This window comes from Strongylocentrotus purpuratus, unplaced genomic scaffold, assembly GCF_000002235.5.
Source record: "Strongylocentrotus purpuratus isolate Spur 01 unplaced genomic scaffold, Spur_5.0 spur5_scaffold_15, whole genome shotgun sequence".
Lineage (NCBI taxonomy): Eukaryota > Metazoa > Echinodermata > Echinoidea > Camarodonta > Strongylocentrotidae > Strongylocentrotus > Strongylocentrotus purpuratus.
The window spans coordinates 3,051,422-3,112,443 of record NW_022145600.1 but is presented as its reverse complement, the minus strand read 5'-3'; the positions used below and the strand labels follow the sequence as shown (position 1 = coordinate 3,112,443).

At 36.9% G+C, this 61,022-nt stretch overlaps 1 protein-coding gene and 2 long non-coding RNA genes across 3 annotated transcripts; all 3 read left to right on the top strand.

Annotated features, from left to right (window-relative positions):
• The first annotated feature begins 18,792 nt into the window (after nucleotides 1-18,792).
• On the top strand, nucleotides 18,793-22,858 carry LOC115924264. The gene is made up of 3 exons (XR_004064245.1): nucleotides 18,793-18,914; nucleotides 20,577-20,702; nucleotides 22,761-22,858. It is a non-coding gene; the product is annotated as an uncharacterized LOC115924264 (long non-coding RNA).
• Nucleotides 22,859-35,699: 12,841 nt separating this feature from the next.
• LOC577119 lies at nucleotides 35,700-36,774 on the top strand. The gene is made up of 3 exons (XR_004064244.1): nucleotides 35,700-35,896; nucleotides 36,243-36,304; nucleotides 36,637-36,774. It is a non-coding gene; the product is annotated as an uncharacterized LOC577119 (long non-coding RNA).
• A 3,215-nt stretch (nucleotides 36,775-39,989) lies between these two features.
• On the top strand, nucleotides 39,990-53,640 carry LOC115924301 (transcription termination factor 2-like). Its single transcript, XM_030986401.1, has 4 exons — nucleotides 39,990-40,019; nucleotides 40,446-40,750; nucleotides 51,881-52,039; nucleotides 53,021-53,640. The coding sequence occupies exons 1-4, from the start codon at nucleotides 39,990-39,992 to the stop codon at nucleotides 53,088-53,090; spliced, it is 564 nt and encodes a 187-aa protein (XP_030842261.1). The 3' UTR covers nucleotides 53,091-53,640.
• Nucleotides 53,641-61,022: the final 7,382 nt, after the last annotated feature.

The window sequence follows — 61,022 nt, the reverse complement described above, 5'->3', positions numbered from 1 at the left end:
ATGCAAATTTTAAATTTCATGATCCAATCCTGTTGAAATATTACCAAAACTCTGTATTACCTGTAATCTCGAGCACCAGTCTATCATTTTATCCAAATATGCAATCAAGTTTATTAAGACAGCATTTTTTTCAAAATGTCCCTTCTCCATGGATTCATTAGATCTACACAAAATAATCTTAACCCTAATGAGACTTGGGGGGGGGGGGGGCATTATGCCCAGAATTTTAACCCTATGAATTTCCAGATTAATTTTTCATGACATTCTTCTTTCAAGTCTCCTGCACATTTTGATTCAAAATTTGTGCAATTTGGACATATAGCAGGGGTGTCAAATTACAATTATTGATCACATGTCAATCAAATGTGCATTTTCTCTATTTGCTAGTGTGTTAGCCTATGTATTAGAATCAATGATAATTTCAAAATCAGTTGATCTTTGTCATTGTTAAAGGTAATACAAAGTTTTGGTATGAGGTCATGAATTTGGTTCAAATAAACATATTGGAAGCATATGTGATCCTACAATATTCAGTGATCGTTGTCGCGGTTGAAATCGAGTCTAAAGTTATGAAGTTATAAATGATAAACTCTTTATGTTGTATAGCTCCCTCTCAAGGTCAAACTATTAATTAAGCTATAAAACAATGTTTCTTGACTAAAATCGACCGATTAGCTATTCCCGTTTGGAAACTATATCTCACAACTACACATTCTGAGATTTTCATGGTCGCAGCTACCATTATACGGCCGTAGGCGCTATTTGAAATTTACCAAAATTTACCAGGAGCGCCGGTAAATTTTAAGATTCAATTTTTCTCAAAAGCAAAAGTTTTTTGGGGGCTAAATTTTCTAGTGCTTATAATTCATCCACAGGGGCATCCAAATATATCAACATTGTAAAGAATCACTATCCACCCAATATTCAAAATTTCCCAAAACTTTGTATTACCTTTAAGAAGGTTTACACTCCTATTCCACTAAGTGAAACCTATCTTGGGTTCATCAAACAAAAGAAAACATAAATATAAAAAACAATAGAAAACATAAAATAGAAAAAAACAATTGAAAACATCAGAAAGAAAAAAAAATTGCATGCTAATTTGCATATTCATGACAAATCATGTATTTTACTTCACTTGAATTTTGAACAAACCATGTGGTTCATCTGTTGGAGTGTTAAAAATATATCAAACAATTAATTGTCCAACCATTTTACTCTGTAAATCTACAAAATATGTATGTTTTGAAAATTAATTAAAAAAGTGAAGCAAAATGTTGAAAAAATATTGTTGACATAATGTTCATAATACTTTATTTAATATGTGTACCAATTTTCATCTTCATATCGCCAACCTTAGCTGAAATCTTAGTATAAGTATAATAAGTATAATAGTTTATTGTCCTTTTCAGGAAATTAGTTTTCCACTGGTTACAGAGTATTGCGATACAGATATATAAATGAAATATTACATGACAGAGATAAACATACACATATGATAAACATACAATAGATGAGGTAATATATATGTAAGCCACGGTATATATGGTGGTTAAAGAGGTAATATCAGATTCCATTTTACAAAATATGAAGCGGGGGGGGGGGGGGGGGGGGGGGGGTCATAATGCCCCTACCCCTCGGTATTAGAAACCCTCAAAATACCTCGGCCTTACTAGGGTTCAATGAAGTGTGATAGTGTGATATCACCCAAGGATGCTTGCTTTCTTTAGAAAAATATGAGAATAAACAAATAAAACAAATAAAACATCAACAAGTAAAACATTGAAACAGAAACACAACAAATCAATTAGTAATTTATCTTTGATCATTATTAGTTTATTGCAACATAATACTGTACAAAGATTGAAGCAGAAGTACCTTATTGGTACATGTATAACATCATTATTGGATTTATAGTTTCATAATTTTGCAGGATCTCATGCAGAAGGCTCCCTCTCTAGTCTTCCTGAGAAAGTTTAAAACACGCATGCGCTGATTTGGAGATAGCCATCTTGAAGTGAGACGTGGCAGCCAAGTCATACTAGCCTCCGCACCCGTAATTGTATAAAGGAGAAAAGCCACGATCAATATTACCAGGAAATCATTGCACGGTATGAATTTCCTGTTATTATTCTAGTCCCATTCCAAAGAATTATGGAGATTTCCCACTCCATGTCTCCTCCAGGAAATAATGTACGTTTCCCCATATGTAATCACTAGGTGGCTATTCTAATTATATTATTAGTTTCACTAGCTATATACATGTAGACGATTGTATCCATTGGTTTGTATGTGTGAGTGAAGTTACCACTTTAACAAGGCTTACAGATATTGTTTTTAGGTTGGACAAATTTGAAAGAGCTAGTATTGATAGTTCATTGTTGTTATTTCAATCTCCTTAAATGTTCTGGTCCCAGCATCCTCATGCATGCATCTGCTAAGTTGATTTAGTCTCAATTCAATACAATTTGCCAACATGCATAACAGTTTCTAGCAAGAACATTGATGAAATTGCCATTCTATTCACAAGAGTTGCTTCCGAACCGCTCATACCAGTGGTAGCCACATACTGGTACATCTATCAAGCAAAATTTCTAGCCACTTCAGCCCACGAGCCACACAATGGCACAGCAACACTACCAGCAAGCACAAGCAATGAATCCTCCTTATCAAGATGCAGGCGAGAGTGTATATTAACCCTCCTCTATCTCATAATAATAATAATTAAATAGTAATAATAAAATATGAGATTTGTTAGGCGCCAATTCCACTTGAGGTCAAATACTCAAGGTGCACCTGTGAAACAAACAAAAAGGTTGAAACAATGTAAGTTGTGGTTTGAAATAGCTAGTGCTAATAATTCACTGTTGATATTTCAATCTCCATAAATATAGTCCCATTTCATTCAATTTGCTGATGTGTGTAACCTTCTCTAGCAAGAACATTGATGTTGTTTCCCTACTTTTCACTGCAGTTCCCTTTGCTGCTCATACTAGTGGTAGCCACATACTGGTAGTTGATGGCTTACCACAGACATCTTTCTGGCCTCAGCAGCCATTTCAGCCCATGAGCCACACAATGACACTGCAAAACTCCCAGCAAGCAACATATTTTCCTTATGTAGGTGAGTGTGTACATCAACTCTCCTCAATCTCATGATAATAATATTAATAAAATATGAGATTTGTCAGGCGCCGATTCCACTTGAGATCAAATGTTTATGGTGCACCTGTGAAACGAACAAAAAGGTTAAACAAAATTTAAGTTGTGGTTTGAAATAGCTAGTGCTAATAATTCACTGTTGATATTTCAATCTCCATAAATATCATTCAATTTGCCGACATGCATAACAGTTTCTAGCAAGAACACTTATGTTATTTCCATTCTCGTCACAGCAGTTGCCTCTGGTGTAGATGGTAGCTTACAACAGATACCTATCTGGCAATATTTCCCGCCACCTCGTCCCATGAGCCACACAATGGCACCGCAACGCTACCCGCAAGCACAATCAATGGATCTTCCTTATCAAAATACAATGGAGTGTGCACATTAACCCTCCTCAATTTCATAATAATAATAATGAACTAACATTTGAGATTTGTTGTCGCTGATTCCACTTGAAATCAAATGCTCAAGGCATATACTTGTGAAACAAACCCCCCCCCCCCAAAAAAAAGAGATCACTTAAAAGCATCTACCTTTTAAATAAAGCAACAGAAGTAAGATAGAACATACACAAATGACAGTATAGTATTAATGACTGCTTTGAGAGAAATAGTTGTTTTTATACGCTCAAGCAGAGCTGCCAACCATTCCGTTTTTGCCGGAATTACTCCGTTTTTTCCACCAAATTACGATACTACGTTTTTCTTCATAAAATACGTTTTTTAATAATTTTTTTTTTTTTTTTTTTTAAATTTATTTATTTATTTATTTATTTATTTATTTATTTTTTTTTTTATTTTTTTATTTTTATTTTTTTAACGTACCACACGTCAAACAACTGCCCTTAAATGGTGATTTGATCACTTATTTTAAAACATACTTGAAGAGAAAAATATTCTCAAAAGAAAATAAATGCCGATAATACCTACAAAAAAAAATTACCTGCTTGTATGGAAAAAACAGCATGATGAATGAACATTTCTGCATTGGAAGTGTGTCGCGCGTGGTTGTAAGGTTCTTTTTATGAATTCCTTTTTTTGGCTTGAAATTCCTTTTTTTTGCCATCATGATTCCTTTTTTTGATCGCACAAGGTTGGCAGCTCTGCTCAAGGGAAGGTTACAATTGTGTTATTGCCCGAGGCGTGCCGAGGGCAATAGCCCAATTGTAACCTTCCCGAGAGCGTATAAAAACAACTATTTCTCGAATATTAAAGCAGTCATTAATACTTTTATATGCCGAAAAAAGTCAACTTATGACACCACCTTGGCCTTTCTCTAGTTTATCTGCACGGTTGTTTTTTATGAGTGTATTTTGAGAGTATAGACTTGATCTAGATCTAGATTCTAGTCTAAGCAAGATATTTTTACAATTTTGGGGGTGGGTCGGCCCTGTGGGGAATATGGAGAAAAACCTGCGCTTTCATGTGACACCTCACTTATTGAGTATCACCTTCAGGATCACAACAGATAAAGGTTTGAATCTCGAATTGAAAAAAAAACTTGACTCTTTTTGCATGGTCGCGCAATGCATGTAGACTGCATAGAGACTGCATTGCGTGCAATCTCTATGGGAAGAATTTTAGCACACAACATCGGGTGCGCGATCAGACACCCTAGACTAATAGATCTATTTTCGTCTACGTCTATGCTAGTACTCGTCAAAAGCATTTTCAGCAACTAAACGAACATGTTTATGGATAATTTCACGTACCCTTTTTGTTGTTCTTGCTGTCAGCGAGTCTTGCATTTGATAAGTTGAAATCTTGGGAGAGTTTCTTCAGCCATTTTTGTCTTGTTCGGAATTGTCTTGTCTTGCATGAAAATACCGGCCAATTCTTCGCACACGTACGGTATCCTCGATCGCTCAAACCATTTTTTAACATGTATACCTATGGGTGTTTCTTCAAGACTGAACTATTTTCCCGGTAACCATGGTAACTGGGATTTTAGAACTATTTTTAAGAACTATTACATGGGTTTGGAATTTTACCTGGAATTTTACCGGGAATTTTACAGGAATAGTTAAAGTTTATGAATGCAATTTCAACCAATCAGATGGCTGGATTTCTTAAGTGAGGTATATTATACGATTTATTATATGCCAAATGAAACAGATACATTTTAATATTATTGTATCCCCGGCAGTATATGCCTGTGGGGTACTTTGGATTCAGCAGCGTTACGCCGTTGCGTCATATTCTTGTGTGCGCTCTAACTGCCACATTCCTTGACAGATTTCTTTCAAATTTTGTATGGAGGTGTATCATGGTATAATCTCAACACCTATAACTTTTGGTGATGCTGCCCCCAGTGTTCCGCCTTCTATAGGGTCAAAAATTCATATTTTGGTGGGTGTCTAGTGTGTGCTCTGCAGGTCATATTTCACGACGGTTTTCTTTTAAATTTTGTATAGAGAATAGGAAAATGTATTTTGGTACAATCTACACTTTTGGGGGATGCTGCCCTCATTGTTCCATCTTTTATATGGTCAAAGGTCATATGTCTTTAATGCCTCTAACTGCCACATTTCTTGACGGATTTCTTTCAAATGTTGTATGGAGGTGTGTCTTAGTACAATCTACACATCTTAAGTGTTTGGTGATGCTGCCACCTGTGTTCCGTCTGCTATAGGGTCTGTCGTATCTTATATGTCCATAAATACGAAGGTAATACAGCTAGAAGTCTAGGCCATTATGCTCGTTTCTAAGCTTACTTTATTCTGCCGGAGAGGGCAGTATTTCACTGTTTCGTACAGACAAGTTTCTGATGGATATACATAGCAAATATCACATTACTACCGGGTCAAAGGTCATATTTTGGTAGCTGTCTTTTGTGCGCTCTACCTGCCACATTTCTTGACAGATTTCTTTCAAACTTTCTACAGACATGCATTATACTCTAATCTACACACATATTGTTTTGGTGATGCTGCTCCTAGTCTTAACAATAGTCTGAGACACTAGTGGCGATCTCTACGTCATCCTTTTGTTTCAGGGAGGGGAGAGGGGATCTTTGCCCCTCCCTTGAACATAAGGATGACACAAAATCGCTGCCACTGCCTAGGGATACATTCGCATTGCACAGCAATACAGATTACGATATTTCTAGTTTGTAAACACTTCAACTACCAGTAACCTACTATATAGAACCTTATGAGGTAGTCCCACTGCAGCATTAATGTCCTTTGGCAAGACATTGATCTACATTTGCCACTCTCCACCCAGGTGTTAAATGGGTACCCGGTAGGATGCGAAAGCTAATGTGGTTAGATTAGCAAGTGTGCGCTTGTAAAAATAGACGCCTGGCTGGAATGCTCCCCAGGGAGTGGAGAATGTGCATAAGTGTGCGGGTAAGCCTGAATCCTATGACCGGGGTAATAATATATATATCTGTAAAGTGCTTTGAGAGGGCCTTCGGTCCTGAAAAGCGCTATATAAGAACTAGCTATTATTATTATTATTCCAGTGTGGACCCTGCTTGTGCAAAGGTTCTGTCTCCCTTCTTAGTATTGAGCCTAGAAAGAACAAGAAATTCCTCCTATTGATAGACATGTAGAGTTGTGCAATTCTGATGAAAAGAGCATTATCTGCATACAAAATGACTAGTCTCTCCTCCTTACTGCTAAAACATCTGTCATTGATATTAAAGTCTAGTCTGGATCACCTAGGAAAACTGAATTCTAAGTTGATAGGAATGAGAATTTACTTTACGTGGTTAGTTACTGTGACTGGGGTGATGCTGTCACTTGAAACTAAATCCTCATCATTTCTATCTTGTGCTTGTAGCTAATCCTCAGATGCAGCAGCTGAACGGTGGCCGTATGACCTTCACCAGACATGAGCTAGTGAATACTAAGATCAGAGACCTCCTCCGAGTCACTCTCATGCCTCATCAGAAGCAAGCCCTCACTTGGCTGTCATGGAGAGAGGAACAGCATCCATGTGGAGGAATCCTGGGTAAGAGACCTTGTTTTATTGTCACAACTTTTGTATTGTATACTCTTCAAACATTAAACCTCTTGCCGATTTTCTGTGACTTTCGTGACTTTTGCTCTGAATTTGATGATGTTACTTCATGAATGGTCTTATAATATATTTTAATGAACTTTGACCTTTAAAGGTATTCTGTGGAAATTTGCGGGAATTATGAATATCTCACATACGTCCTACCGGTGTAATTTAAACGTTGGCAGTGTCCTAGTATTTAAATTATGCAAGGAAACCCATTTACTTTCTAGACTGTAAAAGGTACATGAGCATTTGTCCACATCAATAACCCACTTCTTGTAATGGCCCAAATTAAGCTGATTGAATCTTTGCGCAGCACAAGTCGTTCGACCATTAGGTACAAATCAGAAAATCAGACTATTGAATTAAACGACTGTAATCCCTAAATTCGATTTGACAACTAATGGTCGTTATTTTTCACACAAAAAGACATATTCCAGCTCTTCTGTTTTGTGGAAAGTTCTAAATTAGTATTATCTTTCAAATGCCATTGAAATTTAACCTTTTCATTTTAGTGACCTGCAAATGGGACATAGTATCTTTAAATAATAGAGTCAAGATGAAGGTGTCAACCTTCCTGCCTTATGAGGCTTTAGAAGATTAAGATTCTAATCTCAATTTTAACAGAAATATTTTTAATAGAAGTAGTATTGCCAATGTGAAAAGAAATGGCAGATTGACTTAGCAATTAAAAAAAAGTTTACCTTGATGAGTTAAGGGTCTACCTTTTATGAGATAAAATCAAGAGTAGGTACTTCTGCCTAGACCATCAGATCCAATAATAAAACAAAGCAGTACATGTGTGATAACATGTCTCTATTATTTGTAGTAAAAGCCAGAGTATTGCCCTCAGAAATTGAAGCAAAAAATGCCAATAGAGTTTCCTGTGCTTGATATTCCTAAATGTTAAATATTCATTGTTGTTTCTATTTTCAGCTGATGAGGCAGGGCTTGGCAAAATCCTGACCATGATCTCGCTGGTACTCCTGAAGAAATCGGAGGCAGGTAGGTATCATTGGGAAAATCTTCTTCAAATACTTGAGTTGAGTTTATTGGTTTTCCATTTCACAATATTACACCCAATAAATAAAATATATAGAGGAAATAAATGATATACAGGAAAAAAAATAGAAAAAAAATAGTGAGAAACATTGTAAGAAACACCGTACAAACTAAATCTTAAGAGTTGGATACAAAATCAAATATTGTTTCAACTTTGACTTGAAAGAATAAAGTGATGAGCAGCTGACAATATCATTGGGAAGTAAATTCCATAGTGATGGTCCACTAAAATAAATGTTCTTTTGAAGAAAAGTTGTTTTAACAGAGGGAATATGAAACTTATTTGAACTTCTTGTTTCATAAGAATGAATTTCAGCATTTACAATGAACAATCTCATTAAAAATACATGGCAGCTGATTCTTCTTTGAAAGAAACATAAATTGAGCAAGTTACATATAATATAGAGATTTCACATTCAAAATATTCAAGCGTTGATACAAGGGTGCAGTATGTGCAAGATATGGAGAGTTTGTTATTGCACAAACAGCCTTTTTCTGTAAAACCTGCAAACGGTTTGTTAAGGTAATTAAACATCCACCCCAAGCTAAGACAGGATATGAAAAAATGTGGCAAGATTAGGGTATTGTACAAATTCATTCATATTTTTAGGGGGAGCAGTTTATTTACACTATAAATAACTCCCAGTACACTGGCAACTTTTGAAGATATGTACTGACATGACTTTTTCAAGAAAGGTACTCCTAAAAATTTAGTTGAATTAACTCTAGTGAGCAACACATTATCAAATTTTACATTCAATTCATTAAAGTCATACCTCCAACCTGTTGTCTCGCCTGCATAGCAAAAAGCGAGACATACATGTAGGCGCTGCTTTTTCGGTGACGGCGGCGGCAACGGCGTCAACATCAAAAACTTAACCTGAGGTTAAGTTGTAGAAAGTTTAGTATAATTTTGAATGTATGAGTTCTTCTTCAATGAAACTTTGATCAAAGGGTTATCAAGTATTCCCAACCATGTGAGTAGAATTTCAGGTCACAAAGTCAAGGTCAAAGGTCATTTCAGGTCAACAGACTTGGTGGTCTATGTTGTGGCATCATCGAAATCTTAACCTCAGGTTAAGTTTTTGAATTTTTTAAAATAATTTTTAAAATATAAGTTCTTATTCATGAAACTTAGACCAAAGGGTTATCTTGCTTACTTGCTTAAGTCGGGTCAACTGCCCAAGCTGTGATGGCCTTCCACACATTCCTGTCCAGCATGGCTGCTTTTACCTCTGACAGTTCAAGTCCCGTATCCTTCTTGAGTAGGTCTGTATAGGTAAGATGAGGTCTTCCAGGTTTCTTCTTCCCGTGTTTAGGTTGCCAGAGTAGAAGCTGAAATATTGGTTCATTGATGTTCCTACAGCTGTGGCCTGCAAAACGTAGTCTTCTTTCCCTGATCTTTTCTGATACTTTTGGTAGATTCCCGTACAGCTCCTTATTTGTCATATGCTGACTCCAGTGCACGTTGAATGCTTTCCAAAGCTGTCTGGTGTAGCAACCATCTAATTCTTTTGCCAACTTTGTTGTAACTGTCCATGCTTCGCAGCCGTATAGCAGCACAGATTCAACTGTAGCAACAAACAAACGTTTTTTGAACTGCCTGGGAAGAGAAGTTTTCCAGATTCTTCCAAGCTTACTACACGCTCTCCATGCTGCTGCCTTACAAGCTTTCACATCTTTTTCTGTGCTCACCATCAGTGCTCCCAGGTACTTGAAATCAGGGACATTTTCCAACTGAATTTCATCATTTGTTTTTATAGTGATGATCTCCCTGTGATTGAATGACATGAACTTGGTTTTGCCTGAATTCATCCGGAGCCCGACCTTGCCTACCGATGTCTCCACCATGCTCAGCAGTTTTTGGGCTCGCTCTAATTCCTCAGATAGCAGGGCTATGTCATCGGCAAAATCTAGGTCTGTTATGATTTCCGGACCAACTCTCCTACTTCTCCTTCTTTCCAGTTGGAATCCAAGTTCCTCTTCATGGCCGTCTATAGCTGTTCGCAAGGCATAATCGAGGACTATTACAAATAGGTAAGGTGCAAGTGTGTCACCTTGAAGCACACCAGCCATGATTTCAAAGAGGTCAGTCTCTCCATCAGGTGATATTACTTTTGCTTTGGTGTCTTCGTACATCTTGCCAATAGCAATAACCAGTTGCTCCGGTATGCCATATGCAGTAAGGATCTTCAACATCTTGCCTCTGTGGATGGTATCGAAGGCTTTTCGAAAGTCAATAATTGTGATAATAGCCGGGAGTTAATTTTCTTTTACTCCTTCTATAAGCCTACGAAGTGCCAAAATATGTCCCACTGTGGTCCTTCCAACTCTGAATCCATTTTGGTTGGTTCTCAGGTGACTATCAAGTACAGGTCTGATCCTGTTCAAAATCAATCTATTGAAAGTTTTGGCCACGATGGAGCTTAGACTGATTCCTCGATAATTTCCTCCTTGGCTCAGGTCTCCAGACTTTGGTATTGGTACGATGTTCAGTATGGACCATTGGTGAGGCTTTTCTTCATTGATCAGAGCGTTGTTGCAGAAACTCAGAATGATTTCATCAAGGTCACATCTTTTTAGAACCTCTGGTGGTATGTCATCTTCCCCAAAGCTCTTCCCTTCTACTAGTGACTTTATTGCCTTTGAATATTCTTTCAGATCAAATGGCCCTGTCTTGATGTTCAGACTCTCTAGTATAGGGTTATCAAGTATCCCCAATCATGTGAGTAGAATTTCAGGTCACTAAGTTAAGGTCAAAGGTCATTTCAGGTCAACAAACTTAGTCTATGCTGTGGCATCAACATCAAAACTTAACAAAAGGTTACGATTTTGAATTTTTATCATAATTTTGAAAGTATACATTCCTATTCAATGAAACTTGAAAATAGGGGTTATCGAGTATCATCAATCATGTGATTAGTCTTTTAGGTGACAAAGTCAAGGTCAAATGTAATTTAGAGTTTGCAAACTTAGACTTTGTTGTGGTATCAACATCAAGATTTTGAATTTTTAGCATAATTTCAAAAGCGTGTGTTCAAATTCCATGAAACTTGTACACAAGGGTTATCAAGTATCACAAATCATATGATGTAAATTCCTGGTCACAAAGTCTAGGTAGACTTGGATTATGTTTTCACAACTTAATATGAGAATAAATAAATACATATTTATTATTTTTTCATATTCCATTAAAGTTATCAATCTTGGTACAAATTATAGTAAATAATTGTTCTGATGATTCTTAGCCAATCTTTTTTTCAAAATGCTGATTATATTAAGAGGTTTTCATTTTTTTTTTTTTTGGGGGGGGGGGGGGGGGGTGGTGGGGGGGGGGGCCTGCTAGTGGGCCACCCTGCCTATAAATAATGTTCCAACCTCAATTTGTCATCATATCGAATTGTGTAATGCAGGCGAGACCGCCAAGAGCATTTCCCTTGTTTCATATTAACAACAAGTTTATTAGCAGTGAACCATTTGCAAACTTTACTCAGTTCTTGGTTTAAAACCTCATTTACATATTTCACAATTTATCCCTGATAATAATATATTGGTGTCATCAGCAAATAAAACAAAATTAAGCTGGTCTGACACAAAGTGTAGATCATTTATAAACAACAAAAACAATAAAGGACCAAGAACACTGCCTTGGGGTACTCCTGTTGAAAGGATCTGTGATTGAGAACAAACATTTAATTTAACAGACTGTTTCCTATTCAAAAGGTAATTTTTGAACCATTTGAGAGGAGTTCCCCGTATGCCATAAAATGATAGCTTTTGTAACAAAATAGAATGGTTAATACAGTCGAACGCTTTAGATATATCAAGGAATATACCAACTGGAATTAGCTTATTTTCCAATGCCTGAGTTACAAGATTTAAAAATTCAATTAGAGCCATGGATGTTGAGTGTTTTTCACAAAATCCAAATTGTTTAGCATATAAATATCATTCTTATTCAAGTAGTTAATGAGACGTTTGTAGACCAATTATGTTATGCCTCCGTTACGAAGTAGCCGGAGGCATTATGTTTTCAGGTTGTCCGTCCCTCTGTACGTCCCGTGCTCGTGATTGCGTTACCTGAAGAACCGATTGATGGATTCCTGCCAAACTTTGGTCATGTATGTTACTTGCAGAGCCGATGAACTGATTAGATTTTGGGGTCTCGAGGTCAAAGGTCAAAGGTCATGCGGCTCATTATGTATGCAAAAATAGCTTGTGATCACATTATCATTAGAACAGATTGATGGATTCCTGCCAAACTTAGATCATGTATATATCTTGCAGAGCCAATGAACTGAGTAGATTCTTGGGCCATGAGATCAAAGGTCATGGGCTCATTATGTATGCAAAAATAGCTTGTGAACGCATTCTCATTAGAACTGACAGATGGATTACTATTCAACTCAGGACATATCTTGCAGTGCCAATGAACTGTGTAGATTTTAGGATCATGAGGTCAAAGATCAAAGGGTCATATATTTATATGAAAAATTGCTTGTAATCACAATATTCTGAGAACCTGTTAATGGATTACAATTGAACTTGAATTTGTAAAAATTTCTCCTGTTTTGGTTTGTAAAATTGCTCTATGATGGAGGCATCATTTTCGACTGCGTGCAGTTGAAGTTCCATCTAGTTGTCAATGCATGACAGACAGTCTCCTGAAGGACAAAATAGTGCTGAGCACCAATGATGCACAAACAAGGAAGCGGGTACTTCAAGAGGTGAAGCTGACACTCGGTGGCTGCATTGACATCTGCAAGAGCGCAGAGACATCTGAATCTCACCTCAAAGCTTTCAGTGAGACCAGTATAGCAGCAGATCAGCTGCTAATATCCACAAGATCCGGCCAAGCTTCAAGAAAGGAAAGCTAAGCGGTGGAGAATAAGAGGTCACATCAAGCACAGCACTGGCAAAGCAGGAAAATCTACATGCGAGTACTGTGGCAGGGAACATCCGAGAGACAAAATCTAGCAAAATCACTTTGCCAATGTATGCATAATAAATAAGAAAATGCACAAAGTGGATGATCAGACTGACAGTGACACGAGTACATCGACAATGTCACTATCACCATCAACACTGTGAAACCAAGGGATGAGGTGTATGCAAGGATGATCATCAATGAGATAGCATTAAATTTCCAGGTGGATAGCAGGGCTAGTGCCAACATCCTGCCACTGAGACACCTGGAAGGGGCTGACTGTGTCCATGCAATCAAACAGAAGGTGAGAGCAGAGTTGGACCACATGGTTGACCGTGAAGTGATCGCAAAGGTGACAAAACTGACAAGTTGGGTCAGCCAGCTAGTGGTGGCTGAGAAAAAGAATGGTGACCTTAGGATATGCATTGATCCACAGCCACTGAACAAAGCACTCAAACACGAGCACTACCCTCTACCTATAGTTGAGGATATCTTGCCAGATCTCAACCAAGCAAAGATCTTCAGCAAGCTTGCATATGAGTTCTGCATTCTAGCAAATGAAACTTGATGAGCCCTCAAGCCACCTGACGACATTCAACACGCCCTTAATTTGGCCGCTACCGATGGCGCCGCTTACCATTTGGTACAAGTGCCTCATCAGAAACCTTCCAGCAAAGATTGCATCAAGCACTTGAAGGACTGCCAGGGGTGATTTGCGTAGCAGACGATATCCTTGTGTATGGAAAAGGGGCAACAATGGAAGAAGCGATCATCGACCACGACTCGTGGTCTTGCAGCAGTTGTTCCAGCGATGTGTTGAACAACACATCAAGCTCAACAAGGAGAAGTCTGTGTTCAGAGCAACTGGGATTCCCTTCCTAGGACATGTCGTCACAAGTGCAGGACTACAGCCTACTCCAAAGAAGGTTGCTGATGTCCGCAAAATGCCAAATCCCTCTGATGTACAAGGCGTGCAGAGGTTAATGGGATTTGTGAACTACCTAAGCAGATTCTTGCCCAGTCTGTCTGATACGCTAGAACCCACCAGACAGCTGACACGCCCAGACATAGCATGGGAATGGTTTACAGAGCTTGCCAATGCAATGTCAAGGATCAAAAGAATGGTTTCCGAAGCACTACGCTTGGCCTACGACAACCCTAAGGAAGGTTTTTGGAGCAGCTCTTCTACAGAATGGACGCCCCATAGCGTATGCTAGCTGTAGTGTTTTCAATGGAGCATTTTCATCAATACACGTTTGGTCGATTTACTAGCGTTGTGAGCGACCACATGCCACTTGAAATGATCATAAAGAAGCCGCTAGTGAAGGCTCCGAAACGCCTTCAGGGGATGCTCCTCCGTCTTCAAAAATATAATTTTGATATCAGCTATCAGCAAGGAAAGCTCATGTATCTTGCAGATACCTTGTCGCGAGCAGTTGGTAGTGATTTGAAGAAGTCAACATGATAGCGCACTTACCGATCAAAGATGAGCGCCTCCAGCAGATTCGCAAGCAGACCGCTGCGGGTGAAGTATGTGCTACAGAAGCTCAAGAGCGTCATCGTCAGTGGATGGTCGAGTAACACTCTGCCTGAGCAGCAAAGGCAGAATCCGCAGTCAAAACAGCAAAACGTATCATCATGAAGAGTGATAAGTCGTGGTCCGATACTATACCTACATCTAACAAGCTTTGCTTTCAAGTAGGTTTATTTTTTCATTTCCTGTAATTAAATCATTTTGCATTACAATTACTAAAAACAATGTCAAAGATATTTCAATGCTCATTTCTGTTATATCATTATGTTTATTATTGTCTGTTATTATTTATATTATGTGAAAAGAAATGAAAAATAAATTCGCTCTGTATAGAGCTACTACTATATCTGCACGAAAGACCGAACTGGAATAGTGTTGGTTTGCGCTCCTGTGTCAAACTTTTCGGCGTTGATCATCTTGTCTCAGTTGTGCATGTGTTGAGCGCTTCATCTTGGTTGCCACGAAGGGCGATGTCTGAAATAATCATGTCAAGAGTCAATTTGTTCGAAATGATCGCACTGTGGAGAGCTGCATGGTTTTGACTTGTCTACTGCATGTACGGTCTCGTTGACGTGATTGCAAACCCGTGTGTGATGGGCCTCGATGATGACCATGCACGGCTACGACCTCGACCAAGGTAGCTCTGGTTATTATTTTGCGATCCTTTGATTCTTCAGACCCTTGGCATTGTCCTCGGCAGAATTTGGCCCAGTGGTTTTGCTTAACAGACTTGTTGCAAGTGGTGCCATATGCAGGACACCGATGGCTACCACAATTCTTGCATGCAGGCTTGTCGCACTTGATGGCATTGACCGACTGTGGATGCCTTTGATACACATCTCTAACTTGATGCATGTGAGATAGCAATGCCTCTGTTGCTCTTGCTATGTCAAGACACTGCTGAATGGAGAGGGTCTCATATTTTGCGAGAAATTGTTTCTTCAGTTCTGCATGATGTTTACCTGCTATGAATTGCTCAATGACATGATCTGCAGTTTCTTGCTCATCCCGAAACTGACATGTTTTTGCATGCATTCTTAGCCTGGATAGAAAGTCATCAATTCTCTCTCTCTCTTCTTGCCTATGCTTTTGTAGGTACAGGCGTGTAACTCAGGACTTCGATCTGGGTTTCGTAAATGAGCCTCAAATTATATTTCATACATTTTTCATGTCCTTTTTTACATCCGCGGTAAGGTCTCAAGAATCGTTGAATCTTAGATCCCTTGCTCACATAAACAATAAAACATGTTCCACCTGTTTGTGATCTGGTTCATTCTTCACTGAAAAGAATAGTTCACACTGCTGCTTTTTTGAACATTTTGAAGCCTTTTGCCAGGTTGGCATCGTCCTACGACATGCAGGGTGATTCAGCCATATTGTTACTAGTAATGTGTGGACTGTGCACAGGAAGAACTAAGTGTACTTTAGCAGTTGAAACGTCTCATAATTGGCGGATTTTATGAACTAACATGACAATGTATCTTACCTTCCTGCCACCATGAAATGTATCCTACTTGTTGACAGGACAACTAATGGGAAGTAGCACAATCATCTAAAGTAGAACACCGTTTATTTTGTGATGGGCATGCGTCTAGGCAGTCATGTTTCAAGTGCAATACATGCCCTCTTTAATAATAATAATAAGAGACTGACTGAGTATGATGGCAGCTGTTGCTGCTACGGTAGGGGGCTCTCCTGCGTTCACCACCTCCACTCCCATTGGTGTATCCCGATCATTATTTTATTATTTCAGTATTTCAGTATTAACAATGGCTTTCATCCTTCACTGTGGTATGGATTTACAATTAAATTGAGATTAAAATCTTGTCTAAATGACGTGATTGCTATGCTGGCCAGGGCTTTATCTTACACTGTCACCTCTTCATTCATTTGAATCGACCTTAATTGCTCTCTATTATTAAAAGTGGTTGTTCTTTGTTTGTAGTCATTGCAATGTACTTTAAAGTTGAAGTAGAGTTCTGGTCATGAGATTACAATCAAATACATGTCTCTAAGCAATTGGGACATACATTGCACACAGAAATGTGTACCGGTTTACGGAAAATCACTTACATATATTATATGGCATGAAAATTTGGTCCAAACGTTTTTGATCTGTGCGTCTCATTACATGTAAAATTGATGCCATGTGTTACAAAGTTTTAAGATAATTCATTTGATTTCTTGAAAATTAATGTTGCAATAACAAGAGTGGAAGTTTTGTATTCTCGTAAGTATTGACCTGTCATGAAATTTGCCCTATATTCTACCTGATATATAATGGGTCGATTAAATAATGGAATGACCCTACCTATAGCCCCAAATGTTTGTCTTGTTGCCTGAATGTACACATATCAGCATTCTTAAACTTACCTTGGCCCAACTCATTTCTTTCCTTATACATATAGATCAACTGGAACTGAAGAATGAAAATGAGGAAGAAGAAGAAGAGGAGGAAGATGAGGAGGAATATGATGATGAACAGGGCTATTATGAAGATGAAAGTGAGGAGGAAGATGAGGAGGAATATGATGATGAAGAGGGCTATTATGAAGATGAAAGTGAGGAGGAGGAGGAGGAGGAAGACGAGGATGATGTTTACGAGTACGGTGAGGATGATAATGACAACGATGAATGCAAATCAGAAACCCAGTGAGCTTCTTTGTTTGCTGGTTATGAGACAAACTCGAGAGCATCTTTAGTAAAAGATGCGTAGTCAACAAACAATATGCATTCTTCGATGTTTATGTTTCCTATACCCTATATTGTATTTCATTCCTGAGGTTTTTTATGCTTCCGGCTACGTCCCATTCTCGTGATCGGTTATCTCAAGATCCGATAAATGAATTCCTGCCAAACTTAAACCATGTATGCATCTGGCAGAGCCAATGAGCTGAGTAGATTTTGGGGTCAGGGGGTCAAAGGTCAAAGGTCACAGGGCTCAATATGTATGCAAAATAGCTTGTGATCACGTTATTTCAAGAACCGATGGATGGATTTCTGCCAAACTTTAGTCATGTATGTATCTTGCAGAGCCAATGATCTGATTAGAATTGGGGCCAAAGGTCAAAGGTCACAGGGCTCATTATATATGCAAAAATAGCTTGTGATCACGTTATCTCAAGAACCGATTGATGGATTTCTGCCAAACCTAGGTCATGTATGTATCTAGCAGAGCTAATGAACTGATAAGATTTTGGGGTCACGAGGTCACAGGGCTCAATATGTATGCAAAATAGCTTGTGATCACGCTATTTCAAGAACCGATGGATGATTTCTGCCAAACTTTAGTCATGTATGTATCTTGCAGAGCCAATGATCTGATTAGAATTGGGGCCAAAGGTCAAAGGTCACAGGGCTCATTATATATGCAAAAAAAACTTATGATCACATCATTATTAAAACCGATGAACAGATTACCATCAAAACATGTATTTATCTTGCAAAGCAAACGAATTGAGTAGATTGTGGGGTCATGAGGTCAAAGGTCATGGGGCTCATTATGTATGCAAAAATAACTTGTAATCACGATATTCTGCGAACCTGTAATGAATTACAATCAAACTTGAATTTGAAAAATTGCTCTATGGCGGAGGCATCATTTTCGACTGCGCGCAGTCGAACATCCATCTAGTTCTAAATTTTTGAAAAGATTGGCAAATAGGTCGATAATTTTCTATTTTTTCTTTACAGAGATTCTTATGAAGGGGTATTACTTTTGCTAACTTTAATTGATCTGGAAGTTGTCCTGAAATAAAAGACTCATTAAAAATATGACAAAGGTGTTTGGCATAAACGTGTATAGTTTTCTTAACAATCTCTGGTTCAATATCATCAGGTCCGGCACTTTTATTTGCTTTAAAACTACAAACAACCTCGACAATTTCAAATTCAACAAATGTTCGGAATTAAGAACCCCTAGGCATGGGAAATTTGTGTTTTGGAAATACGAACCGTCAGAAAAACAAACCTTTGGAAAAACAAGTGCCCCCCCCCCCCCTCCCAACACAAAGAGGGTGAGAACATTTTAAGTTGTTGTTTAAAATAGCTAGTGCTAATAATTCACTGTTGATATATCAATCTCTACCGGTAGGTGGTAGCTTACAACAGACATTGATCCGGCCACATTTCCAGCCACTACAGTCAATGAGTCTCACAATGCCACGGCATTACTACCAGCAAGCACCAGCAATGAATCCTTATCAATATGCAGGTACTGGTGAGTGTGTATATCAACCCTTCTCAATCTCATAATGATGATACTAATAAAACTCGCGAAAAGGCTGCCTTTGGCGGCCTTTCGCACGCTTTGTATGAGCGTCTTGAATAGTTGACACAATGGTGGATTGGAAATCAAAACAAAAGAAGTTAGTGAATACTATCCTAAACAGAATTATAATGATAATGATATGTGTCTTTAAAGCGCCTAACACTTACTTCATCGGAAGTCTCTAAGCCACGAGCTCTGCGTTTCAAGGAATAAATTCCTACCAGGTCCCTATTTACTTCACCTGCATGGGTGGAGTGCAGCTCAATGTGGATGAATTTCTTGCTGTAGGAATTCACGAGCGTACGATTGATTGGAAAATCAAAACAAAAGAAGTTGGTGAATACTATCCTAAACAGAATTATAATGATAATGATATGTGTTTTTATAGGGCCTAACACTTACTTCATCGGAAGTCTCTAAGCCACGAGCTCTGCGTTTCAAGGAATAAATTCCTACCAGGTCCCTATTTACTTCACCTGCATGGGTGGAGTGCAGCTCAATGTGGATGAATTTCTTGCTGGAGGAATTCACGACCTTACGATTGAAATACGAGAGTCAGAACCACCTAATGCATGTACAATAATGAACCCATTCTTATTTTTAGGTGATCTGATGCCGTCTATACTAGTAGCGCATTTACCCCCCCCCCCCCCCACCCCCCCCCCCCCCAACAGAAAGGAATAAATTATCGAGAGAAAAAATAAATAAATCGAACCGGGTTAATTCCATTGTGGTTCGTTCTATAGCGGTTAATTAGGACGAACCCCCCCCCCCTGCCAGCGGCTGACTGAGTCCTTGCGAAATCTTTCCTCAAAAACTGAACCTCCCCCCCCCCCCCCAAAAAAAAAAAAGAAGAAAAATCTACATAAAAATAGAATATATTAACGAACCAGAAAATCAAAATATCTTTGTAATTTCACTTATTTCCACAACTGGGAATTTTCACAACTGTAATTTTCACATGATCAGATCAACCAGGGAGAGTGTAAGTGACCAAATACAAGATACAGCGCAAGCAATCGCGGCTTTCTTGTTCGCTTTCCACGAAGATGAAGGCACCAGCAAACGCAACAGTACTTGTTGCTTATTTCAGCTATCCGTGAAAAAGTTGCAGAGACGAAATCTCATAGACCTACAGAAATAGTACAGAAATTTTCTCCTGCGGAACCTTCCTTTATACATGCTGAAGGTATCGCCAATTTTATTAGCCTCAATTTAAATTTGAAGAGTGTACATTCGCTGTTCAGCGCAAGTACCGATATCCGTTGCCATCGATCCTCTTTCATGAACTATTTTGAGTTTTTATTTTTCATTTCGAAATTTCAAACAACTTATTTTAAAAATCCCATCCTTTAGAACAATCTGCAGTCATAATTAAAGAATGACACGTGGCATTTTTTCAGCCGGAGGCGTGCAGCACCCTAAAAGTTTTTAGATTTCAATGGATTTCCTTACTCATATTATAATATCGATATGAGATTTGTCAGGCGCCGATTCAACTTGAAATCAAATGCTCAAGGTGCACACAAAAAGGTTGAGAAAATTTTAAGTTGTTGTTTAAAATAGCTAGTGCTAATAATTCACTGTTGATATATCAATCTCTACCGGTAGGTGGTAGCTTACAACAGACATTGATCCGGCCACATTTCCAGCCACTACAGTCAATGAGTCTCACAATGCCACGGCATTACTACCAGCAAGCACCAGCAATGAATCCTTATCAATATGCAGGTACTGGTGAGTGTGTATATCAACCCTTCTCAATCTCATAATGATGATACTAATAAAACTCGCGAAAAGGCTGCCTTTGGCGGCCTTTCGCGCGCTTCGTGTGAGCGATATAAGGTTTTGAAAGGATGTACTTGAAGAGTTTACACAATGGTGTATTGGAAAATCAAAACAAAAGAAGTTGGTGAATGCTATCCTAAACAGAATTATAATGATAATGATATGTGTCTTTATAGCGCCTAACACTTACTTCATCAGAAGTCTCTAAGCCACGAGCTCTGCGTTTCAGAGAATAAATTCCTACCAGGTCCCTATTTACTTCACCTGCATGGGTGGAGTGCAGCTCAATGTGGATGAATTTCTTGCTGTAGGAATTCACGAGCGTACGATTGATTGGAAAATCAAAACAAAAGAAGTTGGTGAATACTATCCTAAACAGAATTATAATGATAATGATATGTGTCTTTATAGGGCCTAACACTTACTTCATCGGAAGTCTCTAAGCCACGAGCTCTGCGTTTCAAGGAATAAATTCCTACCAGGTCCCTATTTACTTCACCTGCATGGGTGGAGTGCAGCTCAATGTGGATGAATTTCTTGCTGGTGGAATTCACGAGCGTACGATTGATTGAAAAATCAAAACAAAAGAAGTTGGTGAATGCTATCCTAAACAGAATTATAATGATAATGATATGTGTCTTTATAGCGCCTAACACTTACTTCATTGGAAGTCTCTAAGCCACGAGCTCTGCGTTTCAAGGAATAAATTCCTACCAGGTCCCTATTTACTTCACCTGCATGGGTGGAGAGCAGCTCAATGTGGATGAATTTCTTGCTGGAGGAATTCACGACCTTACGATTGAAATACGAGAGTCAGAACCACTACACTATGACGCTTCCAGATCGTGTGCACCTAATACATGTACAATAATAAACCCATTCTTATTTTTAGGTGATCTGATGCCGTCTATACTAGTAAAAGTAGCGCATTTACCCCCCCCCCCCCCCAAACAGAAAGGAATAAACTATCGAGAGAAAAAATAAATTAATCGAACCGGGTTAATTCCATTGTGGTTCGTTCTATAGCGGTTAATTAAGACGACCCCCCCCCCCCTCCCTGCCAGCGGCTGATGACTGAGTCCTTGCGAAATCTTTCCTCAAAAACTGGACCCCCCCCAAAAAAAAAAAAGAAGAAAAATCTACATAAAAATAGAATATATTAACGAACCGAACAGAAATGGTTTGGACATTTCTGCAAAGCTAGACAGCGACTCTAAACACGTACACATTCATCAAGTTAAAAATCGTGACATTTGGTCACTTCAGATGTAACAAAATCTTATCCTGTCCCAGAAAATCAAAATATCTTTGTAATTTCACTTATTTCCACAACTGGGAATTTTCACAACTGTAATTTTCACATGATCAGATCAACCAGGGAGAGTGTAAGTGACCAAATACAAGATACAGCGCAAGCAATCGCGGCTTTCGTGTTCGCTTTCCACGAAGATGAAGGCACCAGCAAACGCAACAGTACTTGTTGCTTATTTCAGCTATCCGTGAAAAAGTTGCAGAGACGAAATCTCATAGACCTACAGAAATAGTACAGAAATTTTCTCCTGCGGAACCTTCCTTTATACATGCTGAAGGTATCGCCAATTTTATTAGCCTCAATTTAAATTTGAAGAGTGTACATTCGCTGTTCAGCGCAAGTACCGATATCCGTTGCCATCGATCCTCTTTCATGAACTATTTTGAGTTTTTATTTTTCATTTCGAAATTTCAAACAACTTATTTTAAAAATCCCATCCTTTAGAACAATCTGCAGTCATAACGAATGACACGTGGCATTTTTTCAGCCGGAGGCGTGCAGCACCCTAAAAGTTTTTAGATTTCAATGGATTTCCTTACTCATATTATAATATCGATATGAGATTTGTCAGGCGCCGATTCAACTTGAAATCAAATGCTCAAGGTGCACACAAAAAGGTTGAGAAAATTTTAAGTTGTTGTTTAAAATAGCTAGTGCTAATAATTCACTGTTGATATATCAATCTCTACCGGTAGGTGGTAGCTTACAACAGACATTGATCCGGCCACATTTCCAGCCACTACAGTCAATGAGTCTCACAATGCCACGGCATTACTACCACCAAGCACCAGCTATGAATCCTTATCAATATGCAGGTACTGGTGAGTGTGTATATCAACCCTTCTCAATCTCAAAATGATGATACTAATAAAACTCGCGAAAAGGCCTCCTTTGGTGGCCGTTCGCGCGCTTTGTGTGAGCGATATAAGGTTTTGAAAGGATGTACTTGAAGAGTTGACACAATGGTGGATTGGAAAATCAAAACAAAAGAAGTTGGTGAATGCTATCCTAAACAGAATTATATATAATGATAATGATATGTGTCTTTATAGCGCCTAACACTTACTTCATCGGAAGTCTCTAAGCTACGAGATCTGTGTTAAAAGGAATAAATTCCTACCAGGTCCCTATTTACTTCACCTGCATGGGTGGAGTGCAGCTCAATGTGGATGAATTTCTTGCTGGTGGAATTCACGACCTTACGATTGAAATACGAGAGTCAGAATCACTACACTATGACGCTTCCAGATCGTGTGCACCTAATACATGTACAATAATAAACCCATTCTTATTTTTAGGTGATCTGATGCCGTCTTTACTAGAAAAAGTAGCGCATTTACAACCCCCCCCCCCCCCCCGACAGAAAGGAGTAAACTATCGAAGAAAAAAAAAAATCGAACGTGGTTATTTCATTGTGGTTCGTTCGATAGCGGTTTATTAGGACAAACCCCCGCTAGTGCTAGTGCTAATAATTCACTGTTGATATATCAATCTCTACCGGTAGGTGGTAGCTTACAACAGACATTGATCCGGCCACATTTCCAGCCACTACAGTCAATGAGTCTCACAATGCCACGGCATTACTACCAGCAAGCACCAGCAATGAATCCTTATCAATATGCAGGTACTGGTGAGTGTGTATATCAACCCTTTCAATCTCATAATGATGATACTAATAAAACTCACGAAAAGGCCGCCTTTGGTGGCCGTTCGCGCGCTTTGTGTGAGCGATATAAGGTTTTGAAAGGACGTACTTGAATAGTTGACACAATGGTGGATTGGAAAATCAAAACAAAGAAGTTGGTGAATGCTATCTTAAACAGAATTATAATGATAATGATATGTGTCTTTATACACTTACTTCATCGGAAGTCTCTAAGCCACGAGCTCTGCGTTTCAAGGAATAAATTCCTACCAGGTCCCTATTTACTTCACCTGCATGGGTGGAGAGCAGCTCAATGTGGATGAATTTCTTGGTGGAGGAATTCACGACCTTACGATTGAAATACGAGAGTCAGAACCACTACACTGTGACGCTTTCAGATCGTGTGCACCTAATACATGTACAATAATAAACCCATTCTTATTTTTAGGTGATCTGATGCCGTCTATACTAGTAAAAGTAGCGCATCTACCCCCCCCCCCCCCAACATAAAGGAATAAACTATCGAGAGAAAAAATAAATAAATCGAAACCGGGTTAATTCCATTGTGGTTCGTTCTATAGCGGTTAATTAGGATGACCCCCCCCCCCCCCTGCCAGCGGCTGACTGAGTCCTTGCGAAATCTTTCCTCAAAAACTGGACCCCCCCCAAAAAAAAAAGAAAAAAAAAAAGAAGAAAAATCTACATAAAAAAAGAATATATTAACGAACCTAGACAGCGACTCTAAACACGTACACATTCATCAAGTTAAAAATCGTGACATTTGGTCACTTCAGATGTAACAAAATCTTATCCTGTCCCAGAAAATCAAAATATCTTTGTAATTTCACTTATTTCCACAACTGGGAATTTTCACAACTGTAATTTTCACATGATCAGATCAACCAGGGAGAGTGTAAGTGACCAAATACAAGATACAGCGCAAGCAATCGCGGCTCTCGTGTTCGCTTTCCACGTAGATGAAGGCACCAGCAAACGCAACAGTACTTGTTGCTTATTTCAGTTATCCGTGAAAAAGTTGCAGAGACGAAATCTCATAGACCTACAGAAATAGTACAGAAATTTTCTCCTGCGGAACCTTCCTTTATACATGCTGAAGGTATCGCTAATTTTATTAGCCTCAATTTAAATTTGAAGAGTGTACATTCGCTGTTCAGCGCAAGTACCGATATCCGTTGCCATCGATCCTCTTTCATGAACTATTTTGAGTTTCTATTTTTCATTTCGAAATTTCAAACAACTTATTTTAAAAATCCCATCCTTTAGAACAATCTGCAGTCATAAAGAATGACACGTGGCTTTTTTTCAGCCAGAGGCGTGCAGCACCCTAAAAGTTTTTAGATTTCAATGGATTTCCTTACTCATATTATAATATCGATATGAGATTTGTCAGGCGCCGATTCAACTTGAAATCAAATGCTCAAGGTGCACACAAAAAGGTTGAGAAAATTTTAAGTTGTTGTTTAAAATAGCTAGTGCTAATAATTCACTGTTGATATATCAATCTCTACCGGTAGGTGGTAGCTTACAACAGACATTGATCCGACCACATTTCCAGCCACTACGGTCAATGAGTCTCACAATGCCACGGCATTACTACCAGCAAGCACCAGCTATGAATCCTTATCAATATGCAGGTACTGGTGAGTGTGTTCTCAATCTCATAATGATGATACTAATAAAACTCGCGAAAAGGCCTCCTTTGGTGGCCGTTCGCGCGCTTTGTGTGAGCGATATAAGGTTTTGAAAGGACGTACTTGAATAGTTGACACAATGGTGGATTGGAAAATCAAAACAAAAGAAGTTGGTGAATGCTATCCTAAACAGAATTATAATGATAATGACATGTCTTTATAGTGCCTAACACTTACTTCATCGGAAGTCTCTAAGCCACGAGCTCTGCGTTTCAAGGAATAAATTCCTACCAGGTCCCTATTTACTTCACCTGCATGGGTGGAGTGCAGCTCAATGTGGATGAATTTCTTGCTGTAGGAATTCACGACCGTACGATTGAAATACGAGAGTCAGAACCACTACACTATGACGCTTCCAGATCGTGTGCACCTAATACATGTACAATAATAAACCCATTCTTATTTTTAGGTGATCTGATGCCGTCTATACTAGTAAAAGTAGCGCATTTACCCCCCCCCCCCAAACAGAAAGGAATAAACTATCGAGAGAAAAAATAAATTAATCGAACCGGGTTAATTCCATTGTGGTTCGTTCTATAGCGGTTAATTAAGACGACCCCCCCCCCCCCCTCCCTGCCAGCGGCTGATGACTGAGTCCTTGCGAAATCTTTCCTCAAAAACTGGACCCCCCCCAAAAAAAAAAAAGAAGAAAAATCTACATAAAAATAGAATATATTAACGAACCGAACAGAAATGGTTTGGACATTTCTGCAAAGCTAGACAGCGACTCTAAACACGTACACATTCATCAAGTTAAAAATCGTGACATTTGGTCACTTCAGATGTAACAAAATCTTATCCTGTCCCAGAAAATCAAAATATCTTTGTAATTTCACTTATTTCCACAACTGGGAATTTTCACAACTGTAATTTTCACATGATCAGATCAACCAGGGAGAGTGTAAGTGACCAAATACAAGATACAGCGCAAGCAATCGCGGCTTTCGTGTTCGCTTTCCACGAAGATGAAGGCACCAGCAAACGCAACAGTACTTGTTGCTTATTTCAGCTATCCGTGAAAAAGTTGCAGAGACGAAATCTCATAGACCTACAGAAATAGTACAGAAATTTTCTCCTGCGGAACCTTCCTTTATACATGCTGAAGGTATCGCCAATTTTATTAGCCTCAATTTAAATTTGAAGAGTGTACATTCGCTGTTCAGCGCAAGTACCGATATCCGTTGCCATCGATCCTCTTTCATGAACTATTTTGAGTTTTTATTTTTCATTTCGAAATTTCAAACAACTTATTTTAAAAATCCCATCCTTTAGAACAATCTGCAGTCATAACGAATGACACGTGGCATTTTTTCAGCCGGAGGCGTGCAGCACCCTAAAAGTTTTTAGATTTCAATGGATTTCCTTACTCATATTATAATATCGATATGAGATTTGTCAGGCGCCGATTCAACTTGAAATCAAATGCTCAAGGTGCACACAAAAAGGTTGAGAAAATTTTAAGTTGTTGTTTAAAATAGCTAGTGCTAATAATTCACTGTTGATATATCAATCTCTACCGGTAGGTGGTAGCTTACAACAGACATTGATCCGGCCACATTTCCAGCCACTACAGTCAATGAGTCTCACAATGCCACGGCATTACTACCAGCAAGCACCAGCAATGAATCCTTATCAATATGCAGGTACTGGTGAGTGTGTTCTCAATCTCATAATGATGATACTAATAAAACTCGCGAAAAGGCCTCCTTTGGTGGCCGTTCGCGCGCTTTGTGTGAGCGATATAAGGTTTTGAAAGGATGTACTTGAAGAGTTGACACAATGGTGGATTGGAAAATCAAAACAAAAGAAGTTGGTGAATGCTATCCTAAACAGAATTATATATAATGATAATGATATGTGTCTTTATAGCGCCTAACACTTACTTCATCGGAAGTCTCTAAGCTACGAGATCTGTGTTAAAAGGAATAAATTCCTACCAGGTCCCTATTTACTTCACCTGCATGGGTGGAGTGCAGCTCAATGTGGATGAATTTCTTGCTGGTGGAATTCACGACCTTACGATTGAAATACGAGAGTCAGAATCACTACACTATGACGCTTCCAGATCGTGTGCACCTAATACATGTACAATAATAAACCCATTCTTATTTTTAGGTGATCTGATGCCGTCTATACTAGAAAAAGTAGCGCATTTACCCCCCCCCCCCCCCCCCCGACAGAAAGGAGTAAACTATCGAAGAAAAAAAAAAAATCGAACGTGGTTATTTCATTGTGGTTCGTTCGATAGCGGTTTATTAGGACAAACCCCCGCTAGTGCTAGTGCTAATAATTCACTGTTGATATATCAATCTCTACCGGTAGGTGGTAGCTTACAACAGACATTGATCCGGCCACATTTCCAGCCACTACAGTCAATGAGTCTCACAATGCCACGGCATTACTACCAGCAAGCACCAGCAATGAATCCTTATCAATATGCAGGTACTGGTGAGTGTGTATATCAACCCTTCCAATCTCATAATGATGATACTAATAAAACTCGCGAAAAGGCCGCCTTTGGTGGCCGTTCGCGCGCTTTGTGTGAGCGATATAAGGTTTTGAAAGGACGTACTTGAATAGTTGACACAATGGTGGATTGGAAAATCAAAACAAAAGAAGTTGGTGAATGCTATCTTAAACAGAATTATAATGATAATGATATGTGTCTTTATACACTTACTTCATCGGAAGTCTCTAAGCCACGAGCTCTGCGTTTCAAGGAATAAATTCCTACCAGGTCCCTATTTACTTCACCTGCATGGGTGGAGTGCAGCTCAATGTGGATGAATTTCTTGCTGGAGGAATTCACGACCGTACGATTGAAATACGATAGTCAGAACCACTACACTATGACGCTTTCAGATCGTGTGCACCTAATACATGTACAATAATAAACCCATTCTTATTTTTAGGTGATCTGATGCCGTCTATACTAGTAAAAGTAGCGCATCTACCCCCCCCCCCCCAACATAAAGGAATAAACTATCGAGAGAAAAAAAAAAAAAATCGAAACCGGGTTAATTCCATTGTGGTTCGTTCTATAGCGGTTAATTAGGACGAACCCCCCCCCCCCCCTGCCAGCGGCTGACTGAGTCCTTGCGAAATCTTTCCTCAAAAACTGGACCCCCCCAAAAAAAAAAAAAAAAAAAAGAAGAAAAATCTACATAAAAATAGAATATATTAACGAACCGAACAGAAATGGTTGGGACATTTCTGCAAAGCTAGACAGCGACTCTAAACACGTACACATTCATCAAGTTAAAAATCGTGACATTTGGTCACTGCAGATGTAACAAAATCTTATCCTGTCCCAGAAAATCAAAATATCTTTGTAATTTCACTTATTTCCACAACTGGGAATTTTCACAACTGTAATTTTCACATGATCAGATCAACCAGGGAGAGTGTAAGTGACCAAATACAAGATACAGCGCAAGCAATCGCGGCTCTCGTGTTCGCTTTCCACGTAGATGAAGGCACCAGCAAACGCAACAGTACTTGTTGCTTATTTCAGTTATCCGTGAAAAAGTTGCAGAGACGAAATCTCATAGACCTACAGAAATAGTACAGAAATTTTCTCCTGCGGAACCTTCCTTTATACATGCTGAAGGTATCGCTAATTTTATTAGCCTCAATTTAAATTTGAAGAGTGTACATTCGCTGTTTAGCGCAAGTGCCGATATCCGTTGCCATCGATCCTCTTTCATGAACTATTTTGAGTTTTTATTTTTCATTTCGAAATTTCAAACAACTTATTTTAAAAATCCCATCCTTTAGAACAATCTGCAGTCATAAAGAATGACACGTGGCTTTTTTTCAGCCAGAGGCGTGCTGCACCCTAAAAGTTTTTAGATTTCAATGGATTTCCTTACTCATATTATAATATCGATATGAGATTTGTAAGGCGCCGATTCAACTTGAAATCAAATGCTCAAGGTGCACACAAAAAGGTTGAGAAAATTTTAAGTTGTTGTTTAAAATAGCTAGTGCTAATAATTCACTGTTGATATATCAATCTCTACCGGTAGGTGGTAGCTTACAACAGACATTGATCCGACCACATTTCCAGCCACTACGGTCAATGAGTCTCACAATGCCACGGCATTACTACCAGCAAGCACCAGCAATGAATCCTTATCAATATGCAGGTACTGGTGAGTGTGTATATCAACCCTTCTCAATCTCATAATGATGATACTAATAAAACTCGCGAAAAGGCCTCCTTTGGTGGCCGTTCGTGCGCTTTGTGTGAGCGATATAAGGTTTTGAAAGGACGTACTTGAATAGTTGACACAATGGTGGATTGGAAAATCAAAACAAAAGAAGTTGGTGAATGCTATCCTAAACAGAATTATAATGATAATGACATGTCTTTATAGTGCCTAACACTTACTTCATCGGAAGTCTCTAAGCCACGAGCTCTGCGTTTCAAGGAATAAATTCCTACCAGGTCCCTATTTACTTCACCTGCATGGGTGGAGTGCAGCTCAATGTGGATGAATTTCTTGCTGTAGGAATTCACGACCGTACGATTGAAATACGATAGTCAGAACCACTACACTATGACGCTTCCAGATCGTGTGCACCTAATACATGTACAATAATAAACCCATTCTTATTTTTAGGTGATCTGATGCCGTCTATACTAGTAAAAGTAGCGCATTTACCCCCCCCCCCCATCATATTTAGTACGATAATAAGAGTGGAATATGATAATACTATATCATACCTCTAAAATACGATTTTTCAATACCCATAAAAACAACGGAATTGCATAGAAACATGTACCAGTAAACCCCTGCAACCCCAACAAAAACTTTGCTTTACAATTTTCTTTTATAATTTTAATGAAAGAGCAAACATTTTACTTGACCCGGCGTACCAGTATCACATTTTTCTGAAATTTTACTGGCCCGTAGCCAACCGGCCATTGGTAGTGTCGAGTTTTCGTGAAAATCTGATTTTTCTCTCCAAAATCTTATTTTTATTTAGGATACTCAGTTTGTTTGTTTTGTGTCAAGAGGTTGGCATCTCTGTTATTAATGTATGCATTCAAAAAATGTAACTTGAGTTTATAATTTAATTGATGAACAGAAGAAGGGTGAAGTAAATCAGGATGAAGATTGTTCCAGAAAGATGGACCAGTATACACAATTGTTTTTTGAGATAATGTAGCTTGTAAACGGGGGATGTGAAAATCATTCCTTTTCCTAGTAGGGTATGAATGAATATCCAACCTCTTTGTGAAAAGAGAAGCAATAGAATCAGGCAATTCATTTGTTGTATGTTGATACAGGCATGAAAATACCCAGATTATAGAGAATATATCTGACACATGTAAAAGGTTATTGTTGAGAAATAAGATGTTTGAATGTGACTGGAAACCAACATTTTGAATTATTGTCCGGGCTCTTTTTTGAATGACCGATAAACTATGCAGTTGAGTCTTGGAGCAGTTGCTCCAAGCTAGAATACTGTAATTTAAATATGGGAAAATTAAGGTGGAATATAGATTTAACAGAACATCAAGAGTCTGTGTTTAAGTCTGTTGATGACACCATTATTTTGTGATAAAAGTTTTCATAAATTGCTAACATGCATTTTCCAATTAAGTTTACAGTCAATAACAAGACCAAGAAATTTTGCGGGTTCAACAAATAAAATGTTTGTGTCATTAATGGAAATGTTTCCAGGTATTGATGTTATGGAGATACTAAATAGCATATAGTTTGTTTTAGTAACATTAAGAGATAACTTATTGGCATTAATCTACTCCAAAACAGACAGTAATTCATTGTTTACAATGTCAGCAATGATACTGGGATTTGGATGAGTAAAAAAAATATTGGAATCATCAGCAAAAAGTATGAATGACAAAATAGGGGAGGAAGTTTGGAAATCATTAATGTAAAATAGAAACAAGAGCGGTCCAACAAGTGATTTGTCGTAGACATGAATCATGATCATTTAGATTAACATATTGCATTCTGTCTGTGAGGTAATTCCTGAACCACTCCAAGGCCTTCCCTCTGATCCCATATAAAAGAATGTCATGGTTAACTGTGTCAAAGGCCTTGGAGAAGTCCAGGAAAATACCAGGAAAATACCAATAGTATGGGATATATTATCAATAGCACGTGCAATCTTATAATGAACATGAGCAATGCATGAGTTGTGGAGTGTTTACGTCGGAAACCATATTGCGATGATGATAAGATATTAAATTTAGATATGAATTTAAAGGTACGAATATATAAAAGCTTTTATAAGATTTTAGAAAACGACGAAAGTAAGGAAATTGGGCGAAAATTACCCAAGTCATATTTAATACCAGATTAGAATATAGGAACTACCTTTGCAATTTTCATTTTTTTGAGGTACAATACCCCTCTCTCACATGGTGCAAGCGCAAGCCTACTGTATAATACCACATGTAGTAAAGATAAATTTAAAATATGAGAAAGAGGATGGGCAATCACACTGATTACCTTTTTAAAAAGAAAATTAGTTATGCCATCAGCACGTGCACTATTTTTATTCTTAAAATTATTGACAATATTAATTATTTCAGAACAGTCTGTTGGAGTTAAAAAATAATGAACTCTGGTTGGAATTTTTGAGAAATGAATGAAAGGGTCTACCAGATGTGGGTATTTTCTCAGTTAGCTTTGTCCCTGTTTGAACAAAAAAAGAATTCAAGATTCAGCTAAATCACAAGAGTCTTGAATCTTCACACACTCATCAATTACACTCTCTATATGTATAGTATTAGTTTTACTTCTCAGGACATTATTAATAATCTTCCACATATTTTAATATAATTTTTATATAAATTTAATTGTGAAGAATAATAATTTTTTAGCATGTCTCGAAGGATGTAAGAATATTATGATATCTAATGTATTTCAATTTAGAGTTCTCAGTTTCTTTTGTTTTATACTTATAGAATAATTTTGTTGTTGTTGATGGTTTAATACACTTCAAAATAGATTTAGTGACCCAGGGCAGTCTGGGCACCTTTTTGTAATTAGAACGCAATGGAATACAGATCGGAATATACAGTTTGTATCAATCATAAACAATTTCAAGAAACCTATTATAAAAATTGTTTACATTCCGACAATTATATATTTCAGACCAATCAGTATAGAGAAAACTCTGTCAAAACCATTCGATGTTCACATGGGACAAATTACGAAAAACCCGACACCTGATTGCTGGAGCTACTCTTTGAATGAAAGCAACTGGGAAGTGGAAAGCACTATACCAGATTCAATATTAGAAGATACATTTGGAACATTTTATCAATCAATTGTGACTACTATATACATGTATCTAATATTCTTTTTGATTTGGTGATTTGGGAAAGAAAAGAACGGGATAAAATCAAATTCAAGAAATCTAAATACTGAGAATTTGAGTCACTTGATAACAAGTTGGCATTAAAGTCACCCATTATAAAGCACTTATTGTAGTCTCTGCAATTTCAAGAAATTCAATAAAATTACTTTGAGGTGGCCAGTAGATTTCACCAATAACGATATGTTTCTTACCTCTATCTCTATAAATATGCTTCCAATTGCATTGTAGGAAAGATAGTTTATTGTCAGCCTTTGAAAAATGATCAATGAACTGAGATTCTGTTAAAATAGTGTGAATGTTTGCTATCTGTCAATGACTCACATGAATTTGTGTTTCAGTTGCAACTCGGCAGTGTTTAAATTGAAATATTCAGCCGTGTCAGCTTCATGACAATCGTCATCTGTATTTGTTATGTAAGAGGAGGATGCCTGTGAATTGTCAGGTGGTAAAAATTGTTCATCATTACCAACATCAGATAATAGAGGTTCACTCATTATTAAAACATGAAGTAACAAGAATAGGAAAGAAGATCATTCAGGTGGTGTAAATACACAAAAGGCCTGGTTCATAATATGACATTTGTTGTTTAAAAGAATTAGCTTGCAATAGAATGTATTACCCAATGCACTGAAAAGGAAGTTAACTGAATCAATTTGTACATACGTATGCATTCATTGGAAATAAGATCAAGAGAAAACACAGATAATAAATAAAAACAAGAAAATTCATCATTTAGCACTTGGGATCCTTTCAGCCACCACACGTAGAAGAAATTAGAGAATTCAGGAAAAGGTAAAGAGAGAGAGAGAGAAAGAGAGAGGGGAAGAGCGAGATACCACTTTTACGGTACCGGGTTATGTTTACATGGTAATCAAAACTTAACTCTTGAAAATGTGTGCTTGAGGCCTGCTTACTTCAAAATAACAAATCAGTTTTCGATGCATTTAAGTTTAAACAGGGAAAAGATAGATGTACATGTATATCACACAGAGCTCATTCTAGAGAAGGTACAAAAATGAATAATGCCGTAACTTTTGTTCAATGCTGAGGTGTTTTACCTCAATGCTGAGGTGATTTACCTTACTCCTGCTGGTTATTCCATTTGGAGGTGTTTCTTTTCTCCTTCCATATGAGTTGAACTGAAGCTCCGACAACGATTATCTTAGCGGAGACTCCCTTTTGTTTCCGGAGATCGTAAGTGATCTTGGCAAGCATTACCCGCCTGGCTTTGAGGGCTGGGGAGTCTGTTCGCACATTGATTCTCATTGACATGGCATGATCTTAGGGGTTCCTTTGGTGCTGATCGTTTTTGAAAGCGGCGAGTAGGCAGTTAAGATCCTCCATGTAAACAAACTTTGCTATGATTGCATTTGGGGCTTGTGGGAGGGTCGATGAGGCGGTAGCGCCGCTGTTACGTCGTGGTAGTCGGTGCGCGTTTAATAGCGATTGCGATGTCTTTCATTCCGATGAAGACCTTTTAATTGCAAGACGTTGCATACTTTTTCGTTGGGGGTTTCATCAGCGCCGTAAAATAGAAGATTGGCGCGCCAATTATAGATTTCCATAATGACAATCTTCTCTTTGAGGTCGGCAATTTTTCTCTTATTTTCTTTTCAATCGCGGGGAGCTTTACATGCTGAAGATTGGCAACCAAATCAGAATTCATGCTAACAGAATCCTCGAGTTCGGTTTGCCTGCGCTTGATGGAGGCCACATCAGCTGTGAGTATAAGTCCAGTTTTGCACATACTGCAGCTGATGAGCTCGCGGTTATCAAACGCTGGATGTTGGCAAGCATCAATTCGGGTTCTGCTAGCTGGCGTAGCGGCTCACTTGGCCCTGGCTTGCTGGCACCTCTCGTAGTACTTGCACCTTGAGGGTCGGTAGATTGGGCAGGTCCGTTTGTGCTTATATACAGATGAGCGTAGAGCCCTGGAAGCCATTTCCTTCAAAATTCATGATACGTACGTTATCCTGCTTCTAATGTGGAATGAGATTCTTAGATATAAATATCCCACGTGGATCAGTAAAAGCCTTAAAGCAGAAACGCTGAAGCTCGAATAAGGGCTGTTGGGTGAATAAAAGGGCGGTGGCTGAAGAGAGCGCCATGTCCATTCTCATCGAAGTGTTATTCGTTATTATTGTGCCAAATGAAGATTTAGGATGAGGTTTTTTTTGCTTCTGCCCACCCAAGATGGTGCTGTATATCTTTCCGTTGGTAGCGCCATTGGTAGAAAAATGAGACAGAGGGAAAGAGAAAGTCTGATCGCACAGGCTAGATGAGGTATAATTGTGGATAAAAAATGGTTGTAATATTTGCTTATCTTACTATCTTTTTATAAAAATCAGAATACACGTTCATACGATCCTCCTGTACTCTGGTGATATGCCCGGCATCCCTTATTGACCAGTGGGCCGAAGAGGTTGAACGCTGTTGCAATCCTGGCCAACTAAACATTTATCTGTACCGTGGAACAGATCGGGAGAGGTGGCCAGAGGAACTGGCCAAGTATGACATGGTCTTCATGAGCTATAGGATGGTTTGGACAGATCTTAATACGGAAGCGGTGAGGGTAAGAGCTTAAGGATTTGATCTATTTAGAAACAGAAGGAGTAGATACACTGAAATCAAGGGCAAACGGTCAAATGCGACAAGTTCTTAACTACCTGCAGTCTTCCAAAAATATGTGTTTCACCAAAATAAACCATATGGTGGCTTATACATAGTGGATATATGTGCTGTGCAAGAAAGCATCGTCGGTACTGTAGGATTGCACTGTATAGGATTCCTTCATTTCATTTCTATCAAATGATTGTTGCAGCACAGGAAGTATGTCTTACAAGGCATTTCTATTCAAATCATTTGTATGTTCATGCGATTGCAAGACTCTTGCATCAATGTAATAAAGACTTTGCTGTCATTCTTAACAGGGAAATCAGCCAGCCCTCCTGCGTGTGTGCTGGGATCGCATCATCTTGGATGAAGCCCATGACATCAAGAATCATAAGACCGAGACAGCCATCTTGATCTCTAAGCTAGAGGCCCGTGCACGATGGGCTGTCATAGCTTACCCGATCCAGAACAACACCCTAGAAATGTTCTCATTTTTCAGGTATATTGCTCTTAAATGTTTTATTGGTTCCAGCCAAGCCGCCGATAAAATACGCTTATTTACAGCAATTGAAGAAAAAAAAATCAGACTTGAAGTGCAGCAGTGACAGATCCAAGATTATTGATCTGGCGCACATACATGTGTATGCCCCAAATGCAGGATATTTTTTCATCTGTTTATAATGAAATAAAAAATATATTTCATATTGCTATGAATATCTTAGATATTGTTTCCTTTGTCACCTCCACTTCCAGTCCAAGTTATATGGTTTCACAGAATAGAAATTTGTTTGTAGTAAATGCCATCACAACATCTTTTAGCAGCTACATTTGTTTGTATTGATTAGATTCTTGAGATTTACACCCTATGCTGAATATCCGGTGTGGAAGAAACTAGTAACAAATACAGGTAAGTACTGAGCTCATTTTTTAAAGATGTGATCAATAACTTCAAATGCCAAAATGTGTAACCATAGTGCTTTAATACTTTACTAAATTGGCAATAAATTAGATGAATCTCAAGCTTTTTTTGGTACATTTATATTAGGACAATGTAAACCTGAAGTGGTTTAATTAATACATTGTTTGTTTTGTTTTGACAAATACCGGTAATGATACTAAAATGAAATGAAATGAAATGGAAGTGATTGAAATTATTTCCATATTAAAAAAAGAGACCTCGTAACCGTTTTTGTTTGTTTTCCTTTTTAAAATTCTTATGGTGCAATTGTGATACATCAGAGAAACTTCATACACTGGTCAAGGGTATCTTATGGAGAACCAAGGACCAACAGACAAGCAATGGGAATCCAATCGTGAGTAGTAACGACTCCAAAAATATCAATCATCCTTGAATTGTACGCATTTTCATTGTTTTATGAACAGATGTAGCATGTGTCCAGTGTTTTTACAAAATCCTAGAAATGACTTCCAGAAAATATTTTGGAACCCGGCCATCATAAACCTTATTCCACATGTTGTGGTTTGGCTCTATAACTTTTGATTGATTCAGAGCCTTACAAAACATGCTAGATGCAGGATAAGAAAGAGCAAACATTTCTGCACACACTGCATCCGTTTTTGTTCCATTACTTTATTGCGTTTGATGCCAGGAATTTTTAAAAGGAAAATAATCTTTAAAATCCTTGAATTGAAAAATCATTGAGAGATCCAAATTTATTGTTTTTCAATCAAAATTGGCAATTCTTTCAAATTTTAGACAACATTCTTACCCATATATCGTTTTCATAAAAATTACATTGTATTTTAACAATTTCAATAACAATGTACAATAACAATTTCGCAATAAAAGAAAAATATTACTGTTGCTAATTTGAAGAACAATTTGATATTAATTTAGCTTTAAAAATATATCCTATCATGAAAGGATTAACAAATGAAAGTATGGCACATATACATTGCAATTACTGACGTGTGATTAGGGTGTGTCCTTTTCATGACACACCATATGTCATGATGGCATGCAGGAAGATGTATGGAGATCTTAGGCATTATTCTTGTCATCATATATACTTTAATGTTGATCAGATAAAACCTGAAGCATAATTAGGTACTAAGATAATACCAGCATACTGTGCTGATGCGCATATTTGTTATGTTAAATGCTGCAAATTATTATGTAACAGATCATCTGATGAAGCAAATTAATCAAGGGGCTTTAAGCTATAATTTTTAATCTTGAAATGGTTCATCCTAAGAGGATTGCTATAAATGCTACTTAATTAGTATATATTAACCTTCCTTGTTTTGTTGTTTAGGTTTCTCTGCCTGAGATACACAACATATCTCTGTCGAGTGAAGAGAGAGAGATCTATGATCAGGTCGTCCAGCAATACAGGTAATAACCACAGTAAAATGCAGTTTTGATTTCTGGTGAAAGACGACTCTAAGCTGACAGGCAGGTCAAATCATTATTCCTTATCTCATTTTCAGCTTGTACTTCTCTATATATACCATGCTTTTTTAAAACAAATACCTCAATAAGCTGTACATCATAAAAAATAGCTTGTATAAGTACAATATTTTGAGAACCTGTAAATGGATTACAATCAAACTTGAATTTTGAAAATTGCTTCTGTTTTGGTTTGTAAAATTGCTCTATGGCGGAGGCATCATTTTCAGCTGCGTGCAGTCGAGGATTGATCCATCTAGTTTTCTTCATAGTTACCCCCATCATAATATTAGCACTCTGCCTGTAACCTTTGTAGTATGTTTGTGAAAAAAATTATGTTATTGTGTGCATTACGAAAAGCTCTCGTTAAAACTATACCCCACCACTTTAACACAGGAATCAATGTAATCTGGTGGGGTGCCAGAACCCCAATTTCGTTTGTCTCGTTAAAACTTTGAAAGAGCTACATAACACAGGCACCAATGTAATTCTGATGGGGTGCCACTACCCCAATTTTGTTTCTCTCGTTAAAAACTTGGACAGAGCCCTTGAGGCTAGCTCTGCGTGAGAGATTATGATATTGGATCGCAGCTGGCGAGTCTTCATCATCTTCCGTAATACTAGGGTAAACAAACTCTTACTGGGGCTCTGCCTGACAGGAAATGAGAAGTAGGAAATATATTTTTTTACTTGTTTTAAGATATTTTCATGTCCAACAGTCACTTATAAATTAGATGAAGACTATAATAAAAGTTCAAACGAAGCAAAATGACTCAGAATCGGCGATATAACAACAATTTTAATTGTGAAAATTAGCACTCTTTCTCCCTTCCTATCTCCCTCTATCATGCTTATCTCTCTCTCCCTCTCTCACCTCGCCAAGGTCTCGGCAGGGGGATTACATTGCCTAGCGCTAGTGTTTACTTTAGGCTTAGCTCTAGGAGTAGTGAAAGTCAAATGGGGGTTTCAATTTTAAACGACGAATTTTCGTCATGTGGGCCACATATATATTTTTCTCTGTAATGTATTTTTATTTCATTTCTACACATGATTGACTATTATATGACATTTTTTACCATCATTTATATAAATATTTCTATTGAACATATGATTGTTTTTCTTGTTATTTATATCATTTTGATTTTCTTCATAGTTAACCCCATCATAAAATTAGCACTCTGCCTGTATCCTTTGTAGTATGTTTGTGAAAAAAATTATGTTATTGTGTGGGCCACGTATATATTTTTCTCTGTAATGTATTTTTCTTTCATTTCTACACATGATTTACTATTATATGACATTTGTTACCATCATTTATATAAATATTTCTTTTGAACATATGATTGTGTTTCTTGTTATTTATATCATTTTGATTTTAAATCATGCGCAATTTAACATTTAAGTGCGACGCCTGATTGTTTCATTTTAAATACATCATTTTAAATTTAATTAAATTATCCAGAATGCAATATCTTCAAATAGGCAATGCATCCACATTCGGTTATCAATTTTTGCTCCTCAACTCTAGTGTAGTTTTTTTTTTTGGTCAATGATAGAAGATTATGGCTTGGGTTTTTATAAGGTATAGGCATATAGGTTAGGTAGAGTGTTGGCTCCAAGGTTGAAGTTAGGAATATGATTACTGTGAACATATCCTTACTTGTGGATCCTACTAAATCATATCATAAGAGTAATAGTGGACAATTTGTTTCATTTTCCGTTTGGAATCTTTATATCTGGAATTTGAGATGCATCTTTTCTTGATTAAAACAATTTTAGATAGACAGCAGGGCCCATATTCATAAAACCTTACTATGCCTTTTTGTCAACTAACTATGTACTACAGCATATGTAATTAGTTGACAACTAGCTTTAATAGTAAGGTTTTCTGAACATTGGCCCAGAGATATTTATGATATACTTATTATCATGTAGCATTTCTTCCCTATCTCCACCATGCCAACTCCAGATCCACACCTAAAACCCTGATCATCCTGCAACACTTGATGCAATGCTGTGGTCATCTTAGTTTGGTCCAGCCTAGTTACCAACCCAGCTTCTTAAGTACAAAGGTCAGTTAAGAATATTAAACTCAATGGTTGGTCAGTTTAGAATAATAAGGTCGAAAATAGATCAGGGTGAGGATAACTAGGGGTCAGGTCAAGTCAAACCAAAGATAATCATGTATGATCCCAGCTTCTCAAGTACCAGGGTTTGAAATCTTTATTTCATGTTAATATTTATGATATTTGATTGCAAGTGAGGAAAGCATGCACATTTAAGCTGTAAAGGGGCTTATATACAGCTAGGGTTTATCTAGGGACTTGGTAATTGCGGATTAATGCCTTACCAAAGGGTACAAGCAGACAGACTGTACTTTAACCTGTGACCTGTTCACTGCAGAACCATAGATTAATTTGATTATTACTCCCAAAAAGGGATGGATAATTGCAGCAGCTTATGACTGTAAGAATTCTACTAGAAATATCACAAAAGCTTCTTTATTTGAGGGGGGGGGGGGGGTGATTGTTATATATGTTATGATGCTATAACTTAAATTGTTTCATGCCATGACCAGCATTAAATGTGTGCCTTTGTAACTATTAATATTACCATATATGTGCCTCTCTTTGTAAAGATCAAGTTTGTGATCGATCAACTGGAGGAGATCCATGACGAGGGTCCTGCAGACAGCCCCATGAAGAGCGTCATCGTCTCCCAATTCACTGAAATGCTGGATGTGGTAGCTAGTCACCTCAGCTGGGCAGGCTTTGAGTACTGGAGTATCCGTCGTGCAATCCCACCCAAGAAACGAAGTGAGGCGATGGATGACTTTAATAACAACCCCAGGGGTCGAGAGGTCATGCTGGTTTCTTTGAAGGCTGGCAGGGTTGGCCTGAACCTCATAGGGGGTAATCATCTCTTCTTCCTGGATATGCACTGGTAAGAAAACAGTTTACTGACTTTTCATTTAAAAGGTAGAGTTTTACAAATAAAGTATGATAGCTGTTAGTGTAGATCATACGCAGCAGTCAATGTATAGAAACGCGATCGATTGCAAAGCTTCCATATCACCTTTACAATTAGGCTTGTTCACACATGCCCTCTGTTTCCAATAACTACCAGAAATAGTGACTTTTGGGGTCAAAATTCTGTTGCCACAAGTTAGTCCCATGTATCCATATTTGTATACAGTGCCTTTCAGTATCTTTGTTTTTCAGCAAGATCTGATTGAGTCAATTTGTTATTATTTTCATGATTCTAAAACACAATTGTTTAACAATATAGTTCACTGTTGGTTCCAGGGTTTCTTCTAAATATAGACAAAATGAGAATGAAGTCAGTAGACTGTTGTAAATAGCATCAGCAAAATCAATGTGATATTTATTCAAAATACTATAGTTCAACAACTAAGCAATACCGGTATGTAATTTTCTATGTAATGAACAAGGTTTACAATATACATGTACGGTATGACAATTTTAAAAAGGCATTTCCAATACTTTGGTCTATGTTTTAAATATTTGGTATCTGACTTTGGAAACCTTTTAATGTTATCTTCTGCTGTTTTCAATTAAATAATATTAATATAAAAAACATATTTATGACCAACTGCGATCATGCCCTTATATCATTTTCATCTAACACATCTCTACTAACTAATTTTTTTTCTTCATAGTATATGTATACCGGTATGAATGTCTAACTAAACTGGAATCAAGTTTTGCCTTTCAACAAAAACGAAAATCAGCTAACTACTATTAATACCAATCAAAATGAGCATGATGAATATAAGCGGGGGAGGAGGAGGGGGGGGGGGGGGTAAAACACTGAACTAAGGGGTAAAAATAACTATTATTATTCTATGACCTATGTAATAAAAAATTGAATAATACATCTTATACATGTATGAACATTAAGCTAAAATTATCTTTGAAATGCAACCCCTTCACCATAAGCAAATCATGTACATTTTCTATGGGAAAAGTGGCATATGATTATTGACTCTTCACCAAATCACAAACTATTGACCAAGTCACTGCTTGTATATACATGTGTTTTCTACAGATATAATCCTTCACCCTTTCAGTATCATGTAGATTTCCTATGGATAAACTGAAATATTAATATTCATAATGTCATGCTAACTTTGCACCACCTCAGCACTATTTACATTTTCTACCGATAATTTGGAATATTAATTCTTCACCATGCACCACATGCTAACTTATCACCACCTCAACGTCTTGTACATCTTCTATACATATACATTATCAGTGTTCATAAAGTACATTGCAATAAAAGAATTGGTCCAGTTTTCATCTTCACAATACACTTTAAAGCTAATGGTTAAAATTGCATGGGAAGTTTGTCAATGTCTCCCCCCCCCCCCCTCTCACTAGCCTTGAAAATTTACCTCAATTATATATTTCATATAATAAATTGATTAACAAGCCATGTGTTACATAATTAAACTCGTAGATTCAAATGATAAGCTGGTATCACTCTCTAGAGATACTTAAAGGTAGGAATCATAACTTCCACCCACATCCCGCACCCAAAGTCTTACGATGAGTATGGGTGAGGGCGTAATGGAGAGGGGGAAGGGGTTGCAGCTGCCCTGTATATGTTGAACTAATCAATATATTGGGCAACTGTGACCTCTTCTTATCCAGGCAACAATGTGCTAGAATAACGAAATATCTGAGTATGCATGTGGCTAGCTGCTTGAATACATCTTATCTGGTGTGTTTTTCATGAAGAATTAACATATTTAATACCATAAGAAGGTGTATGCTTTCTAAACATTAAAGCCTAAGTCCACGCCAAAAATAACTTACTTTCAATAGAAGCAGAAATATCAGACTAGCCAATCAAAAAAAGTCTGAGCAAAATCGGATAAACAATAGGAAAGTTATGAATTTTTAATGACATTAAAAACTTTGAAAATTACTAGACAAATTGACAACTCACTCATGAGTCTGTGACATCATGTCCTCACTATCCACTAATTATTTTCTTTATATTGATGATATAAATTTCCTATTTTCTACTTAAGAATCTTATTTCTTCACACCAGCATCCAAGGTAGATTAATAGTAATATGTTTTTGTGTGGATGCACTAATATAGAGTAATTTTTTCCTGTTAAATCATGAAAAATGTGAATTTTTGATAAACTAATTATATAAAAATCAATAATTATGAAAATACAATATTCAGAAAATAGTATAAATTCTTCAAAGTTCATAAAAGATTTTGTGAAATGTCATGCACGCAATATGATACAAATCATATAATCTGGGCAAAGGCTTGGGGAAATCAAGTTTTGGGGAATAAAAAGGGAAATTAATGGGATTAAACCATATAGAGCAATTGATAAATAGTGAGGACATGACGTCACAAATGATAACCATCTTGGCAATTTGTGTTGTGATTCTCATTGTTCCATAGTTTTACATACTTTTTCAAAAATTCATAACTTTGTTATCAGTTATCCAATTTTGTTCAAACTTTTTTTGATTGGTTTGTCTGATTTTTCTGCTTTTATGGAAAGTAAGTTATTTTTCGAGTGGACTTGTCCTTTAAAACTTAGAATTACATCATAAATAGGGAAAAGAAGTCTTGCCCTACCCTTCCCTTTTGCTTTTTGAGTCCCTACGATTTCTCCATAAACTGTAAATTAAATCACATTATGAAATCAAATTTTACAACATTGCTTTCTGCAAGAAACCAATGTACGTCATCAGTGAAAATACAGCAGTCCAGCACATTGTCTTTATTACCAAAAGGTAATACAAAGTTTTGAGAAATTTTGAACATTGGGTGGATAGTGATTCTTTACAATTTTGATATTCTTTGATTCACTTTAACGTGGTATCTGGTCATTTAGCAGCTTGTCGTAGGCAGTGAAGGAGATCTAGCTCAGTTAAAATTGTTTCATTAAAGGTAATACATAGTTTTGGTATGGGGTCATGAATTTGGTTCAAATGAACATATTGGAAGCATATGCGATCCTACAATATTCGGTGATCGTTGTCGCGGTTGAAATCGAGTCTAAAGTTATGAAATTGTAAATAAATAAACTCTTTATGTTGTATAGCTCCCTCTCAAGGTCATGATATTACTACTAAAATTGACCAATTAGCAAATCCCGTTTGGAAATTACATATCACAACTACATATTCTGAGATTTTCATGGTCTACCATTTTACGGCCGTAGGCGCTATTTGAAACTTATCAAAATTTACCCAGCCCATAGGAAAGTGAAAAGTATGCCGCAGAGCTGCCGCAGACCTGCCGCAGACTTTTAGTCTGCGGCAAAGAGTATGCCGAAGTATGCGGCAGAAATAAATTTTGCTGCAAACTTACCGCATACCAGTATGCCACAGGAACAGTCTGCGGCAGATCTGCGGCAGGATGAAATTTTGCTACAGACTTGCTGCATACTAGTATGCCACAGGAACAGTCTGCGGCAGATCTGCGGCAGGATGAAACTTTGCTCCAGACTTGCTGCATACTAGTATGCCACAGGAACAGTCTGCGGCAGATCTGCGGCAGGATGAAACTTTACTCTAGACTTGCCGCATACTAGTATGCCACAGGAACAGTCTGCGGCAGATCTGCGGCAGGATGAAACTTTGCTCCAGACTTGCCGCATACTAGTATGCCACAGGAACAGTCTGCGGCAGATCTGCGGCAGGGCGAAACTTTGCTCCAGACTTGCCGCATACCAGTATGCCACAGGAACAGTCTGCGGCAAGTCTGCCACAGAAAAGTGGGAAATTATACAGTCTGAAGCAAGGCTATAGGCGGCCATTTTGGAGGACCATGCAGGGCCATGAGGTTGCAGACTGAGCCCATGATCTTGTAAATTCCTGTGTTAATTAGCACTAATTGTCTTTTTATCTTCTGTCAAACCAAACAATTTGCTTCAAGTTCAACTGGTACCATAAGAGGAATTTATTACATAAGAGGAGACTGAGGAATTAACGGACCATTTCAAACTTTTTTGTTGTGCCATATGTGATCTTATCTTCAGCCCCACTAACTCACTTTTTTGTTGTAACTAGCACATATGGATCTGTGACTCTACTCTGGGCTATGTGTATGCAGTTATTGTATTCCTATTCCTCTTCCTCTACTTCTGCATTGTGTTAAACCCATATTTGTAGAATTGTTGAAGCAATTCCAGCTATTTTAGCTGTTTCTACTAATTAGGTGCTAGAATGTAATGATGCAATTATGCATGCTCTCCAGCATATAGCCTTCCTGCAAGACTGCATACTAAATTGCCACGTACTGGATATGAAAGAGTATGCGGCAGGTCTGCAGCAGGTCTATATGAGATATGAATATTCATGATGAAGAGTCTGCGGCAGGTCTGCAACAGTACTTAGCCTTTTCTATGAATATTCATAATAAAGGAGTCTGCGGCAGACCTGCCGCAGACTCTTCATCATACTGAAAGAGTATGCGGCAAGTCTGCGGCAAGTCTGCGGCAGACCTGCCGCAGACTCTTCATCAAACTGAAAGAGTATGCGGCAAGTCTGCGACAGACCTGCCGCAGACTCTTCATCATACTGAAAAAGTATGCGGCAAGTCTGCGGCAGACCTGCCACAGACTCTTCATCAAACTGAAAGAGTATGCGGCAGACCTGCCGCAGACTCTTCACCATACTGAAAGAGTATGCGGCAAGTCTGTGGCAAGTCTGCGGCAGACCTGCCGCAGACTCTTCATCATACTGAAGGAGTATGCGGCAAGTCTGCGGCAAAACTAATTTGCCTGTGAAAAAGATGACTGTCTGCGGCAGGTCTGCGGCACATCTGCAGCAAGTCTGCCGCAGGAGTATGCGGCAGGCTCATTTCTTTCCTATGGGAGAGCATGCACCAGCAAATTTTTATATTCAATTTTTCTCAAAAGCAGTAGTGTTTTAGGAGTTAAATTTTCCAGTGCTTATAATACATCCACAGGAGCATCCAAATATATCAAAATTGTAATGAAACACTATCCATTTTCAATAAAAGCAGAAAAATAAGACAAACCAATCAAAAAGTTTGAGTAAAATCGGATAATTAATGAAGAAGTTGTGAATTTTTGAAAAAGTATGAAAAGCTATGGAACAATGGAAATCACTACACAAATTGCCAATTATGAACTTTGAAGAATTGATACTATTTTCTGAATATTGTATATTCATAACCATTGATTTTCATGTAAATAGTTAATCGAAATTCACATCTTTCACGTTTTAACTGAAAAAAAATTACTCTATATTAGTGCATCTACACAAACACATATTACTATCAATTTAACTTGGATGGTGGTGTGCATAAATATGATTCTTAGGGGGAAAATGGGAAATTTATATTATCAATATAGGTAAAGAAAACAATTAGTGGCTAGTGAGGCAATGACGTCACAGACTCATGAGTGAGTTGCCAATTTGTCTTGTGATTTTCAAAGTTTTTCATGTCATTAAAAATTCATAACTTTCTTATTAGTTATCCGATTTTGCTCAAAATTTGTTTGATCGGTTTGTCTGATTTTTCTGCTTCTATTGAAAGTGGACTAGAATACTCTAGAACTCCCATTTTAGTGCATAGTCCTCAGGTATTGATCTGTCATTTCTACACCAAGTTCCTTAACAATTTCTTGGTACCTGTCATAGAGTGATTCCATGCACTAGCATGCACTAGCAATCCTAGCAGGCCTAAAATTAGCTCATTTAAATGTTTGTAGTATGTATAGAAAATTGGATGAAAATGAACCTTGACACACTGTGTATTTCAGAAACATGGCTATCTCAAACTACAAGTGATAATCTGATCTCAATAGACGGATATACACTATTCCGGCGGGATAGAGCAGATGGTCGCCGTGGAGGCGGTGTTTGTATTTATGCAAAAAACACATTATCATGTATTGAACGTTATGATCTCAGTGATACCTCATTGGAGGCAATATGGATTGAGTTAATGTTACCCTCATCTGAGAAACTATTATTATGTTGCCTATACAGACCACCTGACTCGAATATTGAGTACTTTAAAAACATGCTAGATGCATTTGAAAAAGCAACTGATGAACCATCTGATCTACTGATATTAGGGGACTTTAATATTGATTATAAAATGGACGAATCACTCCATGAAAACCAAATTAATCTCATAGAAAATCTTTTCCTTCTAACACAAATGATAAATAAACCAACAAGAGTAACTACTTCATCATCAACTTGTATAGACCATTTGTTAAGTTCAATTCCCCAGAAGCACATTATATGTGATGTTGCAAAAATTTCCATGAGTGACCATTATATGATTTATACTTGTATTAACACTATCATGGAAAGGAAGCAACATAAAACTCGTCGTTTTCGTGAGTATAAATCATTTGATGAAAATCGATTTATTGCTTCTATAAAATCAGCTGAAATATTTCAATTAACTAACGATGTTCCAATCAAAGTAACACGGAATACTTGGAAAGAAACATTTTTGAAAATAAGTAACGAACATGCACCTATCAAGACAACTAGGGTAAAAGACAGATTTTGTCCTTGGATGACTCCAGAAATTGTAAAACTTATGTACACCAGAGATTTGCTTAAAAGAAAGTCTGTGTCTTCTCCTGAACAAGAAATTCGAAATGATTTTGATAAAAAGTATAAAAAAAACTAAAAAAACATATTATCTGTATCATACGAAAACAAAAACAGGAATTTTTTTTGGGATGTACATAATAAACATAAGAATAATTTGAAGAAATTATGGACAGAATTGAATAAGATTTCTGGAGTGACAAAGTCTAAGGACCAGAGCTGTAATATTGAATGTAATGAATTGAACAATTTTTTTATTAATACAGGTAACAATATCTCTAGATCATTTGTTAAAGAAAAACCGAAATGGAATCATCCACATTGTATTTATGAATTTTATTTTCAACCAATTGTTAGTTCCAAGATTCTAAAACATTTAACTAACTTAGCTTCAAATAGCAATTTAGATGTCTTAGACTTTGACACTAAATTACTCAAATTAGCTGCACCATATATTGCTCAATCCCTATGTGCGATCTTTAATGCAAGTCAGGATACGGGAATAGTACCTGATGATTGGAAGATTAATAATAATAATTACAGTGCTTATATAGCGCCTAACACTTACTTTGTCAGAAGTCTCTAAGCGCTCTACAATAATGCAGCATAATTACCCTGGCTTTAGCAGTGCAGCTGTTACGCGCGCTGCGTTTCAAAATTCCTACCGGGTACCCATTTACTTCACCTGGGTGGAGTGTGGCAAATGTAGATCAATGTCTTGCCAAAGGACATTAGTGCAGCGGCGGGACTCGAACCGCGGACCTTGTGATCCACAGTCCAACGACTTATCCACTGGACCACAACACCTCTACACGATTGCACGTACCACACCGATTTCCAAAGGAAAGGCTCAAAAAATGAAAAAAAAAAAATTATCAACCAATTTCGGTTGCTAGTCATATTCCCAAAATTATCGAAAAGGAAGTACAATTACAGTTACTTTCCTACCTTCAAAAACATGATATGATTAATGTCGATCAATACGCCTTTCTTCCAAACCATTCAACTGTAACATGCTTACATCGTGTCATAGATGACTTCTACGAAGCCTTAAATACGAAAGAAATGGTTGGTGCATGCTTTCTAGACATCTCTAAATGTTTTGATTGTGTTGATCACGAGCTTCTTCTATTCAAACTTGAAAAATATGGAATAACTGAAAACAGGCTCATATGGTTCAAAAACTACTTAAGTAATAGGAAGCAAGTGGTATACTCCAAAAGAAAATTATCTGATACAAGAGAGCTTTCTATCGGAGTACCACAGGGCAGTGTCCTGGCCCCCATATTGTTTCTTATATTCATATATGATATATCTGAATGTATAACTGAAGGCGCCTGCAACATATTTGCTGATGATGTTGTAGTCACTGTTGCAGATAGTAAGCTAGATTATGTTACAAAGAAATTACAAAAAGATATTAATGCTCTTAATAATTGGTATAAACAAAATCGATTATGCATTAACACAAGTAAAACCAAAACAATGTTAATAAAATTAAGATCCTCTGAAGTATTAAATATATACATAAAAGATGAACTGATCGAACAGGTAAAATCTATAAGATATTTAGGTATAGTGATTGATGAAAATTTGAAGTGGAATGTATATTTAAGAGACTTATGTAAATCTATTGCCTATAAAATCTATTCTCTAGGAAAGCTGAGTAAATTCGTAATCCCAGAACTATTGAACACCCTTTATAAGTGTGTAATCCAACCCTGTATAGACTATGCAATTTCTGTATGGGGGAATTGCCCAGCCAGCTACAAGCTGCCCCTTCAGAGATTACAGAAAAGAGCTGCTAGATATGTAACTGGTATCTTTGACTATGAACTTGCAAGCGGCAACACATTGATAAAAAACTGTCCTGGCAAACTATTGATCAGCGCCGTGATTATTTTCTGGCTATGCTTATGTTTACATGTATAAGGGGCATTGCTCCACCTCGTTTATCAAATGAAATAGAAATGTATTTCGACCGCCATGGCCTAAACACAAGAAATGCAAACTCCCTTAATGTAGTATTGCCAAAACCCAACGTAACCTTATTCAAACAATCTTTTAAGTATGCTGGAGCGGTTAATTGGAATAAGCTTCCCAATGATATCCAAAATGCCAATTCAGTAGAGAGTTTTAAATATCAATATAAAAAATATTCCTTTAATGGATAAAATTTGTTCACTGCCGTTTCTCCTCACTACTACAACATTGTATGCAATAACTATAATGATTGCTAACCCAATTACCTAGAAATTTCAAATACCTACATAACGTCCTAAATTTGATATTTATCTTTTATAATTATGCAATATAAACCATATTCACAACTCATTGGGCTTAATCTCGACATAAAATGTTTATTAACTTCATTTTTATATATAATTCTAATGTAAAATGTCATAATGTAAATGTCATATTGCATTATTTTATATTTTTTCTCCTCTTTTCGTTTTCCCTAATCTTATTTTTCCTATTTGTGTTGTTTTCGTTTTTTACCATTTGTATAAAACTGCTACTTTGTTTGTAACTACTCTTAATGTCAGTCTGTATTTGTATTTTCCATCCTTATGCAGGACCATTATGTAAAACAGCCTGCGAGCTGATTAATGTTATCCTGTTAAAAGATGTTTTAATAAATAAATAAATAAAAAATAAGTCGCTTAAATGCAACATTATTATATGCATATAAAGGTTCAATTTCAACAAATCAGAAGGAAATAATGCACAAAGACTTTAAGTTGTTCATAAAGGATTTATATGGTATGTTACATCGTTAGATGCCATTTTGCAACCTCATGACATTAGTATAATCAAACAAACTGCCATCTCTACTAAGCTTCCTCACTATTTCCTCATTTGATTTTTTAAAACCCAGGTCGAAATTCCATTAGGATCCGATCCTATTGGACCATCAGAAACCATTAGAGCTATTGGTGCCTAATGGTTTCAATAGGGAAAGTGAAATGATGGACCCACAGAAACCATTAGAAAATATCTATTGGACCAACACAAACCCACAGAAAAATTGCTGATGGACCAACAGAAAGCTTCTATTGGACCAGCATCCACCCATGACTTCTATGGGTTTCTGTTGGTCCATTAGATATTTTCTTCTATGATGGGTTTCTGTTGGTCCGTTAGATATTTTCTATGGGTTCCTGTTGGTCCATTAGAGATCTTCTATGGGTTTCTAATGGTCCCATATTCTGAATTCCCTATTGAAACCAATAGTCCAATGGCTTCTATTGGTAAATCAATAATGATAAATCAAAATCGATTTTAGCAACTGTTTAGCAACTGTCCACCAAAAAAAGTATATTCTAATCTCAATTGCATTAACTTCATCACATAGATCACTTGAAGTGAGTTTAAGAATATCCTTTATTTTAACTGAAGGCTTGTACTATTCTATATAATAAACATACATGAATTGTTTCTTGGTTAGTAATCATTATAATCAATATATCTAGGCCTATTGCTAAAACATGAATGAAATTGTAACATGATTAAACAAATAATCTATTGGTCATTAGTTGCCGAAAGAAAATAAAAATCACAAAATTGATGTAGGCCTACATTGTCATAAGTTGCTTAACAAATTATGATAAATGTCATTTTCTGTGAACACGTATAAAGTAATCATGAATATGCATGAGATAGATTGGTTTCTATTGGACCTATTGGTTTCTATTGGTCCCATTGGGTTCTATTGGTCTCATTGGTTTTATATTGGTCATATCGGTCCTATTGGTCCTATTGGTTCTATCGGTTCTATTGGTTTCTATTGGTCTTATTGGTTTATATTAGTCCTATTGGTTTCTATTGGTCATATTGGTCCTATTGGTTTCTATTGGTCTTATTGGTTTCTATTGGTCCTATTGGTTTCTATTGGTCCTATTGGTTTCTATTTCTATTGGTTTCTATGGGTGCTATTGGTTTCTATTGGTTTCTGATGGTTTGAATGGTCTCTATTGGATTCAATTCTATGGGTCCAACAGAAACCAATAGACTCCAACAGAAACCATTAGAGACCAATAGAATTTTTCTAATGGTCTCTGTTGGTCTCTATGGGATTTTGGACCTGGGTTATTAAATCTCTTACTGGTAAATCATTTATACCCTATCTGTCGTCTGAATCCACTAATGACTTTAACTGGTTCTTGACCCCCCCCCCCCCCCCAAGTAATTAATCAAACAATCATGACAATGTAAACTGAATATTTATAGAAATGGACTTTTGTCAAACTTTAGAGAAAGAGGGGAAGGAAGCAAAGAGGGTATGGTATCGTTATACAGGCATGCCCTCAACAATTTAGGCAACTATAGGAGAGGGTGGATATGGGCATGCCACACGGAAGGAGTTCAAGCTATGAACCACATAATACCAAGTACCGGTATGTAAAAGGCATGACTAGTTCTTTATATTGTCTGAGTTTGTTTTTATTTTGTTTTGTTTGTTTGTTCAGGAACCCAGTCTTAGAAGACATAGTCTGTGATTCGATCTGCAGGGAGGGGCAGATGAGGATTGTTTACATCCACAAGTTTGTCTGCGTCGACACGATTGAGGAGAGGATATTAGAACTACAGGAAAAGAAAAGACAGCTTGCCAAAGATGTACTCACAGGGTAGGTGTATAGTATACAAATGATGCATTCAGATACGATCTATCAGCCCTCGAGTTGAGGCTGTGTGTATCTATCGCACAATGTTTTCAAAGCCGTTAGGCCGAGTGCGATAGATACACACAGCATCAACGAGGGCGGATAAATCGTATAATAATGAATGACTGAAAACATGCATCATTTGTTTTATACTACGAAACTCCTAGCTAGATCCTTGTTATTTGATGTAAAAAGAATTCATTCAAGATTGTTTCGTGACAGAAACCAAATAAATATCAAGTTCAATAGGCTTAATTTACCGGTAGTGCGCACACAAATAAGCGCACTTACCTCTATACGCATTTACGCAAAGTGTTGCGCAAGAATAGGCCCACACGCAGTATAAGCGCCCTAACCAAAGTGCACTACTGTGATAATACTGGAAACTATTGCACGCTTTTTCATGAAAAAAACGTGGGATAGTCTCAGTAAATGAATCCGATGACCGCGCATGACCAATCATTTGATTAGCTATGAGTGAGTTGTATAATAGCTACAGATATGTCATGAAACTTCTGTAAAGGACTTATTCATCTAGCTGTCTAATGTGCCATGTAAAACGTAAGGCCTGTGTTGAATTATGACATCAAACAGTGATTCAGTATACATGTATATTATCTTTTATTTATAGAATATTATATTTTCGAACAATCTATTGTTTGAGTAATGTAAATACAATGTTTGGAGCTTATCGTGAAGCTCTGTCTAAATGTAACTGCATAAATTTGCCGTTATATGAAATGCTCCTAGCATGCATGTATGTTGAATGATTTGAATGGATTTGAATTGGCCACTTTGTTGTTATCATATTATCTGCTGAGAGCCAGAAGGGCATTAAATCATCGTAAAATGATGAGTTGACTTTATTCTGGCTCTTAACAGACTATTTTAATTTTTTTCTGACTCTGACTCTGACTGCTCCTTTATTTCATTGTATCCCTCCAGGTCCAAGGAGGTACCCAGTCAGGCAGATCTGGAATTCTTGATTGGCGACCTGTACCAAAATGAAGCATAGTGATTGACTCTTGGCCCAGGTGACCTTTGATCTGGATGACCCTTGCCTTAGATGACCCTTGACCCTGCATGACTGTTGATCTAGATTAGAGCTAATATTCATGAAAATTGCAATTTAGAGGAAATATAATTTGCATATCAGTTTGACTGATAATTTTCTGCCTTTTAACTGAATTCCATAGGCAGTCTGACACAGGAGAAAGAAAATATTTTAACAATATAGAAACTTTTGTGAATTTCTTCATTTTCTTGAGTGGTTGAATTCATGAATGTTTTATGCTGAAAAACAAACAAATCACCATGCTGCATGTTAACGATTCATGAAATTGTCTGACTATGCAGTTAACATAATACATATATGATGTTCATTTATCTGTTGTCAATTCTCTTTGAGGGGTTTCAGATTGTACTCTTAATTATGTAATATTAAAATGTGTTTCATATTTTATAATATGATATCTCAGTGCAAAACTTATCACATAATTTATATGCCTACAAAAGAGAAAGGATATGTGAAAATCAAGTCATTTTTTGATGTTTTATTTGTATATATATATATATATATATGAGTGAGACAGTTGTTGCTGTTTTTATTGAAGCATTTACTGGTAAAGATCAAAATGATTATGTAAATCCTCAGTGGAGGGTCAGAAGAACATTAAGTCTATGTAAAAGTAAACACCATTTGGGATTTCAGCTTTAATTAGCGTGGCTGCCTTCATGACTGTCTAGCATTTTAAGGTATTACTTCCTGCCAGGTACCCATTTCCTCTCCTGGGTGGAGTGTGGCAAATGTAGAATCATGTCATGTCAAAGGACATTATAGTGCTGCGGCAGGACTCAAATCGCAAACCACATGATCCACAGTCCAATGATGTTTCCTCTAGACCATGACAAATCCATAGTATAGCTGGAATGGTAAATTGTAATGAAGACTACTTGGTATACACTTTTGAATCCAGACATACACATACATGTATGTGAGTTGAGTTGAAGTTTTATTATCCAACCATAAAAGTACAATAATATAACAATAATAACAATAATAAATGCATGTTTAGCAAAGATAAATGGGACCAGAAAATAGCATAAAATGCTAATCATGTCTGGTACCTTTAAAGTACAGTATCTTAACAAATAAAAATGGGACCAGAAAATAGCATAAAATGCTTATCATGTCTGGTACCTTTAAAGTACAGTATCTTAACAAATAAAAATGGGACCAGAAAATAGCATAAAATGCTTATCATGTCTGGTACCTTTAAAGTACAGTATCTTAACAAATAAAAATGTAAATATGTATATATATATATATATATGAATAATTGTTGAATACACGTATACTAGTATACTAAAGCTACATACTATTCTATGTATCTAAGATAATATGTCTGTGTGTTCAAATGCAAAACCTAAACTTGTATAAATAGGAATTCTTAATAAAACAATACAACCATGTATCATACACTGTCAAAAAAATATAGAATATATTTTCTAATGAAAGGCAAGAACCTTGGTGTAATGCATAGTTTATTATTAGTTATTCTATTAACATTTGTGCTGTACTACAAAAACAAGAAACTAAAGCTTTTTCCCTGACAGATTAGGTAAATCATTCCAGAAGCATACGCCTCTGCATGTATGACACAAATGTACTTTGCGTTGTCCTTAATTAAGGTACACTTAGCTTTTTATTTTCTCTTTGTCTTGTCTCATATCTGTGCTCTACGAAAGAGCAGTACTGAACAAGGGACTGTGGCAATTTATTTTTCAATCGAAAACTTCGAAATAAGGTTTAACGAAACATCAAATATGCGAAGTAGAGTTACTATAAAAATAACATTGAATGTCTGAAACACTCCGAACCTGGAAAGTGGCATCGCCAGATACGTTCTCTCGTTGGTTTCACCAAACAGCCTTTGAAATTTTCAAGTGAAAAATTTCCTCAACAAGTAGCTGATGATTTGAATTCATATTTCACTGGTATATGTACACAGTTACCTCCTTTGAATTTGTCAACATTACCTGCGTACCTTTCCGCGCCATCATCAACCCCTGTGATCCGGGATAATGAAGTGTATATGCTCGTCTCAAGCGTCTCAATGCTTCGAAGGCCGCTCATCCGCATGATATTCCTGTCCCTTTAGTTAAAGAGTTTGCCTTAGAACTTTCCGCGCCCCTTACCAAGATCTTCAACCATTGTCTACGCTCCGGATGCTTTCCCCGAAAATGGAAGAATGCCTCAGTATGTGCAATCCCGAAGGTTCCTCGAGCGTCTGAATTTTCTCAACTCCGCCCGATATCCATCACTTCTGTTTTTGCTAGAGTCTTTGAGAGTTTTTTTGGCGGACTGGATAATGTCAGATTTGAAATCCCACATAGATCCTTCTCAATTCGGAAATATTAAAGGTAGCCCTGTTAATCATTATTTGATAAGCATGTTAGACGTCATCCAAAGTAATCTTGACAAACAGGGATGTCATGTAAACCTTTACACAGTAGACTTCATGAAGGCTTTTGATCTAGTTAATCACAGAATTGTAATTGAAAAGCTTATTGGAATAGGTGTAGACGCCTCTATCCTACCAACTGTGTGCAGCTTTCTCAGCGATCGCTCTTAAACAGTGAGGTACCAGAGGAAAACCTCAACATCGTTGAACCTCACTTGCGGCGTCCCCCAAGGGACCAAATTGGGTCCGATCATTTTCCTCGTTATGGTGAACGATGCGGCCCTTACTACTGAGGATAGGTGGAAGTATGTGGATGGCCTCAGTACATGTATGTTGGAAGTTGTTCATAAATCACAAGAAAGTTCCCTGCAAACCCACATCGATGCGCTGAGTGAATGGTGCAATGTGAATGATATGAAGCCCAAACCAGAGAAATGCAAAGTCATGCGATTTAGTTTCTTGAGAAATCCTCCACCGAAAGTACCGTTTACCATCAACGGAAGTCGCTTAGAATGGGTCGACTCACAAGTTCTTCTTGGAATCGCGATACAAGCGAATCTTAAATGGGATCGTCAAGTCCAGACCATGGTCTCTCGTGCTGCACGTCGATTGTACATCCTAAGCGTCTTGAAAAAGAATGGTGCTAATGTAGAGGATTTATTGATCATCTATAAGTCCTATATTCGTCCTGTGTTGGAGTTTGGATCACCTGTCTGGGGATCAAGTCTCACCAAGGCTCAGGTTGATGAACTTGAGCGGGTTCAAAAACGTGTCCTCCGCTTCATAGCTTTCCCCAATGTTCTCTCGTAAAGTAAGCAACTCATCCTGTATGGACTCACTTCCTTGGAACTAAGAAGGAATGAGCTTCTCCTTCATTTTGGTGAAAGTTTGCTCCAGTCTGATCGTTATCGTAACTTTTTGCCCCCTACTAGACAATCACAGTCCCGTACACGATTACAACTTCGGAACTCTCAAAGTCTTGACATTCCATTTTGTAGAACGCAGAGATATAGGCTATCAACTATCCTTTCTCTGTCAGTCCTTTTGAATTCCTCATTGTAACTCTTTTTTAAACTTATTTATTTATCTATTTATCTTTCTCACTGTTCATAGCTGTGGTACTTTTGTGAGATTTCACGTAATATGCAATGATCTTCAATGATTATCTATAATGCAGTTCATTTTAATATGCAAACCTATTTATCGTGGATATTCCCTGTTCTTTGATCTTATTTTTCACTATCTTATACTACCTTTATTCTTGTCTTCCCTCTCCCCCTCTCTTTTCTATTCGTATCTGTGTTCTCTCTATTGTTTATAAGATGCATGATTTTTCTTTTCCTTGAATGCCATTAATTTTGAATTCGTCATTGCAATGCAGCTATATCAACTATTTATTTATCTATTTTTCTTTCTCACTGTTTATAGCTGTGGTACTTTGTTGAGATTACACATAAAAATGCAATGATCTTCAATGATTATCTATAATGCAGTTCACTTTAATTTGCAAATCTATTTATCATGGATATTCCCTGTTCTTTGATCTTATTTTTCACTTTTCTATGCTCCCTTTCTTCTTGTCTTCCCTCTTCCCCTCTCTTCTTCTATTCGTATCTGTTTCCTCTCTATCGTTTATAAGATGCATGATTTCTCTATTCCTTGAAATGTCAGTAGGGTCATCACAATTTTCTTTTTTCCTTTTTTTGTCTTTCTTTCTTTCTCTCTTCCCCCTTATAAGCAAATAGTTTTACTGTGTATCACTATGCGTTTACATGCAAGTTTATTGCCTTATGGTGTATTCTCAATTCTTTACTTGTATAATTATTCTCGTTAACACGTTGTTGACATATTGCACCTTTCCTCTAATAACTTTGATTTTATTGTTCTTCAATGTAATATACTCATATTACTTTACCTCGTGCAATATCGTTTTGATAATATTATCCTTGTACTTTTAGGTTGTTACATTACGTGCTTTATCATGTTACTCATGCTGTGTGAAACCCCTTCTCCTTCTCTTCTCTTGGGTCCTCATCTTTTTCTTTTTTCTTTCTCTTTTCTTACCTCTTTCCTCAGCTATTATCACCTTTTCCCCCTTTTTTTTTCTTTCTTCTTTTTTCACACAATACATTTTTTTTTTTTTTTTTTTTTTTTTTTTTTTAAATCTACATATAATCCTTTTTAGTTACAAAATTATTTACATTGTACTTTGATGTGTTGCGAGTTTGGCATAACTTTACTCTTTTGACTTTAACGAATTCTTTTTTAAATGACGTTGATATATTATATTGTCAAACTTTTTTCTTTTTTTTCTTCTCTTTTTTAAATCTGTTATTTTTACTTTTTAAATCATATTTCAACTTGAGGTGCACTTGGCAGAGATTCTTCTCTCTTTCTATTTTTCTTGTTCTACTCTGTCCCTCTCTACCCCTCTCCTCCAATCTTTCGTATCTTCCCGATCAACTTTGCTTTCTTTCTTTTTTCTTCCTTCTATTCCTCTTTCTAGTTCCGTCTTTCTCTTTCTCTTTCTCTCTCTCTCTCTCCCCCTACTTTTTTTATGACACAGAAGGTTTTTAATGTTTTTAATATTTGTAATATATTTGAACTTTAACGTAATATTTGTAATATATCTCGATTTTGATGTAATATTCGTAATATATTTAGATTTTTATTTAATGTTTGTAATATATTTAGATTTTGATGTAATATTTGATTCTCATTTTGCATAATTTATAGTCGTACGTTTTAGTCATTCATATTTTGTTCGTTTATTGTGTTGTATATTGACTTTGTAAATTGAATCATTTCAGCTTCCCAGCTGCATTTTCTTTTATTTCAATAAACCGAATCAAATTCAAAAAAAAAAATAGTTGATGCATGAAAACACAAATAGATAGTTTATGTAGTTGATACACATTCAATAATTTTAACTCCTGATATCGGGTGTGAATGAGTCCTAAAAGGACTAAATTTTATAGCTCTGAGTGCCATCTTTTGGTTTAATAATAAATATTTCATATTAATTTCATAATTGCTTCCCAAAACCTCAATTCCATATGTAATATGTGGTTGAGTTAATGTTTTATACAATGACAATAAAACATAAACGGTCTTAATCTATATTAAAAAAAAAACTTTATTCTAATACACATATTTGCTCTTTCAATATGAGATTTCAAAGTCAAATGTTGATCTATATGGATTCCTACTAATGATGAAACATCAACTTTTTTTTTCTTGGTGTCGGCTATTTTCAATAGTCCTTGAATTACTACTGGTTGTCTACTCCCTCTTATAAGTAAATAATAAGTTTTTAACAAATCTACTGTGAGTTTATTTATTTTACTTGTGGACACCTTATCGACTTGCATATTAACCACATCCATATCCATTACATTGTAGTAAAGCGAAACCTGATTTTGAGGCAACCTGTATACCGTAAATCTCTGTGTATCAGACGCACCTGTGTATAAGACGCACCCCTATTTGGGGGGAAACCCCCTCCCCTCCCCCCCCTTTTTTTTGCCGACTCCATAGGCAGCAAGCCAGATCCGTGATCAAAACATTTTACTGTGAGGTGCAGTTGAAGGCGCAGATTTTTTATGAAATAATAGTAACAATGTCATTTTTAAAACTAAAGATGACAGACAAATTTTTCTCTAAATCCAAGCAGGTAGTGTTGTTGTAGTTCAATCCCAATTAGATGCTGTGCCATTATTGTAACCCAGGTGACAAATAGTGAGAGTACATTACTGTTGCAACTTTGTAACCTGGATTACAGATTATATAATCTAGTATAGTTTTACTGTATGTGCCACTTCATATAACTTCCTACAGTATCTTACTGTGACTGTATTGGTGCGAGTGGTTAGTCAACACACCTTGTATGACTGAGCTGGGAGACATTGCCAGGCACAGTGCATGTGGAGGGGGCATACATTGCTACTTCACAAAAAAAAAGATTTTCTTTTTCTTCCTTTTTTCGGCGGGAAAAAAGATTTACAGTAGACAAACCACCTGTCCATAAAAGACTGCATTTTTTACTTTACCTGAATAAGTGTTCTCATTAAAATCTGAAATTTGGGGTTAATGTACGGAAAGACCACCTGCTTGTATAGACCATATATATCGTGTGTCTCCCTTGATTGGTCTTTATATAATGATTTCACTGTATCAATAACTGTACACTATCCATACACCAACCCATATATTTCGCTTAATTCAGGAACATCACCTTGTTTAACAAAATTTGAAACTTAGCTTTAATGTCTTATCTTTTATCGTATTTTATCTGTATAAACATCTTAATATTATCCCACCTACGTATCACTGTTGCAATAAACCTGTAAATTGTTAATTATCAACTTTCTATCTCATGTAAAACGAATGACAATTTTATATCATCAATGAAACTGTAAATCGTATTTAAATATACACAATATTTGTTAAGTGTTCTATATATTTTAATGTGTTATCAATGCAATGTTATGCCATGTACTTTTTACTCTGTAAATTGAACAATTTCAGCTTTTAGCCGCATGTCCAATGATTTTTTATCTCAATAAACCAATACAATACAATACAATACAATAGGAAACATATGCCATTGAATTCGGTGGATGAAAAAAAGTGTTGTAAAATATGACTTACCTGCATGATATCCAATATGTATGAATATTGAATATAAGAATGTTGTTTGTATGGATACTATTTGTGCCTTTTTATGAAGTTCTAGTCTTCACATTAAATCATGAATTCTTCCAAATTATTTTATTAGCAAATATGTTTCTCATTTTTGGGGTATTTGTTTATTTTTATCTTGCTTAAAGGTAATACAAAGTTTTGGTATGGGGTCATGAATTCGGTTCAAATGAACATATTGGAAGCATATACGATCCTACAATATTCAGTGATCGTTGTCGCGGTCGAAATCGACTCTAAAGTTATGAAATTGTAAATAATAAACACTTTATGTTGAATAGCTCCCTCTCAAGGTCAAGATATTAATTAAGTTAGTAAACAATGTTATTTGACTAAATTTGACCAATTAGATATTCTCGTTCAGAAATTATATACAACTACATACTCTGAGATTTTCATGGTCGCAGCTACCATTGTACGGCCGTAGGAGCTATTTGAAATTTATCAAAATTTACCGGGAGCACCGGTAAATCTTTGTATTAAATTTTTCTCGAAGCAGAAGTGTTTTAGGGGCTAAAATTTCTGGTGTTTTTAATACATCCACAGGGGCATCCAAATATATCACAATTGTAAAGAATCACTATCACCCCATTTTTCAAAATTTCCCAAAACTTTGTAATACCTTTAAAGTTATGAGATAATATGATCTAGATAACATTTTATTTTGAAAGAATTTTAAAAGATGATAGTTTTCCCATAGCTTATTTTGTTGGTAGGTATGGGAATGCGTCAGGTATATTGTCAGGTGTCATCAAATCATAAGAATTTATATTTTTATGTAG

Excerpts from the sequence above, each read along its gene's own strand:
- LOC115924301 (XM_030986401.1), top strand. The coding sequence starts at position 39,990 with ATGTATGATCCCAGCTTCTCAAGTACCAGG. Across the intron at positions 40,751-51,880 it reads TTCTTCCTGGATATGCACTG|GAACCCAGTCTTAGAAGACA; the intron begins GTAAGAAAACAG and ends TTGTTTGTTCAG. Across the intron at positions 52,040-53,020 it reads GCCAAAGATGTACTCACAGG|GTCCAAGGAGGTACCCAGTC; the intron begins GTAGGTGTATAG and ends GTATCCCTCCAG.